Below are 55610 nucleotides of genomic sequence, written 5' to 3' on the forward strand. Positions count from 1 at the left end.
CAAAGACAATTGTATGTGTGTATAAAATCTTTTTTTGTTTTCCTCTTCCTGTTCTCACAGGAGGACTATGGTTCCCAGCCTATCTTGTAATTAGGTTGGAGCCTTATGACTGGGTTCTGCCCAGTGGGAATAAATAAAGCCTAGTCATAGCACATTCATGATTGACTGTTTTCTGTTGCCCTTTTGCATTTGCCCATCACTTGTTTAAGATGGTGGTGTACATGGTGCCAAGTCACTGAGTCACCACTTGGAACACAGCCCCAAAGGGGATCTTCTAAACTGACATCAGACTGGGATGTGGGCAAGAAGTAAACTTCATTAGGTTAAGCCACTGAGATATGATATTTTTTTTACAACAGCTCAGCCTAGACTAACCTGACTCTGTTCCCAGGCATATCCTCACAAGTCCTGGGATTTATTCTACTTGAGCAAACATGGGTTGTATACCCATCCCTGAAACAATTTTTGTGGCCAGGGGAATTCAGTGCATGGGTTGGTCAAGCTTGGGCCACATGCTGTATTCTTGGAGTTGGGCATAAAACCTTGGCAAACAAATGGGTTGATATTGAGATAAGGGTTGACTGGTCAGAAGGAAACCATGGAATTGTTTTAGAAAGAGATGGGGGGAAGGCAGGGTGTGGATGCTGGGATCTAAAAACAACATGTGCTTTCAGGAACAATGAGTAGACTGTTTTAATAAATATTAATGCTAAAAAATAGTTGCAGATAAAACTAAATGGGCTAATTAAATACAATTTTGGAAACTCCAATCTTGTAGTACCAAGCTTAGGCATTGTCTATTATCCTATGCAAACTGGGGAGTCATACATGTTTTTGAGGTGGGCAGTGACATGATGAGAGCTGTTACTTAAGAACAATAATTTAGTAGTGGTATGGAGAATAGTTTTAAATCAAAGAAAAACAAGCTGAGATAATTGTAATAATCCAAGAAAGCATTAAGTGATGGTAGTACTGGTAGTGGAGAGAATAAAAAGGAATTGACTCATTGAGATAATTGAGAAGAGAAGAATTGACAGAACTCATGTCTGATTCAATGTGGGGAGATAAGGAGGAATCAAGGATGATTCAATGGTTTGAAACTTGCACAGATAGAGTATATTTGGGAAGGTGATGAGTTTTGGTGCATTGAGTCTGAGATGTCTGTTAGACATAAATGGAAGTTGGAAATTTTGTAGTTAGAATCCAAGGCATAATCTGGTCTGGGAAAGGAATATTTGGGAGGTGTGATGGTTAAGTTCATGTGTCCGTTTGACTAGGTTATGATGTCCAGTTTGGTAAAGCAAGGCCCAGCCTGATTGTTACTGTGAGTGTGTTTCATAGATTTAAATCAGTTGATTGCATTTATGGCTGATTATATCTACAACCAACAAAGAGATTGCTTTCAGCAATGAAAGAAGTCTCATCAAGCAGTTAAAGGCTTTAAAGGGAGTATTGCTAATATAAGCAGTCAGAAGAGAGAATTTCCATCTCTTCTGCAGCCAGCTAGCTTCTCTTTGGGAATTCGTTGAAATCTTTATCAAGTTCCCAACTTGAGGCCTGTCCTATGGAATTCAGTCATGCCAATACCTATAGTTGTATGAGTTAATTCCTATAATAAAACCCTTACTATGTATCTCCCATTGGTTCTGTTTCTCTGGAGACCTCTGACTAATATCAGGGCATGTACATCAAGATGTTTGTTGATAACATTGCTCAGTAGAGATTATGAAAAGCAGAATTCTGAGAATAACTCCTTGGGCACAACCACCTTTGGGACAGGGTTGAAGTAGGAGAAGTTGAGTGAAGAAGAGAGAACCAGCAGAGGAATAAAAGTACAATAAAGAAACATATAGTCAATGAAGGAGAAAATCCCAAAGTCTCAAAATTGTCAAATCTGCAGAGTGACATCAAGGAAGTTGCTAGTGATCTTAAAGTTTCAGTAGAAAGAAGATGAGGTTTCAGGAGATCCAAATTTTGAGATGTTAATGAGATGATGGAAAAGAAATATTATATTAAAAGTGTGGCATTAAGAGGAAGGAAGGAAATAAAATGATAGCTTCAAGCCATTTCAGAGTCAAACAAAAGTTTCTCTAAGCCTAAAATCAAAAGAGAAGAAGCCAGGGAGGCCAAATTGTTTTTTGCTCTGCTGTTCTTGTTTGTTTGATTGTTGAGACACAGCAGGGATTTGACAAAGGTATCTTATGGCACAGGGGAGTGTTACCAGTATGATTTTGAGCAAGATAGCTGGCCTTTCTTTGCCTCTGATTCCTCACCTAAAACAGGGGTATAAGAATAAACTATCTTTCAGAGGAATGAGATACATTGTTATTATTATCATCATCATCATTATTATTATTAAAAAAACAGATAGCATGGGTGCATTATAGCACTTCAGCCTGTATTAACCACATAGATGGGCAGACATTAGAGCTATTCATTCCAGAAACTCAAGAGTATAGAACACTTTGCCAAACTAGGAAGATAAGGATTATGGTGGATTTGTACTATACTTTTCTAAGATATTATTAGAAAATGGCTCTAAAAGTGAACACAAAAACCCATGAAACCACTATCCTATTATCCCATTGCTTTTCTATTTACTAACCTGGCCAAACTTTTAGGCTCCTCTGAGCATCCATTATGTGTAAGGATAATCTAGTCAGTTGGGAGTTGCCCCCATGCCATTTGAAGTCTGAACCTTCCTCCAGCTTCTTATCTGGAGCCATTTTTCTTTCTGGTACTATTTAGATACAGGCATACTATATAGATTTCAGCACAGAAGGGGAGCATTTAATAAGTCGAAATCAGTCATTATTATCTCCATTGACTGAGGGTCATCTTATAAATGAACAGGACAGATTGACTATCAGATATGTTTGAAGTAAAGATATAAAGTGCAGTATATCAAACTACTGATTTTTCTGAAGACCCAGTCATGCAATGATTCTCTAGGACTCAGAAAAAATTTGTTTTAATGTTATTTGTGTGTGTTTGTGTGTACATGTGTGTGCATGCACACTGCCATACCCAGAATAAAAGAGACGCACAATTCAGAATTCTTAAGAAGTTATTACACCCTTAAGAAGTTATTCTGAGTTACATCTCCAAACATTTTCATGGTTAAATGACTTTTGTGAATGTCCCTGAGCTGTGTGGACGGCCTCTACAATCAATCATAGCCAGTCTTACTGAGTTTTGCAGCAAATAGTAAATGAGAAATTTAAGAAGAGAGAGAAGAATTAAATGCTGGGGACTGAATCATGTCTCCCACCAAAGACATGTTCAAATTCTAACCCCCGGTTCTTTGAGTGTAAACCCATATGTAAATAGGATCTCTGAAGATATTATTAGTTCAGGTGGGAATTATTTGTGAATAGGCTCGTCAAAGATCCTATTCAGGTGGAGTAAAATTGAATCAAGATGGGCCTTAATCCATATGACTGGAGGACTTAAAATGAGAATTCAGAGGCAGTCAGAAGAAAACAGAAATCAGAAGCAGCAAGAAGCTATAAGTCAGTGGAAACCAGAAAAGCAGACACAAGGAGAAAGAGACATTTCCATGTAACCGCAGATTGCCATCCCCGGAGCACTACCAACTCCAGAAGAAAACCTTGACAACATCTTGATTTTGGACTTCTATCCTCTAAACCATGAGACAATAAATTCTTGTTGTTTAAGTCAACACACTGTGTGGTATTTGTTGTAGCAGCTCTGGCAAGCTAAGAAAGAAAGGAGAGAGGGAGAGAGGGTAGGAAAAAGAGAGGGAAGGAGGAAGGGAAAGGGAGAAGGAAGGAAGGAAACCCATTGCCCATCATTACTCTAAGTGAAAGGGAAGACGGGAATAGTAGGTGTAGATGGGAATAGTCTTTCTGGGATTTTCCTGCATATAAACAGTCCCTGGAGCCCAGTGCTAGAAGAGCTCTACAGAAGAAGGCAGAGAAGGTTGTGACATGGCCAGCTTTCCCATTTCTCCTCTAGGGCCCTGTTTTTCTACCCTGAAGTGTGCTGTGATTCAGAGAGAGAAGGTAAAAATAGACAGAGGGAGAAGGCACCACCCTTTTCCCAATGTGACTAGATCACGCAACAGCAAAGTCGGCACTGAGGAGTCCATGAAGCTAAGTCTTGGCCACTCAAGACACCATTGTTCCAGACCTTGGGTCCAGTTTTGGTTCTGTGAATGTTGGGTTTGCCCCAAGGAAGAACTGGAATAGCTGCTGGGCAAACGTCCCGGCTGCCTTTGAAACGCACATTGCAGAGGTATTTGGATTCTGTAACGTACCCTCACACCCTGTGGTTCGCTAGGGCTTCCTCCTTCACTTACTTCTATTGCCCATCTCATTAACCACAACCAATGAGGAAAGCTGTCGTTTTCCCTTTTACTCATCAGAACCCCAAACTGTGGGGTTACGATGGGTTAGCAGCCTTTTTTATTAATAAGCTGGTGGGCACTGTGGCCACAGAGGCAAAATGAATCATGGTTAAAAATATCCATCCCCTCTCCCTAGGTATGATGCCATCATTTAAACCATCTAAAAATAAAAGAAGACCCGATCCAATATTTAAAGCCATCAAGAGAAAAACTTGAGTTTGAAATTTTCCTTAATTATGCCAGGATTGAACAATAAACTTAATAACATAATCTCAGTGCTCTGCTCAGTATATTCTTTGACTTTCTTTTTGTATCAAGAGAAAAATGTCCTTAAACTTTCTCTAATTATGCCAATGTTTAACAATAAAAAAAAGTATAATCTAAGAGTCTAGGATCATAATTCAATACATTTATTGATAAGGTTCTTAAAGATTAAAAGATAGTTACAAGCAGGAAAGAATGTTATTTGAGTAATGTTACTTTCTGCAAATGTATGTAGTTGCTAGTAATGAAGAAGGCTTTTTTTTTTCTTCTGGTCTTGGAGTATCATGGAAGGAGTGGGGTTTTATTTGTTTGTTTAATAGGAATCATCTATTTACCTGTTTGCTAAGTGAATGGAAAGAACAGACATTTCTCCCTCACTTCTGGTATTTCCTTCCCTGTGGAGAGAACTCCACTACCATTGCATTCCTGGCCTCTCTCTGCCTTTTACTCATCTGTCCCAGGAGAAGAAGATGGACTTTGTGGAAGATTGTTGACGAAGACTGTTGCAATAACTCCTCCCTCCATTGCCCCTTTACGATGTGACGGCACTCCTCCCATCAGGGGCTGGAATTTCTTCAGCCCTTTGTTCTGGGCCAGCTTGTGACTTGCTCTGACTAATAGGGTGCACTGGAAGTAATGTGTGGTAGCTTTTGAACTTTGGTCTAGAGTGGTCTTGCAGCTTCTACTCACACCCTCTTGTATGCTGCCGCTAAATGAAGAAGCCCAGACTAGACTTCTTAGGAATGAGAGACCACATGAGAGAAAGTATCAGTCAACAGCCAAAACCAACCAACAGTTCTGCAAGAGAATCCACCTCAGACCATCAGTCCCAGTAGAGTTTGCAGGTGCTGGAACTCCATGTGTCATCTAGCCAAGACTAGCAGAAAGACCTCCCAACTGAGTACAGTGCAAGTTGTTGACCCAAAGTATTATGAACAGATAAAATAGCTGTTGTTTCAAGCCACTAAGTTTTCAGGTTTATTAAATGATAACAGACAATCGCTGCAGACTTTATTAGATTGCGGAGTCTAGAAAGACAAGCTGAGTGTGCAGAGCCCAACCCCTTCCTCCCATCCTTCTTTTAGGAAAATCCATGTTCTTCTTTCCTTCTCCAGACTATAAATCTTACAGGATAGAGATGCACTGAATATATACTTTTCAAAATGCTAAAGGGCCAGGAGTTGAAGTCAATATTTTGGCTGGGTCTTAATCCTACTACTGGAGGCTTTATAAAGAGAAAGCCATGGGGAAGAGCCAGAAATCAGCAAGAATCCAAAAGATAAAGGAGAGGACATTGCCATGTACAGGAAAGCCAAGGAACTTAAGGACTGCCAACTAGCCAGAATGCTACCAACCCCGGGAGGAAGCATGCCTTCTAGCCTCTGAAACCATGAGCCAGTAAGTTCCTATTGTAAGTAAACTCACGTGTGGTATTTGTCAGAGCAGTTGGGAAACTAAGAAAAATTCAAATGACATCTCTAGTTCATATCTCTCTTGGTATTTCTGTCTCTGTTATGCTGATTAGCCCTGATGGTCACCTATGAAATTACATGATCTCCAATCACCCAGGTGTTTGGAATGTGAGGAGGGTTATGGAAGCAGGAGTCTGGCTATTGGGCCTTTTGGAAAAATACCAAAAATATTAGGCCACATGGGATTTTCACCTTAGGTGGTCACTGCAGCTCATGGATCTTTATCCACAAGGGAGTGGTTGTTTTCATACAAAAGAGTGGCTCCTTTTAATATAAGCTACAAGGGTGTCAGCAAAGGGTTGGACCTCAGGCCTCCAAAAAGACATAATATAAAGAATCTCACTGGTTCCACAGATAATGTTGAACTCAATGCCAAGCAGCTTGGAAGTAATTAATGTCTGCTAATGTCTCTGTGTAAAAAATATCTCTTTTAATGTTTTCTTTTGCCATGTCAGTTAAGAAAAAGCTTCAGTTAGGCATTTCAATGTCAAATTGCAACAGTGTAAACCTCAAGGCTCCCACAACCATGCTGAAAGTCCACATCTTTCTGGAATAGTCTTATCCAATCACTCTGAATTACTAGCCAAGAATTCTGGGTCACTCTCCATGGTAAAGAGCTACCTTGCAGATTATCCCAAATACATGCCTAACGGCTTTTACCTGTTCTTTGCTCCAGGATCATCTCTTCAGTGCCAGAATCAATCCCATGCTTATAGTCAATGTTTTCATGGAGATAATTTCTGGACATTTTGAATGTAATGTAGTTAAGCTAATATTATGACTACCTTCAAGAATAACAGCCTAAGCATATTCATTTATTTTTTTTTAAATATTTATTAAGTGCCTTTTGTGTACCAGACACTACTAAAGTATTTTCTTCATGAGGCAGACAGACATTAATTGAATAGTGAATATTTGAAAGTACATGAATAAATGTAAAATTGCCTCTATGATAAGTGTATAAAGTAAAAGCACATGGTACTGTGTGAGCATATACTAAAGGGGTTGGACCTAATACAAAAGGAAAGGGAAGGCAATTGTAATGAATTGGATCATGTCCCCCACAAAGCAAAGGAAATGTGGACACAGGAGTAGAAGACAGAAGGAGACACGTGGCCATGTGACAAAGGTAAAGATTGAGCTATGGGTTGCCAGCAAGCTGCCACCAGAACACTATAGACTTCAGAGAAATCATGATCCTTCTGACACCTTGAGTTTGAACTCTCATCTTCAAAACTGTGAGACAATAAATTCCTGTTGTTTAAGACAACCGTCTGTGGCATTTTTTTATAGCAGCCCTGGAAAACTAAGACAGCTACCATGAGGGAGAGGCAATTGAGCTAAGATCTGAAGGAAGAATAAGAAATAATTATGTAAAGGTGGAAGGAAAAATATTCCAGAGGGAGGGAACATGGGCAGACACCCTGTGGCAGAAAGGCACAGAGATTGCAGCTAATGTGACTGGAGCCACAAAGATATATTTTTGGGTAAATAGTCCATACTGGAGATTTCAAGTAACTCAGATTCTATCTACTACATAACTTGTTTGAAACATGGATCCATCTAATATCTTTTGCAATTTGTTGTTCTCCTCAATCAATGTGATGAGGCAGGTCATAAGGTTTTCTAATCTCAAGCATTTTAATGGGATTGGCACAATAATCTGGGGTCATCAGGTGCCAATGTCTCAAGGCATCAGCATTCTAGGATTTTCATGATCCTATTGCCAAACATATGGAGCAACAGCTTCTAATACTACACAAGTGGTAACTTAAGGACAGAGGCATATTCTTGCAAGAAAAACAGCAATAGAAGTTATGGAAAGCTCTACTTCAAGTTTTCTTGTGTTTAGTATAGTTCTACCAGTAACATTGTTCTTGAGAAATAGGTTGTTGATACCTCAGTGAGACCTGGTATTTTGTGACAAGCCCATCCCTCCAGGGTTAAGATCAAGCAGCAGAGGGAAAAATGGTGGTTCACAACTATTTTAATTTACTAGCTAGGCAATAAAGTCAGTAACAACTAGCCCTCCTAAAAACTGTCTTCCTTATGTTGAGTCCAGTTCCACAGAATCCCTTTTCTGGGGCAGGGGTGGGGATGTGATGAAGTGTTCAATGATATTTGCAATTGAAGGGATAAAAGGACAGAGAAATTAATTGCAAGCCCCAACTCTCTCCCCCCCAAAATTGCTCTGTTTCTGTGATATGTGTATAATGGATTGAAGGTATCTTATTGCATATATGGTGAGGACAAGTAGGGTAGGGAGAAAAGAAGAGGATAAATGTAAGTAGTATTAATGAAATAGCCAGATATACTTATTGGAAGACAGCATTTTCCATTTCTCTTTTTTTTCACTTAGGTGTAAAATGATGGGTTAAAATATTGTAACTCTTTCTAAAGTCTTTCTACTAGTTCATCTTCCATCGATTTCATTAACTTACACTGCTACACCTAAAATCTAAGACACCATGATCTCTATGATGCACTGAAAAATCCCAGGGAGAAAAAAATTCTGAGTGAAAGATATTTTACATCAAAATATCATTCTATTATTAAAGGTAGTATTATCATTTGCAGTAGCATCATCAGTAGTCAGTTATTGATGAGTTTGGGCACAGAGATATTTGGCAAATACCTATATCCTCAAAAAATGTCTGTTTAAGAGTGCCTCTTAAATGTCTTTTTCACAGATCACTTGAGGTCTTAATAAAATTTTACTTTTTCATTAGGATTCATAAACCAATGCCTTTAATATAAATTACTGTGCAAATATGCAGCAGATTTGTTGACTATTGACTGTCTGTTCAAATCCTTGCTGAACTTTTTTTCTCATGCTATGGGGGGAAAGGGAGAGCAGTTCATTCTTCCCAAACATGACTTAGATAAACTGTGATTAACTTATGCTTATCATGGTAACTTTATTTCTCTTTGTGATTGATTTTGGAAAGGGCACATGAGGCAGTTCTGGGCAGTGAAACTGATGGAATTTCTGGGAAAGTTTACCTTGCTGATTAAAAGGGAGACAATATATTTTCTTTTGCTTGACATTGTTAAATTTGAGCAGGATACAAGGAGCAGATGCAGCCATCTTGTGACAATGAGGAATGTTAGCTCAAGAACAAGCCAACACATTAAGGATGACAGGAAGGATGAGAAGAATTTGGCTCCCTGATGATGTTGTTGAAACACCGAATTAACCAATCCTGAAGACACCCTATCTCTGGACTCTTCTATACAAGGGTATTTGTTTTCCTTATTATGTAAACTAGTTGAGCAGGGGTTTATGTTACATGCAACAGCAAATCTACTATGTAAGGCAATGTAAAATGAGTTGGAGGACAAACAGCTTATTTGATTTTAAGGTCAGGTTATTGGATTTTTCTCCTTTTTAAGCTTTCATATGAATTAATGCACTGACTAGATTCAAATGACAGGATGAGATAACATTTATTCCCTATTTTATGCTTCTAATTCTTATACAAATGCTTTGGTCAATCAGTTTTCAGGCCCTGTTCTCAGGCTCTTCCAATGTATTCTATGGGATGTTGATTTCTAGTAGTTGAGATAAAACTAAAAAATAATTAATTTACATCAACATTTCTGCACATTTTGTGAAGTATTCATGAAAATCGTTCCATAGTTCGGCAGAGATTTCTCATGGTCATCTCTACTTCTTCCATAGAAATATAATTTTTAATAGGTACATGGCTGCATGGAACAAAAATACATTTTTAGTCATCTTTTTCATCTAAATGTGAACATGGGACTAAGTTCTAATCAATAGGATGTAAGTAGAAGTCATTTTGCAACTTTGGGGAAGTGTCCTTAAGAGAAAGGGTGTTCTCTTCTTCCCATTTTCTCCTTCCTGTGAAATGAATGTGAAGATAAGGGCTGGAGCTGGAGCAGCTATATGGGTCCATGAGGTGGGCTCAAAACTGGAAGCTTGACTCCATGACACCTTTGAAAGCCAAAGTGGACTATCTACCTCTGAAATTTTACTGCAGAAAGAAACTTTATCTAGTTTAAGTTATTAAGATACTAATATTTTAGTTTTCTGTCACTCCTAGTTGAACCTAATCTTAATATGATGGTTAAATACATTTGAGAAATTCTGTACATCTTATCATCTTAACTCCTGCAGTAGTAAGGGATATTGGCATATAAAGCCTCCAAAAAGACCTGCAACAAAATAATCTTTTAAATTTTGTTTCAGCCTCTGCTGCCCCGTGTTTTCTTTTTTACTGATACTCTTCAAGGAGAGTTGATTTTCATCTTATACCCAAAGGAGGACACTTCTATAAATATGGCAGAACTTCTGTAACGATACGACTTTGACAGCTTTGCTGCCATTTGCATGTTTAAGATCCGCAGCTCTCCGGACTGCATTCTGATGAATATTTAACTCCATTCTTTGTCAGGGTTGTCTTTGTTGGTCACAAGGATACCTAAAGAGATGTCAACCCACCCCAATAAAGGTGGCAGGGTTGCCAGCAAAAGCAGGACTCACACAAGATCTGGTGGAATATTTTACTCAGAGAAGAGCAAGGTCAGCTTCACTAGTGGGCATCAGTTCCCATAGCCAGCAGGTCTCAGTCCTGGGCCAAGGCAGGGAGGTTTTCTATACACATCACCCTCTCCTGTGTTCACGTGATGCCGTAGTGGAGGAAATCTGCTCCCTCACTGCCAGGGACAGATATACCACCTACGTATGAGCTGGATGTTGTAAAACATGCCCACCAGAGGCAGATTGTCTCCAGGAATGTTTACATACGTTTGGGACAATAGGGGGAGGTATGTACTGATAGTCCCCTTATCTACTAGGGGTTGGTGTTTTAGCCTGCCAGGCCAACACACCTAGTCCTGAGCACAGATGTATTTGTGAGTCCCAGGGAAAGAACTGCTTCCTACTACATCCTTCTTCAAATCTACATTATACCACTAGTTCCCTGTGCAAATGGGTATACATCCTTCCATAGCCTGATCAGAGACTCTTGTTTCTTAAGTGATTTTGTGATCTACAGACATTTTAGGGCATGCATTTACTGGATTCTGCCAACACTGATATCAAGAGCTTATGTTGGAATTTAATCATCTATTTTTTATAATATGTATTCATGGTATAGGGTCTGTCCTTGGGTCAAATTTGATTCAGTCAGGAGGAACCTCTGGAGATCTGTATCATGAGTTAAGCTAAAAGTCACTCTTGCAACATATCATCTAAGAGTTATCCAAAATTACAGTGTTGAGACCTAACCTTAGTTCTTCAACAAATGTGACAACAGCCACAACAACAGTGAATTTTATATGGGTAATTTCAATACCTGGTAACTGAGAAGAATGTTTAACACAGTTCCCCAAGCTCATCAATAGCTTATTTATACTGTCATTCATTGACATGCCATTCAACTTGCTACTGTTAATATTCAACTAACATTTATACTCCTAAACAGCCATGTCTCATTTTCTTTCCTGTCCCTTCAGTTACAAACACAGGGCACATGATGGGAATTCATGTTATTGCTAAATGGGATGTAATGGAATCACCTGGATTACCTTAACAAATACAAAAGCAGATCTGCAGGAGGCGGGGCAAGATGGCAGACTGGTGAGCTGTATGTTTTAGTTACTCCTCCAGGAAAGTAGGTAGAAAGCCAGGAACTGCGTGGACTGGACACCACAGAGCAATCTGACTTTGGGCATACTTCATACAACACTCATGAAAACGTGGAACTGCTGAGATCAGCGAAATCTGTAAGTTTTTGCGGCCAGGGGACCCGCGCCCCTCCCTGCCAGGCTCAGTCCCGTGGGAGGAGGGGCTGTCAGCTCCAGGAAGGAGAAGGGAGAAGTGCAGTGGCAGCCCTTATCGGAAACTCATTCTACTGATCCAAAATCCAACCATAGATAGACTGAGACCAGACACCAGAGAATCTGAGAGCAGCCAGCCCAGCAGAGAGGAGACAGGCATAGAAAAAAAACAACACGAAAATCTCCAAAATAAAAGCGGAGGATTTTTGGAGTTCTGGTGAACATAGAAAGGGGAAGGGCCCTGAGGCGCATATGCAAATCCCGAAGAAAAGCTGATCTCTCTGCCCTGTGGACCTTCCCTTAATGGCCCTGGTTGCTTTGTCTCTTAGCATTTCAATAACCCATTAGATCTCTGAGGAGGGCCCGTTTTTTTTTTCTTTTTTTTTTTTTAATCCTTTTTTTCTTTTTCTAAAACAATTACTCTAAGAAGCCAATACAGAAAGCTTCAAAGACTTACTGTTTGGGCAGGTCAAGTCAAGAGCAGAAGTAGGAGAGCTCTGAGACAAAACGCAATAATCCAGTGGCTGAGAAAATTCACTAAACACCACAACTTCCCAAGAAAAGGGGGGTGTCCGCTCACAGCCATCATCCTGGTGGACAGGAAACACTCCTGCCCATCGCCAGCCCCATAGCCCAGAAATGCCCCAGACAACCCAGTGTGACGGAAGTGCTTCAAATAACAGGCACACACCACAAAACTGGGCGTGGACATTAGCCTTCACTGCAACCTCAGCTCATTGTCCCAGAGTTGGGAAGGTAGAGCAGTGTGAATTAACAAAGCCCCATTCAGCCATCATTTCAGCAGACTGGGAGCCTCCCTACACAGCCCAGCAGCCCAGAACTGCCCTGGGGGGACGGCACTCACCTGTGACATAGCACAGTCATCCCTCAACAGAGGACCCGGGGTGCACGGCCTGGAAGAGGGGCCCACTTGCAAGTTTCTGGACCCATACGCCAATACCAAGGACTTGTGGGTCAGTGGCAGAGACAAACTGTGGCAGGACTGAACTGAAGGATTAGACTATTGCAGCAGCTTTAAAACTCTAGGATCACCAGGGAGATTTGATTGTTAGAGCCACCCCCCACTCCCTGACTGCCCAGAAACACGTCCCATATACAGGGCAGGCAACACCAACTACACACGCAAGCTTGGTACACCAATTGGACCCCACAAGACTCACTCCCCCACTCACCAAAAAGGCTAAGCAGGGGAGAACTGGCTTGTGGAGAACAGGTGGCTCGTGGACGCCACCTGCTGGTTAGTTAGAGAAAGTGTACTCCACGAAGCTGTAGATCTGATAAATTAGAGATAAGGACTTCAATTGGTCTACAAATCCTAAAAGAACCCTATCAAGTTCAGCAAATGCCACGAGGCCAAAAACAACAGAAAATTATAAAGCATATGAAAAAAACAGACGATATGGATAACCCAAGCCCAAGCACCCAAATCAAAAGACCAGAAGAGACACAGAACCTAGAGCAGCTACTCAAAGAACTAAAGATGAACAATGAGACCATAGTACGGGAGATAAAGGAAATCAAGAAGACCCTAGAAGAGCATAAAGAAGACATTGCAAGACTAAATAAAAAAATGGATGATCTTATGGAAATTAAAGAAACTGTTGACCAAATTAAAAAGATTCTGGACACTCATAGTACAAGACTAGAGGAAGTTGAACAACGAATCAGTGACCTGGAAGATGACAGAATGGAAAATGAAAGCATAAAAGAAAGAATGGGGAAAAAAATTGAAAAAATCGAAATGGACCTCAGGGATATGATAGATGATATGAAACGTCCAAATATAAGACTCATTGGTGTCCCAGAAGGGGAAGAAAAGGGTAAAGGTCTAGGAAGAGTATTCAAAGAAATTGTTGGGGAAAACTTCCCAAATCTTCTAAACAACATAAATACACAAATCATAAATGCTCAGGGAACTCCAAATAGAATAAATCCAAATAAACCCACTCCGAGACATATACTGATCACACTGTCAAACACAGAAGAGAAGGAGCAAGTTCTCAAAGCAGCAACAGAAAAGCAATTCACCACATACAAAGGAAACAGCATAAGATTAAGTAGTGACTACTCAGCAGCCACCATGGAGGTGAGAAGGCAGTGGCACGATATATTTAAAATTCTGAGTGAGAAAAATTTCCAGCCAAGAATACTTTATCCAGCAAAGCTCTCCTTCAAATTTGAGGGAGAGCTTAAATTTTTCACAGACAAACAAATGCTGAGAGAATTTGCTAACAAGAGACCTGCCCTACTGGAGATACTCAAGGGAGCCCTACAGACAGAGAAACAAAGAAAGGACAGAGAGACTTGGAGAAAGGTTCAGTACTAAAGAGATTCGGTATGGGTACAATAAAGCATATTAATAGACAGAGGGGAAAAATATGACAAACATAAACCAAAGGATAAGATGGCCGATTCAAGAAATGCCTTCACGGTTATAACGTTGAATGTAAATGGATTAAACTCCCCAATTAAAAGATATAGATTCGCAGAATGGATCAAAAAAAATGAACCATCAATATGTTGCATACAAGAGACTCATCTTAGACACAGGGACACAAAGAAACTGAAAGTGAAAGGATGGAAAAAAATATTTCATGCAAGCTACAGCCAAAAGAAAGCAGGTGTAGCAATATTAATCTCAGATAAAATAGACTTCAAATGCAGGGATGTTTTGAGAGACAAAGAAGGCCACTACGTACTAATAAAAGGGGCAATTCAGCAAGAAGAAATAACAATCGTAAATGTCTATGCACCCAACCAAGGTGCCACAAAATACATGAGAGAAACACTGGCAAAACTAAAGGAAGCAATTGATGTTTCCACAATAATTGTGGGAGACTTCAACACATCACTCTCTCCTATAGATAGATCAACCAGGCAGAAGACCAATAAGGAAATTGAAAACCTAAACAATCTGATAAATGAATTAGATTTAACAGACATATACAGGACATTACATCCCAAATCACCAGGATACACATACTTTTCTAGTGCTCATGGAACTTTCTCCAGAATAGATCATATCCTGGGACATAAAACAAGCCTCAATAAATTTAAAAAGATTGAAATTATTCAAAGCACATTCTCTGACCACAATGGAATACAATTAGAAGTCAATAACCATCAGAGACTTAGAAAATTCACAAATACCTGGAGGTTAAACAACACACTCCTAAACAATCAGTGGGTTAAAGAAGAAATAGCAAGAGAAATTGCTAAATATATAGAGACGAATGAAAATGAGAACACAACATACCAAAACCTAAGGGATGCAGCAAAAGCAGTGCTAAGGGGGAAATTTATAGCACTAAACGCATATATTAAAAAGGAAGAAAGAGCCAAAATCAAAGAACTAATGGATCAACTGAAGAAGCTAGAAAATGAACAGCAAACCAATCCTAAACCAAGTACAAGAAAAGAAATAACAAGGATTAAAGCAGGAATAAATGACATAGAGAACAAAAAAACAATAGAGAGGATAAATATCACCAAAAGTTGGTTCTTTGAGAAGATCAACAAGATTGACAAGCCCCTAGCTAGACTGACAAACTCAAAAAGAGAGAAGACCCATATAAACAAAATAATGAATGAAAAAGGTGACATAACTGTAGATCCTGAAGAAATTAAAAAAATTATAAGAGGATACTATGAACAACTGTATGGCAACAAACTGGATAATGTAGAGGAAATGGACAATTTCCTGGAAACATATGAACAACCTAGACTGACCAGAGAAGAAATAGAAGACCTCAACCAACCCATCACAAGCAAAGAGAGCCAATCAGTCATCAAAAAGCTTCCCACAAATAAATGCCCAGGGCCAGATGGCTTCACAGGGGAATTCTACCAAACTTTCCAGAAAGAACTGACACCAATCTTACTCAAACTCTTTCAAAACATTGAAGAAAATGGAACACTACCTAACTCATTTTATGAAGCTAACATCAATCTAATACCAAAACCAGGCAAAGATGTTACAAAAAAGGAAAACTACCGGCCAATCACCCTAATGAATATAGATGCAAAAATCCTCAACAAAATACTTGCAAATCGAATCCAAAGACACATTAAAAAAATCATACACCATGACCAAGTGGGGTTTATTCCAGGCATGCAAGGATGGTTCAACATAAGAAAATCAATCAATGTATTACAACACATTAACAAGTCAAAAGGGAAAAATCAATTGATCATCTCAATAGATGCTGAAAAAGCATTTGACAAAATCCAACATCCCTTTTTGATAAAAACACTTCAAAAGGTAGGAATTGAAGGAAACTTCCTCAACATGATAAAGAGCATATATGAAAAACCCACAGCCAGCACAGTACTCAATGGTAAGAGACTGAAAGCCTTCCCTCTAAGATCAGGAACAAGACAAGGATGCCCGCTGTCACCACTGTTATTCAACATTGTGCTGGAAGTGCTAGCCAGGGCAATCCGGCAAGACAAAGAAATAAAAGGCATCCAAATTGGAAAAGAAGTAAAACTCTCATTGTTTGCAGATGATATGATCTTATATCTAGAAAACCCTGAGAAATCGACGATACAGCTACTAGAGCTAATAAACAAATTTAGCAAAGTTACGGGATACAAGGTTAATACACATAAGTGAGTAATGTTTCTATATGCTAGAAATGAACAAACTGAAGAGACACTCAAGAAAAAGATACCATTTTCAAAAGCAACTAAAAAAATTAAGTACCTAGGAATAAACTTAACCAAAGATGTAAAAGACCTATACAAGAAAACTACATAACTCTACTAAAAGAAATAGAAGGGGACCTTAAAAGATGGAAAAATATTCCATGTTCATGGATAGGAAGACTAAATGTCATTAAGATGTCAATTCTACCCAAACTCATCTACAGATTCAATGCAATCCCAATCAAAATTCCAACAACCTACTTTGCAGACTTGGAAAAGCTAGTTATCAAATTTATTTGGAAAGGGAAGATGCCTCGAATTGCTAAAGACACTCTAAAAAAGAAAAACAAAGTGGGAGGACTTACACTCCCTGACTTTGAAGATTATTATAAAGCCACAGTTGCCAAAACAGCATGGTACTGGCACAAAGATAGACATATAGATCAATGGAATCGAATTGAGAATTCGGAGACAGACCCTCAGATCTATGGCCGACTGATCTTTGATAAGGCCCCCAAAGTCACTGAACTGAGTCATAATGGTCTTTTCAACAAATGGGGCTGGGAGAGTTGGATATCCATATCCAAAAGAATGAAAGAGGACCCCTACCTCACCCCCTACACAAAAATTAAATCAAAATGGACCAAAGATCTCAATATAAAAGAAAGTACCATAAAACTCCTAGAAGATAATGTAGGAAAACATCTTCAAGACCTTGTAATAGGCGGCCACTTCCTAGACTTTACACCCAAAGCACAAGCAACAAAAGAGAAAATAGATAAATGGGAACTCCTCAAGCTTATAAGTTTCTGCACCTCAAAGGAATTTCTCAAAAAGGTAAAGAGGCAGCCAACTCAATGGGAAAAAATTTTTGGAAACCATGTATCTGACAAAAGACTGATATCTTGCATATATAAAGAAATCTTACAACTCAATGACAATAGTACAGTCGGCCAAATTATAAAATGGGCAAAAGATATGAAAAGACAGTTCTCTGAAGAGGAAATACAAATGGCCAAGAAACACATGAAAAAATGTTCAGCTTCACTAGCTATTAGAGAGATGCAAATTAAGACCACAATGAGATACCATCTAACACCGGTTAGAATGGCTGCCATTAAACAAACAGGAAACTACAAATGCTGGAGGGGATGTGGAGAAATTGGAACTCTTATTCACTGTTGGTGGGACTGTATAATGGTTCAGCCACTCTGGAAGTCTGTCTGGCAGTTCCTTAGAAAACTAGATATAGAGTTACCATTCGATCCAGCGATTGCACTTCTCGGTATATACCCGGAAGATCGGAAAGCAGTGACACGAACAGATATCTGCTCGCCAATGTTCACAGCAGCATTATTCACAATTGCCAAAAGATGGAAACAACCCAAATGTCCTTCAACAGATGAGTGGATAAATAAAATGTGGTATATACATACAATGGAATACTATGCGGCAGTAAGAAGGAACGATCTCGTGAAACATATGACAACATGGATGAACCTTGAGGACATAATGCTAAGCGAAATAAGCCAGGCACAAAAAGAGAAATATTATATGCTACCACTAATGTGAACTTTGAAAAATGTAAAACAAATGGCTTATAATGTAGAATGTAGGGGAACTAGCAATAGAGAGCAATTAAGGAAGGGGGAACAATAATCCAAGAAGAACAGATAAGCTATTTAACGTTCTGGGGATGCCCAGGAATGACTATGGTCTGTTAATTTCTGATGGATATAGTAGGAGCAAGTTCACAGAAATGTTGCTATATTAGGTAACTTTCTTGGGGTAAAGTAGGAACATGTTGGAAGTTAAGCAGTTATCTTAGGTTAGTTGTCTTTTTCTTACTCCCTTGTTATGGTCTCTTTGAAATCTTCTTTTATTGTATGTTTGTTTTCTTTTTAACTTTTTTTTCATACAGTTGATTTAAAAAAGAAGGGAAAGTTAAAAAAAAAAAACAAGGAAAAAAAAAGATGTAGTGCCCCCTTGAGGAGCCTGTGGAGAATGCAGGGGTATTCGCCTACCCCACCTCCATGGTTGCTAACATGACCACAGACATAGGGGACTGGTGGTTTGATGGGTTGGGCCCTCTACCACAGGTTTTACCCTTGGGAAGACGGTTGCTGCAAAGGAGAGGCTAGGCCTCCCTATGGTTGTGCCTAAGAGCCTCCTCCCGAATGCCTCTTTGTTGCTCAGATGTGGCCCTGTCTCTCTAGCTAAGCCAACTTGAAAGGTGAAATCACTGCCCTCCCCCCACGTGGGATCAGACACCCAGGGGAGTGAAACTCCCTGGCAACGTGGAATATGACTCCCGGGGAGGAATGTAGACCTGGCATCGTGGGACAGAGAACATCTTCTTGACCAAAAGGGGGATGTGAAAGGAAACGAAATAAGCTTCAGTGGCAGAGAGAATCCAAAAGGAGCCGAGAGGTCACTCTGGTGGGCACTCTTACGCACACTTCAGACAACCCTTCTTAGGTTCTAAAGAATTGGGGTAGCTGGTGGTGGATACCTGAAACTATCAAACTACAACCCAGAACCCATGAATCTCGAAGACAGTTGTATAAAAATGTAGCTTATGAGGGGTGACAAGGGGATTGGGAAAGCCATAAGGACCACACTCCACTTCATCTAGTTTATGGATGGATGAGTAGAAAAATAGGGGAAGGAAACAAACAGAGAAAGGTACCCAGTGTTCTTTTTTACTTCAATTGCTCTTTTTCACTCTAATTATTATTCTTGTTATTCTTGTGTGTGTGCTAATGAAGGTGTCAGGGATTGATTTGGGTGATGAATGTACAACTATGTAATGGTACTGTGAACAATCGAAAGTACGATTTGTTTTGTATGACTGCATGGTATATGAATATATCTCAATAAAATGAATATTAAAAAAAAAAAAAAAAAAAAAAAAAGACCTAATGCTGAGCAAAATAAGCCAGGCACAAAAAGAGAGATATTGTATGTTACCACTAATGTGAATTCTGTGAAAAATGTACAATGTTTTATACTGTAGAATGTAGGGGACCTAGAGATACCAATTAGTGGAGGGGGAATGATAATCTAATAAGAACAGATAAACTATGGAGGGTAATCTCAATGTTATGGGAATGCTCAGGAATGATTATGGTTTGTAAACTTTCTTGGATATAGTAAGATCATGTTGGAAGCAATAGAGTTATTTTAGGTTTTTTTTTTCTCTTATTCCTTTGTTTTCTTAGGGGTTGTTAATTTTCTTGGGGTATGGTAGGAACATGTTGGAAGCAATGTAGTTATTTTAGATTATTTGTTTTTCTTACTCCTCTGTTTGGACATGGTTTATTAATTTTCTTGGGGTATGGTAGGAACATATTGGAAGCAAAGTAGTTATTTTAGGTTATTTGTTTTCCTTAATCCATTGCTTTGTTTGAAATGTTGTGGGGTTTTTTTGGTTGTTGTTTGCCTATTTGTTTTTAATTTTTTGATAAACAAAGTTAAAAAATTGAAAAAAAATCAGTAGAAAAATGGGAGTAAAAACTAAATGACAAATAGGGTGGGATGGGGGGATGGTTTGGGTATTCTCTTTTCACTTTTATTTTTTATTCTTATTCTGATTCTTTCTGATGTAAGGAAAATGTTCAGAAATAGATTGTGGTGATGAACGCATAACTATATGATCATACTGTGAACAGTTGATTGTATACCATGGATGACTGTATGGTTTGTGAATATATTTCAATAAAACTGAATTAAAAAAAATAAATAAATAAATAAATAAATAAATAAATAAATAAATATAAAAAAAAATTCAAAAGGGAAAAATCAAATGATCATCTCAATAGATGCTGAAAAAGCATTTGACAAAATCCAACATCCGTTTTTGATAAAAACACTTCAAAAGGTAGGAATTGAAGGAAACTTCCTCAATATGATAAAGAGCATATATGAAAAACCCAGAGCCAGCATAGTACTCAATGGTGAGACACTGAAAGCCTTCCCTCTAAGATCAGGAACAAGACAAGGATGCCCGCTGTCACCACTGTTATTCAACATTGTGCTGGAAGTGCTAGCCAGGGCAATCTGGCAAGACAAAGAAATAAAAGGCATCCAAATTGGAAAAGAAGAAGTAAAACTGTCATTGTTTGCAGATGATATGATCTTATATCTGGAAAACCCTGAGAAATCGACGATACAGCTACTAGAGCTAATAAATTTAGCAAAGTAGCAGGATACAAGATTAATACACATAAGTCAGTAATGTTTCTATATGCTAGAAATGAACAAACTGAAGAGACACTCAAGAAAAAGATACCATTTTCAATAGCAACTATAAAAATCAAGTACCTAGGAATAAACTTAACCAAAGATGTAAAAGACCTATACAAAGAAAACTACATAAGTCTACTAAAAGAAAGAGAAGGGGACCTTAAAAGATGGAAAAATACTCCATGTTCATGGATAGGAAGGCTAAATATCATTAAGATGTCAATTCTACCCAAACTCATCTACAGATTCAATGCAATCCCAATCAAAATTCCAACAACCTACTTTGCAGACTTGGAAAAGCTAGTTATCAAATTTATTTGGAAAGGGAAGATGCCTTGAATTGCCAAAGACACTCTAAAAAAGAAAAACCAAGTGGGAGGACTTATACTCCCTAACTTTGAAGCTTATTATAAAGCCACAGTTGCCAAAACAGCATGGTACTGGCACAAAGATAGACATACAGATCAATGGAATCGAACTGAGAATTCGGAGATAGACCCCCAGATCTATGGGCGATTGATCTTTGATAAGGCCCCCAAAGTCACTGAACTGGGTCTTTTCAACAAATGGGGTCTTTTCAATAAATGGGGCTGGGAGAGTTGGATATCCATATCCAAAAGAATGAAAGAGGACCCCTACCTCACACCCTACACAAAAATTAACTCAAAATAGACCAAAGATTTCAATATAAAAGAAAGCACCATAAAACTCCTAGAAGATAATGTAGGAAAACATCTTCAAGACCTTGTATTAGGCGGCCACTTCCTAAACTTTACACCCAAAGCACAAGCAACAAAGAAAAAATAGATAAATGGGAACTCCTCAAGCTTAGAAGTTTCTGTACTTCAAAGGAATTTGTCAAAAAGGTAAAGAGGCAGCCAACTCAATGGGAAAAAAATTTTGGAAACCATGTATCTGACAAAAGACTGATATCTTGCATATGTAAAGAAATCCTACAACTCAATGACAATAGTACAGACAGCCCAATTATAAAATGGGCAAAAGATATGAAAAGACAGTTCTCTGAAGAGGAAATACAAATGGCCAAGAAACACATGAAAAAATGTTCACCTTCACTAGCTATTAGAGAGATGCAAATTAAGACCACAATGAGATACCATCTAACACCGGTTAGAATGGCTGCCATTAAACAAACAGGAAACTACAAATGCTGGAGGGGATGTGGAGAAATTGGAACTCTTATTCACTGTTGGTGGGACTGTATAATGGTTCAGCCACTCTGGAAGTCAGTCTGGCAGTTCCTTAGAAAACTAGATATAGAGTTACCATTCGATCCAGCGATTGCACTTCTTGGTATATACCCGGAAGATCGGAAAGCAGTGACACGAACAGATATCTGCACGCCAACGTTCATAGCAGCACTATTCACAATTGCCAAGAGATGGAAACAACCCAAATGTCCTTCAACAGATGAGTGGATAAAGAAAATGTGGTATATATACACACGATGGAATACTACACGGCAGTAAGAAGGAACGATCTCGTGAAACATATGACAACATGGATGAACCTTGAAGACACAATGCTGAGCAAAATAAGCCAGGCACAAAAAGACAAATATTATATGCTACCACTAATGTGAACTTTGAAAAATGTAAAACAAATGGTTTATAATGTAGAATGCTGGGGAACTATCAATAGAGAGCAATTAAGGAAGGGGGAAAAATAATCCAAGAAGAACAGATGAGCTATCGTGGCTAAATTTAACATTCTGGGAATGCCCAGGAATGACTATGGTCTGTTAATTTCTGATGGGTATAGTAGGAACAAGTTCACAGAAATGTTGCTATATTAGGTAACTTTCTTGAGGTAGAGTAGGAACATGTTGGAAGTAAAGTAGTTATCTTAGGTTAGTTGTCTTTTTCTTACTCCCTTGTTATGGTCTCTTTGAAATGTTCTTTTATTGTATATTTTTTTTATTTTTGTATTTTTCATACAGTTGATTTAGAAAAAAAAAAATGTTGAAAGAAAAGTAACTGTCTACCATGTCCCTGCCCATACTCCTAAAATGCTACTCAGCAACACTGAGGCAGAAGCCCTTGCTCGAGTCTGAAGCCACACTACTGAAACTCAAGAAGTGGCCAAGTGGCTTTATCAAAAGAGCAGACACCAAGAGTATCAAACCTTATGCCATTTAGCCCAGCAGTTCCAGCTACCCATCATGCACCAACAACTTACAGACATCACACATGAGTGCCAGTCATGCTCCCTGTGATGAGTACGCTGATTACCCCACCAGATGGGACACACTGACTGATCACACACTCCAGTGACCTACATACTTCCTGAGAAGTGGACTACATACTTCCCGAGAGCGGAAGGGGCAAGGTATGCATTTACTGTGGTAGATATTGCCATGGGACTTCTGTTAGGTTTTCTGGTGGGAAAAGCTAATCAACAAGCAACCATACACTGCCTAGAAAAGGTAAGCAACTTCTATGCAATACCAACACAAATAGAGAGTGATCAGGCAACCCCTTTCACTGGACAAATGAGCCAAGCATGGGCTATGGATCATGATGTGGACATTTCATCTACTCTATAACCCCACAGGCACAGGCCTTACCTAAAGAATGAATGGCCTCTTAAAGGAATGGTTGAAAGATGATAAGAAATCCCTACAACAATTGACTAAAAGGCTATATGAGGCCCTAACCCACCTAAACCCTACACCATAGACTACAACCCCAGCTCCAGTTGAAATACTAATGGCAAGGCCAATGTAAGTGCTAAGAAAACAAATAAAAGGGCCAGCTGCTTTACAGGCTAAAAGGCGGAATAATAATAATTTATTGTTGCCTATGCCTCAGACCATACAAATGGGAGAAAATAAGATCCTTTGGCCTTGGTGGTGGCCTATGCAGCCATACTGGTTAGGAATCTTAAGCTCATGGAGAATAGGAGCCACCCAAAACATTGCAATTACGGCCATAATCTGTGCAAAAATTTTCTGTTAAAATTTTTATTACCAATCCAGGGCCTCCTAGACCCACGGGAACTTTATGTATAACTATATGGACCCTTCTTACGCCTAGACTAGTGATTGATGTCAAAGGGGAGAACTCTCAAGACTTAAAGGGGAAAATATCTGGTATTCAAAACATCCCCACAATGTCCCTCTGCCTGGTACCTTACCATCTACCAGTGGAACTCTTGCATGTATATTATTAGATCAACAGGATTTACCCCTTATTGTTCCCCATAAAAGATTTCTTTTCACCCATAACACTCTAGAAAACATCTTTCTACTGCGGGCTTCAGCAGTAACTCATGCCCACAATCAAACCCAATGTTGGGTTTGCATGGACTTGCCATCTTCAAGTGCTACTGGCCTTCCCTGGCCATAACTCCTGCTAACTGGACTATGTGGAATGCCCTGTTGACATGGCAGAACTTGCCACACCAACAAATCTGGAGTGAGACTTTCTCTTTTAAGACTGAAATCCAATTACCATCTTATAATGACACTCCAGCTTATGTTTGTTTCCCTTGTGAGGGAACAAGTAAATAAGTCCAGGCCTATATTAGGGGATGGCTGTACATGATGGGATAGGATGGCTGACAGTGGAATCAGTAACCTTAGACCATATTTCCCCTGTCTGCATGGAACATCTTGATAGGAACAAAGATATGGGGTGGCTATCCTCAGAAGGATGTAATTTTACCGTTAAACTACAAAATGATAGCCTTTACCAATGATGAAATGCCTCCCAGGGACAAAGAGCATATGTCTCCCCCATGGGGTGGCCATAGACCTGTGGGCAATATGGATGACCCTATTTACCTTACAATTGGACAGGACGCTGTACATGGGGACAGCTGTATGTTCCCACCACATATGACTCTCTACCACACACTCCTAGCAATTGGGAAACAGTTAAATCTAGATATCAAGTGAAGCTTACCTCAGGGTGGTTTTATCCTTTAGCTATTTTTGTCCCAAGGGGAACCACAATGGTCACTGAAAAGAATATAACAGCTTTAGATAATTGTACAGTTCATGTGCTTAATGAATCTAGGTTGGCAATATCATTGTTAAATGATGAGATCACCCAATGGTGATTCCACCCCTGGAGAGTGGTCTTACAAAATAGAATGACTTTAGACATTTTGACTGTGGCACAAGGCGGGACCCCAAGGTCCCTTATAAACATACAATGGATCCACCCCCCCTAAAATCACTGTTTTAAAGTTACTAATACTTACATGTCTTAAAACCATATGGATGCCAAATATACTTAGAAATTTCTTTTCAGAAAAACAAACTCACTATTACATACCATATATACACTGTCAAAGCTATTGTGAGGAGCAAATTAATTCACGACAGCTAGAATCATTCATTCAGCTAGCATACAGTCCTTGAAGACAAGGACTTCTCTTATTTGATTTTGTAACATTAGTCCTTCATTTACTCAGTGCCTAGGCATACAAAGTTAGATGTACAAATGAATTTTAAAAAGCACATGAAAATATATAAATATTATTTCACATTCTAACAAACTTTCCAGTGTATTAACCTTATTTAACATGAAGCAAATGAAACATCCAATAGTAATTTTAATTTAATACCTAAATGCAAAACATACCTCAATTTGCACCTTCAGATGCATCTTGAAGTTTGACAGTAAAGTAAAAAATATGGAAAGAGAAAGCTCAAAAACCTCTGGAACCAATGAGACTCCATTTTTTGAGAGTGCAACACACAGATACTGCTTAATAATATTAATAAATATTTCATCTGTCCCAAAAATGGGTCCTGAATTCTGCAGAATGGATAGAAGTAACTGCAATGAAAGAATCTTGGCTCATAACTCATGGGACTTTGGATCTAGGGGTCCATCTGACAGTGGTTTCATTGACAGTTTACACAATGACCTGAATACTAAAAGGCATCCTTTTGTAAAATGTGGGAAAACTCAGCACCGGGTGAAGAAGGTTCTGAAAAATTTCTGGATTCCTGAGTATCATTGGAAGACACGGACAATCGGTCATCAGCCAAGGATGGTGTATATGCAATAGGAATTGGTGTTCCTGGAACTCCATTTGCTTGAATATTTTCACTGTCACTACTATCCTCTAAAATTCTAATGTTGCCATTTGTACTTGGATTTATAGTAGTCCCTTTTCCCATATCTCCAACAACTATTCACCATTTCTTCTCCAATGCTCTGGACAATGTCTTGTGGCTTTTCCTCACATTCATGGTTTTCTCCATCCTATAATATATCATGTTTTTATGCTTCACCTGCAGTTGCCTGATCAGCTTCAGTCTGTTTATTTCCTTTACTGGAAATATCAGATCCATTTTCAGGCTCTGTGTCATCCTGAAGGCTTCTATCCGCATCATTTGTCTAGGGTTCAAGGTCCCTTCATGTTCTTGGGATATATGGCCAACAGTCTGAGGAGGCAGATGTCTAAGTTGAGGTGATTCAAGCTCATAATAGCTGCAACAGGTGATGATGCTGCCGATGCCTCTCTTTCCATTTGTTTGGCTTCCTGTAATGTTTGGTTTTCCATACGTGCAAAGATAACATCTAGCACCTGAGTAAGAGTAGCTTTGGCTATTGTCTGATTCACGAGATTTTTGCTCTCACAGCTTACAGTAAAGTTCCTTCATGAATTTCTATGTGTTGAGATGTTACTGCAGTAAGCAAAGCCTTTGTTATCTGCAACTGAACTCCATCTGTTTGAAGACCTCGGCAACAGCCACAGATTGTTTCAATAATTCAATCAATTAATTTTTTGCCTGGTGTTGTACTGTCTGGAGCAGTGCCAGTCAAGTGCCCAAAAGCAATAAGTGTCTGTAAACAACTTAGAGATGTACCATGCGGGGACATATGGACTGGCATGCCAACTCAAAGGGTAAGAAGCACTTTCTGCTTCAATAAAATTAGTTTTTGATTTCACTGGTGGAGGGGTGCTTGATCCAACTTTTGCTTCTCCTTGAGGAGAACTGTGTTTTCCAGTTTCTGCTTTTCTTTCCTCTAACGCCACCTCGCAAGCTTTGCGCCGCTGGGAGTGATGCGCCTTCTTCACTCCCTCGTCGGCCCCAAATCTTCTCCAGGGTGTGGAAAGTGTTCTTCTTCCCCCTCATACTCGGACGCAGAGAAGGAAGCTGCGGCTCGTCCCACCCGTGCCTCCCAGCGGCGGGCGCCTGGAGTGTGTGAAGAGAGGCGGGGAAGACAAGAGAAAGGCGAGGGAGTGGCGGCGGGGAGAAGAGGCGTGGAGCGCAGTGGCAGGAGACGCCAAGGGCAGGGGAGCGGGACCAGCCGCGGTGCGCGCCGGGAGCTCGAGGTCCTCGCCGCCCCCTCGAGGTCCTCGCCGCCCCTCAAGGGGCCGCCCCTCGAGAGCCGCGCCCCCAGGGCCTTCGGTTTCCCGGCCTGAGGGTCGCTTCGCGGAGGCCTCCTTCACTCGTCTTTCCGCCCCCCGCAGGGGACCGAGGGCCGAGGTGGCGGGGGCTTGGAGCCTGGCGAGAGCAGAGCTCCCTCGCCTACTGTGGGGTCAGCACCCGCGGCGGCCGCAGACTGGCCTCCATCGCCGCGGACCTGCCCCAGCCGCCATGTTGGGAGGAAACGACGCGTCAGCAGCGCCCCAGATCTTTTTGACTGTAGTTTGTGATAGTGGCGGTGATCGTAGTTGTGTCAGGGTGTCAAAGATCAGTGCTGGAGCTAGTGAAGGCTAGTGTTAGGCGGTGAAGGGGAATAGAAACTGATGTGAAGTGTGAGAAGGTTTTTTCTTTGTTTATTTCATTTCTCCTATATTAGACTCTAAGCTCCAAACTTGAACGCATTAGAGAAGAGGGTCAGAGGCTCTTTAGGTATGTACTTTAACAATTAATAAATGTTTGTTGAGTGAATAATTGAACTACCTCTTACCTTCTCTAAGCATAGAACCCATGTAACCTAAAAAGCTCTCAGCCTGAAGTTTTTTTAATCTACTATATTTGAAGGTGTGAAAGCATGAGTAATCATTATGTGCCACTGATTTTTTTGAAGATAAATTATCTGCTTTGTAGATTTTATCAGGTAAAACCCCACTTAGTTTAGAAATCAGCATCAAAACTTCTTTTTTATGTAAATTTGTTTATTCTCATTTGAATGATCTCATTTTAACTAAAAGATATTCTTGATGGTAAAACATAAAACAATCACATTTCTTTGTTTCAATCTTTCTTTTCTTTTATCCTAGTCATTTCTATAGAAACATAGACTGAAATGACTGGGTAGCGTTATGGAGGATTTCTGGTAATAATACACCTACACAAATGTGCTGCAGGAAGCAAAACGACCATACCTGGTACCGTCAATAACTTGTGACTTGATGAGTCATATAAGAACTTAGGACTACTGCTACTAAATGTTGAAGATTTACATCCCAAATGTGTTTTTCTGTATCAATAACATAACTTGTATATTCAAGAGCAAAGATGTCAAAGGACTAGACATTTATACCTATATAGATAAACACATACACAAAGGTGGTTGCAAGTAGGGTGCAAGAAAGTGGATATGGAGGATGGGGTGGTAAGAGGTTACTAAGTGATTGAACGCCTCCTAAATGAGAGCAATGTCATTCGTTCTTTAATTTTATCATCACAATAACTAAGAGACAAGTACTAGTAAGATCATTTTAGAGATGAAGGAAAGGAGACTCACAAAATTAAATAACATCCTTAAATCATCTAAATAGTTAGCAGCTCAGCCCAGTTGTAAACCAAGTTCTGCCTGAGGCCAAAGCTAATTAGGACACATACTAAGACTGTTGTCCCTGGACTTCAGCTAAGTCCCCAAACTAAAGCCAAAAACTAGGAAGTAGTTTTTAAAATCTCATTTTAAAATCAATGAGGTGCCAGCATCTGTAGGCAGCCACATTTCCCCAGGGCTTAAAGCAACAGAATCGCTCCTACCACTAACCCCACCTCTGCTTCCCCTCCACCAAGAGGACTGAAAAGGGGAAAGAGGTAGCTTTCCCTTCCCCAAAGGTCATAGAAAGGAAAAAAACAAAATAAAACTAAACAAGAGAATTTCTCCTAAAGATTGAGGCGCCTACAAGAAGAGACAACATTTTAATTCCCATACTTGGGATCTCCTTAATCAGTGGGCATGTTCCTTGGCCACCTTGCTACCCAAGTTGGGGCAAAGAGATTTGGAGAGAGAGGATACAGTGAGGACTGTCAGGTGAAGAGGATCCAAGAAATACCCTGCCCTTGATTTGCCACTTTTTGGAATGTTTAAAAAATGGATGCCATGTGTGCCAACTGACCTAAGAGTTTGATGAAAGATGAGAATTGAGGCTACAGTCTTAGGGGATGTCTGCAATATATGTAAGGATGTTTGGGGCAGGAGAATGCCAGCAAAGAGGCATGTGCATAAGGGAGCTGCACCAGAATAAGCCCCCCATGTGCAAGGGATGTTGGAGCTACAACTTCATCCTAGGTAGACGTTGATGAGAACAGAAGTGTGGTCATGGCCAATTAAAAAGAGGTCTACAACTTTCTCCCCACCTGAAATACAACAAAAGGAAGAGCTAGAAGAGGGAGAAGGAGAAGACGGATACACATCCTTTCTCCACCAATCCAAGTCACTGGCACCAAAGGCAGATCTAGCCTGGTGCCAGGCGGCGGGGGGGGGGGGGGGGGGGGGGGGGGGGGTGGACACAACAAACTCTGAGATCAAGTGTGCCAGAATTAGACCATTCTGATAACAAAAATGGGATGAAAATTTGTGAAAACTGGCTAAGATGTTGTTAAGGAAACCAATCCTAGAGGAAAAGGTGGATGGGGGGAGGGGTCTTTTAGTGCAGCTGCCATGTGAGTTTGAGAAAACTTAAACATTTATGTTTATAATCCCAACAAAAGTTGAGCTTAGTCACCAACTGGTTTACAATATTTTTCTTTCCTCTGTATAATCCCGATAAGGATAGTAAGCCAGAGACACTCGTGACCTTATGGCCTTCTTAAGGCTTCCCCTATTTAACTGTGACTCCTCAGTGTGGGTGAGAAGATGCTCCTGTTTCCCATAGTTCCTTCCCTGTGTGTCCTGCCATGTTGGACAGCCACTTCCCTGTTAACCTGACTTGAAAAAGCTCCTGGCAGGTTTTACTCACCACAGCTCTGTGATAGAGAAAGAGGCCCCAGATCCCTCTGCAGGATCAGTGGATCAAACCTTTTAAAATCCTCTCAGACTTAGGGGGAGTCTAGAATCTTCAAAACACAGGTTTAGGCCTTGGACTCACGCAGGGCAACCTGGTTCCCGACTCTGGGACGGATTTAAGCAGTCACCATGTCAAGCAAAAAGGCAAAGACCAAGAGCACCAAGAAGTGCCCTCAGCGTGCAACATCCAACGTGTTTGCCATGTTTGACCAGTCACAGATTCAGCAGTTCAAAGAGGCCTTCAACATGATTGATCAGAACAGAAATGGTTTCATTGACAAGGAAGATTTGCACGATATGCTTGCTTCTCTGGGAAAGAATCCAATGGATGCATACCTTGAGGCCATGATAAATGAGGCTCCAGGGCCCATAAATTTCACCATGTTCCTCGCTATGTTTGGTGGGAAGTTAAATGGCACAGACCCAGAAGATGTCATCCGAAATGCTTTTGCTTGCTTTGATGAAGAAGCCACAGGCACCATCCAGGAGGATTACCTGAGAGAGCTGCTGACAACCACGGGGGATCAGTTTACAGACGAGGAAGTGGACGAGCTGTACAGAGAAGTGCCCATCGACAAAACGGGGAACTTCAACTACGTTGAGTTCACACATATCCTTAAACATGGAGCAAAGGACAAGGATGACTGAAAGAACTTCAGCTACAACCTTCCAATTACTTTGTCTTACTCTATTCTATTTCTAAGACACTTTCCCCCACCTTGATAGAAACTTTTGCCTTTTGCATGCATTAAACTTCACAGCTTTGTCTTTTTTTTTTTTTTTTTTTTTTTTTTTTTGTCTTTTGAGGTATTTATTCCAGACCTTTCTGCCATTTAGCACTTGTATAATCAGACTGGAAATGGGGATGAGGTTGTAAGTTGTGCTGAAAAAGAGATTGCGAATAAAAATCAACAAATGTGAAAGCCCAGGAAAATATATCCATATTTCTGGTTTTGCTGGATTTTTACATTTTTATATAATAAAAATGCTATTTTGGAATAAAAAAAAACACAGATTTAGGCATCGTTCCTCTGCAAGATGTACCACTCAAAATTTCATCTGCTCTTCTTTCCCTGATCCCCAAACTCCACCTACTCATACACACACACACACACACACACACACACACACACACACACACGCACGCATGCATGCATGCACACACACCTGAACCTTCAAGGAGTAGTATCTAATTTAAGTTTATTGGGCCCATGATCATTGTCATAGATTCTCCAATTCTCTGCTCCTCCCTGTGCCCTGTTGTTTGCTATGACCTTGCGATTGTTCCCACTGAAGGAGCAGAATATATCACCTCACCTCTTGACTTTGGGTTCAGTCATATAACTTGTGCTGAGTAATAAACTGAAGCAAAATGACAATGTACCATTATGAACCTCGTTCTTAGGATGCCTTGAATGCTGCCTCTTGCCCTCTTACATGTTGGCCATCACCATGAGAAGACCTTCCCATTACTGCTTACCCCCTCTGCCTGGGCACCTGAATGAACACATGAGAAGACAACCTGAGCCCAAACCTCAGGGAGGTGCCAAGCCCAGTGGGATACATAATTTGAAGTAGTGCTGCCTGGATGAGTCCAGTGAAGATCAGCCAATCCACAGACATGTGAGCCGTATAAACAGCTTTTGTTCAAAACCACTGAATTTTTGTATAGGAATTGTAATGCAATCAAAGCTAATCAGTACAATTGCCTTTCTAGTAGAGTGAATAAATGTGGTAGAATTTAAACCAGAAAAAAACGTTCTCATTTCTAGAATAATTTTGCCTTCTATTGCATTTGCAAGCTTATAAGGTGATTAAATTAATCTTTATTTGCATTATTTGCTAAAATGTATTTATTTCCTGTCATACTCTAAGAAGAAAAATGTGCTACACTCTCATTCTGTATAACTGAGAGAACTCATCCAATAATTGCTGACAAAGCGCATTCCTACACAGATCATCATTTTACTTGGGCTGCATGCTCAATTTATTTGAAAAAGCAGCTGAATCTGCTTGATGTGTTGCAGTCCAAAACTTCATTTTATGAGTCAGTTATTTAGAATGCAGGATTCCTTCCCCCATAGAAACAATATTATAGTGTTCCCCAGTAAACACACAAAAATCTATTTAACACTGTAATATATGGGATGATATCAATAATGCTATGACACACAGGGAGAATGCCTTATCCCCCACTGCTCATGCTTCCTAATAGGAGGACCCTTCCATTCTCTGCTCAGAAAATCTCTCAGTGAGATGACGGGACTTTCTCTTAAACCTCCTCTTCCCCTCTTTTCTTGCTCTACCCCAAGGAAGAGGAGTGGCTACACTGATCAGTTAAAGCCTGCCACTTGATCCTCCTTTCCTGAGTGGGCAGGATCACTGTATTGAAAAGAGGCAACCATCCCCAGTCTCTCAGACCTGTTGTCCTCCTCACTCAACTGATTGGCTTTGTGGACTTGGAGTCTGCAATACAGTCTCTGTGCTCAGTCAAAATCTCTCTCTCTCTCTTTCTCTCTCTCTCTCTCTCTCTCTCTCTCTCTCTCACTCACTCTCCCTCCCTCCCCCCCCCCGCCCCCAAGCCTGCAGTTCCCAAATTTTGTATCTGCAAAGGGATCAGGGAACCCACTTCATAGTATTAGGCTTAAAATGAATTTTCCAGCACAGAGTACTAGAAAACCCTTTCTTTATTCAGAGGGTTTAAAAAAGCTTGTGGGAATTGATGTCAGTGCTCAATTTCTCTCATTTGGCTGGTGATCCTGGACTAGAGATATTAATGGTCAAAATACTAAAAGAGACTAGGGTAACTGGTATCCTAACACCCACACCCCTTCTGTTCATTATTCCTACAGGGAAATACTTCCCGTGTTCCAACCATGAAATCCAGGGGTACATCTTGACTAAGCTTTTTTGATACCTTGTTGGTGAGACCCTTCATTTCACAGACTCATCTTTTGGAAAAACTTCAGAATCTTTCACACAGGAGTAGAGGTCACACTTAATTAGAAGAGGAAAATAAAAGTTGATTTTGGAAAAGTTACCGGAGATGGTAGAAATTACAAATATGCTCCATTTCTTTTAAAATGGCAGGAAAATGCATTATCCTAAAAAAGGTCATGTAACTGTTTCTCCTAGAGTATTATAGCCAGCAAAACATATTATCAATAACCATATATTTTGCCACACAAAATTTAATAAAATTTAACAAACTCTGAGATTTTCCAGACTTCCTTTAATATAGCTGGCTTTCGTAAAATATTGTATTTACAGATCAAATACTTGCTATGGTCATTGTGTACCTCATCCCCAGATAGTAGGTGACTTGAGCCAAGGGCATACAGGCTAAGAATTAACTCTGCGCCTATCTAAAGCACTTTAAATACCACTCTCTCAGGAAGGCCATATTCTCACACATTGTTGAATGGCTCAGGATTAGCACCCAACCAAGCTGGTCAATGGAACTGCCCATCCCTAGCCAGGCAAGCTGAGCAAGTCCTCATTCTTCTGTAAGGTAGAGATGGGAGGCTCTGGTACTCTAACAGCCAACTTCTCCAGAGTAGAAGCAGCTCATCTGCTTTGCTGTCAAGAGAATAAACATTCTGAGAAAAGCAAGGACAAGAGAGGAAAAGAGAAAGTGCACCATGTACTCAAGGGCCACATCTATCCCTGCCCCCTCCCACCCCACAGTTACATGAGTCAATCAATTATCTTTAAAGCAGAAACAAGCACACCTTTCTTTGAATTACAGAAATTGGGCACGTCTAGACCCTGCACACTACAATTGGCCTTTCCATGAGTGCTCCAATCAGAGAACAACCAGTTGTCAGGAGGCTACGAAGGAGGGCGGATCTAAGATTCAGGCCAAAGTTCCCCTGCCATCCCATGGACACCAGCACATACTCTTTAACTCCTCCAAAGCTTTGGAGAAGGTGAGGAGGGCATCCTGGCCCTGGCACCCCCAACTTTCACCTGAAATACATAGAATGCCTCTTTCCTTTATGTCTTAGTCTGCCAGGCTGCTATGATAAAAACCATACAATGAGTTGGCGTAAATAATGGGAATTTATTGATTCACAGTTTTGAGACTAGTAGAAGTTAAAAATCGAGGTGTCAGCAAGGTGATGCTTTCTCCCCAAGGTTTGTAACATTCTGGTGCTAGCTGCTGGTGATCATTGGTGCTCCTTGGTTTGTGTCCCTGCCTTATATCACACGGCAATGTCCTCTCCTTTCTCTTTTGGGTTCCCACTGACTTCTGTCTTCCAGTTATTCCCCTTGGCTTTCTCTTACTGAGATTCTTCTGCATATAAAAGACTCCAGTAATCCGGATTAAGATCCAACCTCATTCAGTTGGGCCATACCTTAATTTAAAATGTCTTCAAGAGATCCTCCCTACAATGGATTCATACCCCAGGAATGTGGGTTAAGATTAATAACTTGTCTAAATTGGGGCATATAATTCAATCCACCACACTTTAGAAAGCCAAACTATTAGTAGCAGTAGTATTTTACTCTTTTATATCTTAGAGAATTTGAAGTGCAGTGTTGTAAATATAAAAAACTCAATAAAAAATTTAGTGTTAAGCTAACCAAGACTTTCTCATTGTTGTTGTTATCAACAATATAAATGAACAATAATAAGGCAAGTAAAAAACTTTGCTCTTTGGAGTGACAAAGATTAAAAAGCATGTTCCCAAGGAAGAGAAACAAAACCAAAAGAACTGGAAATACAAATGATTTGATAAATGTGTGTGTACATGTACTAATAGATATACACTAATCAACAAACATTTCACAGAATTATATCTACACACATAATTCTTTTGTAGGGTTACTTTGAAACACTACTTTCATAGTGTTACTATGAAAGGTGGATGTTCATGTTAACAATTTGATTGGGGATAACTTGGGAAGGAATTTTACCTTACTATATACAGGGATTTTTTGTTTTTGGTCCATGTATGTATGAACTTCCCTCAAGGCTAGTTTCATAATAAATAATGTCAGCATTTGCTCAGAGTTTCTAAAAAATGTTTGTCAATGGTGAGAAATGAAATAAAAGAACTTGGTGACTGAGCTCTAAGAAGCAATAAATAGGAGCCAAGAGCATTGATTAAAGGGATGACTGTGTTGCAATAAAATAAATAAGGGGTTTCAGTCTAGCTGCCTTAATTCTCCATCTCTTTTTGACCCTGATAAAAGAGCTAAAGGATAACATGGATTCTAACAGGTTGCTTAGTGATCACAAAAGAAGGGTCTTAATAATGATCATAATAAAAATAATGTCTCAATTTAATAACTAACTATATAAAATGTCTATTTGCCATATTCTATTTCTTTTCAAAGCTCTAAGCCCATTTTTATATAGGAGAACTCATAGCAGAAATTGAGGCCATGTGGGCCATCAACAACCAACCACCTGATATAGAGAAATATTTAAGATTTCATCAGTTTTCCTTTGAAGGCTGCAACAAACTTAAACCTGAATCTCTTCATAGGTATTATTTATATTGCTTAACAGTGTGGCATAGATACATCTCCTTTCCCTGCTGAAGGGGGGGCAGGCATCATAACAAATTCTTGATTTTCCATTCCAAAGAGAATGATAGGTTATCCAGAAAAGTTTTATTTTACTTTCTAGTATATTTAATAGCTGCATTTGAGTATGAGATAAATGCTGTAAAAAGTCACAGTCTTTGAGATGAAATAATAAACAGCGAAGGCAGGATGAACTGCGAAGCTCTTCAATCTCCCCATGTTGACCCCTGCTCAGGGAAACATTTTTCCCCCATTAATGCAGGGAATCCTCATAGCACTACTTGGACAGATGTTTTGTTTGTTTGTTTGTTTGTTTTATCAGAGAACGTATAAGTTTGAAATTATTTGTAACTAAGTGCACGTTTTAGTTTTAAAATATTTTCCAGTTCCTTTTGGGTAAGAAGCAGCATGTTATAGTGGAAAGAACAAGGAATCGATAGATGACAGATATGGACAGAGGAGAGAGCAAAGGACAGCGAAGGGGAAATGGATTCATTATGACGCATGAATGTAAAATTCCCTAATTAAAAAAAATGCATTAAAAAAAAACAAATACGTAAAGGTATTGTATGGTACTTTTCCATTAATTTCTCAAAGGTCTTGACCTCCTAAAGAAAAATTTCTGACTAAAAGGGGTTTTCCTCACCACTCAGTTCCCTCTTGCAGAGAAACAATTGTCCTACAGAGAAGCAATGATCCTATATTTGGCCCTTCATATAGTTGCCATGGAAATTAGAGCAGCAAACACTCAGCTTTCTGGCTTCACTGTGGGATCCAACATAGAACATGATTGAGCTGTCAGAGAACCTCCCTAGGTAAAATTTTACCTGATAAGTAAGAGTTTCCAGAAGCATAGTGACACATACAGGAAAGAAAATAGATCGCTTCTCACTCTGAAAAATCCCTTTTGATTCATAGATTGTCTGCATGATTGGAACATAAGAAACCATCCCTTTCTCTAATCAGACTCTTCTCAATTCACAAACGAGTACCTCAGAGGGCAAATAAAACTTCCCTGTGTTTGCATGAGAAGGAATCCTATTAACATAAGGAAAATAGGGTTCTTGAGTCCCAAGGTAATAAGAAAACAAAATGCTAAATTGTGGAGAGCGGGTGGCAGAGTGAATGAGAGGGATGGGATCAAACACCATTTAAACTATTTTAAGGACAAATTAAATATTCAACTTGAAAAGAGGAAGTCATTATGAATGTCAAAGAACACTTGTCTTTTCACATCTGGAGTCATCCACTCTAATGGACTTGAAATTTCATATGTATTCTTTGGTACCAGTAAATGGGAACTGGCTTCTCTGGGAAAGAACTCTACCATCAGTTTGAATCCATTGAGTTGAATCAATCCGCGTCATTGAACCTCTAAGAAAACTGGACTGGATTGAGTGAGGTCAATGTTTTTCATATTGGGATTAAAGAAAAGAACAGATCACTCCATCGGGTGCCATAGCTGCAAAAAAAAAGAGAGAGAATTGTCTGGCAGAAGCCAATATTTAGACAGCTGCTTGAAAGGAGACTTGACAGATCTTGGTGGAATAGGAAAGAGAAGTTGCACTTTGAGAAGATTGTACCCTCCATCTCCTGTTTGGGGGTTCTAAGTTCTTCCAGTTAAAAACATCCTATAATCCATGTAATTGCTGGTGAGTGTGTAAATTATTACCACCACTTTAGAGAGCAACTGGCATAGCTAGAAAAGTTGAAGATGCACATTCCATACAACCCAACAATTTTACTTCTAGGCAGCTATCATAGAAAAGTTCTTGCACTTGTGCAAGAAGGCAAATATAAAGATGATCCTATTAGTAAAAATATGGAAAGAACCTAACTTTCTGTAGACAGTTTATTCACATAATGGAATTCTATAGAACAGTTGAAATTAATGAACTATATTAACTTATCAATCTAAACAAATCTCAAAAACATAAAGTCAAGTAAAAAGTCAAACTGTTAAAGGGTATTTATACCTGCTGTGATTTATGTAAAACTTGAAAACACACAAAACAATAGTTTATATTTTTATCACTACATACTTATTTAGTAAAATACAAAAATAGACCTGTGCATAATTTATTCCAATCACACCAACTACCTCTGAGAAGAGAGGAAAAAACAATAGTGAAGGCAACGGGGTGACATTAGCTGTATCTGTAATGTTTTATTTCTTAATAGAAATTAGATTTGTGTCAAATTCAGCAAATTGTTTGCATTTTTTAAATAAATCTGGTGGTAAGTGTGTGGTGCCTATTTCATTATTTTCTTTAGGTTTTATACATTTCATAAAAGATGTTTTTAGCTTTGATTTTCTGGCCATACAATAGTACTCTTTGGACAGGTAAAGTTTTCTTATTCATCTTTTATATATGCTGCTATAGAAGTTTCATATTGGGATTAAAGAAAAGAACAGATCACTCCATGGGGTGCCATAGCTGCAAAAAAAAAAAAAAAAAAAAAAAGGGCACAACCTAGTTAAACAGCAGAGTGAGGATTAGAAATTAGCTGTCTGTGTCTTTCCATTCACACTCCATGCGTCTGTTAATTATGCACTATGGAGACAATGACTCCAACTTTATCATCTATGCCAGAAATGTCCCAAATCATTGGACTGTTCAATTGTGTAAGAGCACATTTGAGCCCATTGGACCTTTCATGTCCCCCAAATCACACTTAACAGATGATGTGCTGCTTACTCTGTTTACTCCCAGGGGTCAGCCCTACTTAGGAGAGAGCAGAATTTTTGTTTTTGAAAAAAAGAACATGAGGAAACAGCCTACTGATACGGAAATTTTCTGAAACGATTGAGAAAGTGGCAGAAGTTTTCAAATGGGGGTTTACTGATTATAATTAATCTTGACTAGAAGATTTTAATTAGGGCATTGTATTCTTTGTGAAATATATTTTAAATACTGCTCAACATAGATTACAGCAGGAAAACTAGTAGTCATTTATACTGAATTTCCAAATCAATTCAAATAATTGAATTTTTGAAAAATGGATGAGGTAAAGATTCCATGATACAATATTGAAACAGTCAGCAGGAAATATTCAGAGATTAAAAATAAGTCTTGTTTCTATGAAACCTAACATATCCAGACAAAAATAAGCATTATTTAGCACATGATGTTTATCATATTTTACACAGTTGGGCAATAGAATTTTGGCTGTGTTAAGTAGCATCAACCCACTTTGGACACCTGAAGGGATTCTTTAACCTACATCTTCATGACAAAAATAAAAAGGACTTGGAGAATAACTGAACTTATTTGAAGAATAGCAACTAGATGCACAACTGATGCATAATTTCATACTACAAATTTATCAAACATATACAGTGGGTTAGGGATAATATTAATCACACACACACGTGCATGCACATACACTAAGGAATTTGTAAAAATGCTTGGCCAGCAGTAAGAAAATAGTCTCTACTCTTGCTCAAATTAAGTTTCTGGGTTTTGTTTTGTCTTTTTCATTATTCAGGTTTTGCTGATTCTCTAATGTGTCCCAAATTATCCTCAACTGCTGCTTCCATGATCAGAGCCCTAATCTCTGTTTGCAAAAAAGTTCAGCCTCCTATTTATCTGATTACTCCCAGTTCATTTTAAGTACTCTTGGTTAGTAGTATTCCTAAAGATGTGCTCTCCTTTCAACATGATTTGCAAAATGTTTGGGTGCTCTGTAGAACACACGAGTGATGGAAGGGAGATTTTAACTCCAGCCCTTTGGACAGAAAGAGTGCCTTTTCGATCGGATTAGCAGTGAGAACATGAAGGCACGGACACTTCTTGCATCCCACCATTAAATGCTCCCTAGGTTGTAAGTGATATCATGGAAAGCTACTAACATTTATAGGTTTTTAATTATTGTTCATATGGTTGGACATTTAATTTATTCATGATAAATTTCCAAGAGAAGTAAAAGATACTTATGAATCTCTAAGAAAAAAAAACAGAAATAATTTAATACAGTGCTTAAATTTTTCATCATTTAAAAATAGAAAGGACCTTATTCTAGAATATAATTAATTTTGACTATGGGTATTTTTTTTGTTTATATATATAGTTACTTCTTTTGTATATGCCAGTTTTTCCCAAACTGTGTTCTATCTAGCTGTGCTCTTAACTCTTTTGCTAAGTGTGGGGATGGGGGCAGGGAGGAGGAGGAGTGTTCCACTGTCAAGCAAGTTGGGGATTTAACTGCCCCCCAGCTTTGGGGTATTGTTTCATAGAATGCTTATGATCACTTCGGCACTGTATTTCTTCACTGTCAGGCAGATTATATAAACTTGGAAAATTTATATTGCAAATTCATTTTTATATTAGCTTCCTAACCTAATTTTTAAATGCAATTGAATTTTTAACTTATTTTTACTTACATTATAAAATTTATGTTCATAAAAACTAAAACCATACATAGGTATGGTGATTAAAAAAACAAATATCTCCTCCAACCTCTCCCTAATCTCATCCTCCTCCCCCAAAGTAACCACTGTCAGCAGTTTGGTGAGTCTCTTTTTCAGTCATTTTTATTTGAAACAATTGAATTCCTACTTTATAGTCAGAGGAAAATGTCAAACATCATGATTGGGTTGGAAGTAGCAAAATCTTTTTTAAAATCCTCAAATAACATTTATTTTCTCTGATATTTCAATGATTACATTTTGTGTCAGATTGGGTTTTAAATGGAACTCTGACATTAACATAATTAATTAGTGAAGAGATGGGTTAAAGAGTAATACAATTTCTCTACTTTTTTTCCCAAAATTGGAAAAGATAAACTACATCTTCAACTTTGGTCTTTCTACATCTTTAAACCCTTCACTAATTTACACCAAACTGTCAAAGTATGTATAAACCAAACCACATCTTCGCTCCCCAAACTGAGACAAGACCTCAACGCCCTCTAGTGGGTGGCCTCCGTGTTCCATCATCTGATTCCAGTTGATAAAGTAAAATGCTACCAGCTCTTAATGAAGTAAACACGGCAATTCATCGTTGGTAGAACTGTACTTTCCTCTTTTATTCATTTAACGAATATTTAAATTTGTATTAAAAAGAAAATAAGTTAAAATGAATACTCACCTAGAAAATGAGGGAAAATAATTTGGCAGGTGGGGATGGTGGTTCATATATAAAATATCAAGTAACAACTTTTATCATTATAGAGAATCAGTCTCTGATCTTCCAAGTAACTGCTTGTCTTGACGTCTACTCTTGGCCACATTATGACTCTCTACTCCTGAATTTACAAAGACTTCAGTCTACACTTTCATTTGAAAAAGTAGGGGGAGCTATTTACTTTTCTATTTGGTTTCACTTCTCTGGATTTATCACTTTCTTTAAGTATTATTTTACTCATTTTTCCAAACAGCAACAAAAATAGCCACTGAATTCACTTTTCTGCTTTTCTCCTCCATTTAAAAGATAACACATGATGTTCCAAGGAATGATGAGAGTTAGCAGAGCATAACGGTTATGAGCACACTGGAGGAGCCAGCAGGCTGGTGTTCAAAGCCCAGAAAAGCCATATTGCCCATGTGATGTTGGGCTAATTACTTAAACCCCCTGTAGCTCAGTTTCCACATCTGTAAAATCAATGGCCATAATAGTATCCAGTAGGCATAGGGCTTAATTAAAAAAAAATCCAGGTGAAAGTGATGAAACAGTACCTAACATAGAGCAAGCACTCAATAAATGTTTTTTTTTATCTTCATTTTATTGAGATATATTCACATACCACGCAGTCATGCAAAACAAATCGCACTTTCGATTGTTCACAGTACCATTACATAGTTGTACATTCATCACTTAAATCAATCCCTGACACCTTCATTAGCACACACACAAAAATAACAAGAATAATAATTAGAGTGAAAAAGAGAAATTGAAGTAAAAAAGAACACTGGGTACCTTTGTCTGTTTGTTTCCTTCCCCTATTTTTCTACTCATCCATCCATAAACTAGACAAAGTGGAGTGTGGTCCTTATGGCTTTCCCAATCCCATTGTCACCCCTCATAAGCTACATTTTTTTTTTTTTTTATTATCATTCCCCCTCCACTAATTGGTATCTCTAGGTCCCCTACATTCTACAGTATAAAACATTGTACATTTTTCACAGAATTCACATTAGTGGTAACATACAATATCTCTCTTTTTGTGCCTGGCTTATTTTGCTCAGCATTATGTCTTTTTTTTTTTTTTTTTTTAATCTTCATTTTATTGAGATATATTCATATACCACGCAGTCATACAAAGCAAATCGTACTTTCGATTGTTCACAGTACCATTACATAGTTGTACATTCATCACCCAAATCAATCCCTGACACCTTCATTAGCACACACACAAGAATAACAAGAATAATAATTAGAGTGAAAAAGAGCAATTGAAGTAAAAAAGAACACTGGGTACCTTTGTCTGTTTGTTTCCTTCCCCTATTTTTCTACTCATCCATCCATAAACTAGACAAAGTGGAGTGTGGTCCTTATGGCTTTCCCAATCCCCTTGTCACCCCTCATAAGCTGCATTTTTATACAACTGTCTTCGAGATTCATGGGTTCTGGGTTGTAGTTTGATAGTTTCAGGTATCCACCACCAGCTACCCCAATTCTTTAGAACCTAAGAAGGGTTGTCTGAAGTGTGCGTAAGAGTGCCCACCAGAGTGACCTCTCGGCTCCTTTTGGAATCTCTCTGCCACTGAAGCTTATTTCATTTCCTTTCACATCCCCCTTCTGGTCAAGAAGATGTTCTCCGTCCCACGATGCCAGGTATACATTCCTCCCCGGGAGTCACACTCCACGCTGCCAGGGAGATTCACTCCGCTGGGTGTCTGATCCCACGTTGGGGGGAGGGCAGTGACCTCACCTTTCAAGCTGGCTTAGCTAGAGAGAGAGGGCCACATCTGAGCAACAAAGAGGCATTCGGGAGGAGGCTCCTAGGCACAATTATAGGGAGGCCTAGCCTCTCCTTTGCAGCAACTGTATTCCCAAGGGTAAAACCTATGGTAGAGGGCTCAACCCATCAAACCACCAGTCCCCTATATCTGTGGTCATGTTAGCAACCATCGAGGTGGGGTAGGCAAATACCCCTGCATTCTCCACAGGCTCCTCAAGGGGGCACTACATCTTTTTTTTTCCTTGTTTTTCTTTTTTTTTTTTTTTTAACTTTCCCTTCTTTTTTAAATCAACTGTGTGAAAAAAAAGTTAAAAAGAAAACAAACATACAATAAAAGAACATTTCAAAGAGACCATAACAAGGGAGTAAGAAAAAGACAACTAACCTAAGATAACTGCTTAACTTCCAACATGTTCCTACTTTACCCCAAGAAAGTTACCTAATATAGCAACATTTCTGTGAACTTGCTCCTACTATATCCATCAGAAATTAACAGACCATAGTCATTCCTGGGCATCCCCAGAACGTTAAATAGCTTATCTGTTCTTCTTGGATTATTGTTCTCCCTTCCTTAATTGCTCTCTATTGCTAGTTCCCCTACATTCTACATTATAAACCATTTGTTTTACATTTTTCAAAGTTCACATTAGTGGTAGCATATAATATTTCTCTTTTTGTGCCTGGCTTATTTCGCTCAGCATTATGTCTTCAAGGTTCATCCATGTTGTCATATGTTTCACGAGATCGTTCCTTCTTACTGCCGTGTAGTATTCCATCGTGTGTATATACCACATTTTATTTATCCACTCATCTGTTGAAGGACATTTGGGTTATTTCCATCTCTTGGCAATTGTGAATAATGCTGCTATGAACATTGGCGTGCAGATATCTGTTCGTGTCACTGCTTTCCGATCTTCCGGGTATATACCGAGAAGTGCAATCACTGGATCGAATGGTAACTCTATATCTAGTTTTCTAAGGAACTGCCAGACTGACTTCCAGAGTGGCTGAACCATTATACAGTCCCACCAACAATGAATAAGAGTTCCAATTTCTCCACATCCCCTCCAGCATTTGTAGTTTCCTGTTTGTTTAATGGCAGCCATTCTAATCGGTGTTAGATGGTATCTCATTGTGGTCTTAATTTGCATCTCTCTAATAGCTAGTGAAGGTGAACATTTTTTCATGTGTTTCTTGGCCATTTGTATTTCCTCTTCAGAGAACTGTCTTTTCATATCTTTTGCCCATTTTATAATTGAGCTGTCTGTACTATTGTCATTGAGTTGTAGGATTTCTTTATATATGCAAGGTATTATCAGTCTTTTGTCAGATACATGGTTTCCAAAAATTTTTTCTCATTGAGTTGGCTGCCTCTTTACCTTTTCGAGAAATTCATTTGAGGTATGGAAACTTCTAAGCTTGAGGAGTTCCCATTTATCTATTTTTTCTTTTGTTGCTTGTGCTTTGGGTGTAAAGTCTAGGAAGTGGCCGCCTAATACAAGGTCTTGAAGATGTCTTCCTACATTATCTTCTAATAAATGTTATTTGATGTTATTACTTCATCAGAGTCCTGTGAAGAAAAATAATATAGCATGCATGATTTGAATCCAACCTCTCCTTTCATAATCAAATGCAAGTATTCATTAGTCAAGCCCTCACCATCCCATATTTAAATGACTGCAATAGCCTCCTAACTGACCTTTCAGCCAGCAGTCTCTTCCAATTCCAGCCCACTATCATCAGTCAGGTTTATTTTCCTAAAAATAATGTTGACATTTCTGGTTCAGGATGTGATGAATTAATCTTCATGGTGAAAAAAAAAATTACAAAAGCTAAAGAAAATATATAAAACAATTGTGTGAAGGAACTGGAGAGCACTCAATTCAGGCAGGATTGGAAAGGCTACAATCTCAAGACAAGAGTAGCACAGGAGGTGAATGCCACACTTACCCTGACAGCGTTTTTCAATTCTCAAAATAGGAAGTGGGGATGGGGGATAGATGTCATGCAGCAAGGCTGCAATCTTAATGGGCTAGGAGAAATAGGCTGGAATTTGGGACTGCCAATGTGTTGTGTCTAGGGCTTGAGAAGCAAAATTCCAGAGAGCAGGGATGCCAAGAAGTGAAATGAAAAACTCATCCAAAAATCCTCCTCAGGTCATTGGCTAACTTATAAACTGCACATGCCCAGGGTGAAACTCAAAGAAACAAAAAAACAAAACAGAACAAAACAAAAAACAACAACAACAACAAAAAAAAAAAAAACCTCTAGCAGAAAATGGCATCTGGGAGAGCTGAGCAAAGAGCTGAGCAAAGGTTTATTTTCAAGCCCAATAGCTCTGCAAACCCTAAGTTTTAGACCAGGCATTGAAACCCAGAAGTATTATGCCCGTGGAGTAAGGGCAAACCTGAAATAGAAAGCCATTTAAAAGTCACTCAAACCATCCCTCAAAAGAATTAAGATTATCCTCCAGTACTTATCTACCTGCTGGAAGAAAACTTAACCTTTGGAGGTAGATAGGAGCATTCCTAGCCTTTATAACTTTTTACCCACAATATCTGGCTAAAAAACAGGACCAAATAACTAAAACCTCAAGTTTAAAAGGACAATAGAAATAAATCTAGAAGTAATTAAGATTGAAATAACCAGACAAGGACTTCAAAGGAAACATAATTTGATGTATTCAATATGACAGAGAAAAATGTGGAGAATTTCAAAACAGATATGGCAGAGCAGAGAACTTCCAATAAGCTAGAAAACACGTCAGTAAACCATATCCAGCTTGAAGAACAGAGAGAAAAGGGGTAGAAAAAACAGAAAAGTGTACAAGAGATAGACATAGGGAAGAGATGATGGTCCAGAAACAACATTTAAAGATACACTGGCTAAAAATTTTCCAGAGTTGGTAAAAGACATCAAACCGCAGAATCAAGAAACTCTATGAATCTCATATATAATCAAAAAATGAAGAAAACCACACCAAGGTATATAGTTAAGCTCCAGTACTATTATATTGTATTTTTTGATATGTAACAACACCTTATACTTTCTACAGGTTCTAAAATGCAAATACATAAGAAGTAATGATAAATCCATAGTTTTGGATATATAATGAATAAAGATATAATTTGTAACAAGTACAACAAAAATCTGGCAAGACAGAGGGTATAAGAAGAGTTTTTGTGTATGCTGCTTATTTTAAGTTATCATTTAAATATGAATATTATAGCTTTAGGATGTTAAATTTAAGCACCATGGTAACCACAAAGAATATGTCTGAAAAATATTTACAGAAGGAAATGAAAAGGGGTTTAAATTGGAACACCACAAAAAATTAAATAAATATGAAAGTAAACATTAACAGAAAAATTGAGGGACAAAAAAGGGACAAAAAGACATACAAAAACCAAATCGCAAAATGGCAGAAGAAAGTTCTGCGTTATCAGAAGTTACTTTGGATGTAAACAGATAAAACTTTCCAGTCAAAAGGCAGAGATCGGCAGAATGGATTAAAAGGAAAAAAAAAAACAGGGATGAACTTACTATATGCCATTTACAAGATACTCATCTTAAATTCAAGGACACAAGTGGGTTGAAAGTGAAAGAAAGGAAAAAATGTATCATGCAAATAGTAAACAAAAGTAAGCTGGGGTAGCAATACTATCAGATAAAATAGACTTTAAGTGAAAAACTGTTACAAGGGACACAGAAAGTCAATCTATGCTGATACAGTAGTCAATTCAACAAGAAGACACAACAATTATAAACATATATGGACCCAACAGCAGAGACCCAAAATATATGAAGCAAATATTGCCAGATTTGAAGGGAGAAATAGTCAGTTCTATACTAATAGTAGGAAACTTCAATACACAATGTTTTGGATGTTATGTGGAAGTTCTTCAACTGATGAGGCACAAACACAGATGGCCAGACCATTGAGAATGCATGAATGGACAGCATTGTTAGATCAAAGATCCCAGAGGAGGCAAAGGGAAAAGGAGGGTGGCAGAGGGGCCCACTGCACTTACCTAACCTAGGCTCCTGAGAGGGTTCATGGGGAGAGGGATAGTGGGGGAGAGAAGCACTTGCAGGCCCCAGGCTCTTGTGATTTTTGTGACTAGTGCAGGGGTGGGAGGGCAGTAGGGCTTTCCCACAGACAATGGTGATTAGAAGTTTCAACCAATATGGTGCAAAAAGCTGAAGTGGCAAGGGCCATTTAGAGAAGCCAAGGGCAGCTTCTTATCATCCAAGCCATGTAGAGGTACAGGCCTTGCTGGTACATTACACAGCGTGAAGGGGCAATGGGCCATTCAGAGAAGAAGCGGCAAGGACTGTTTGCAGAAAAGGCAGCAGGGACCATCTGATGAGCTAAGGGCAGCTCTTGTCATCCAAACCATATGGAGGTGTAGGCCATGCTAGTGCTGGTTATATCCAGTGCAGGACTAACTAGGATGGTCATTCAGAGGGAAACTTACAACTAAGCCAGGCAGGATGATAAGGCATTAAATATAATTTCTTCTTTGCCATTACACATCACTTCCAATCATGGATAGAGCAGCTAGACAGAAGATCAATAAAGAAATTGAGGACTTAAACAATACTATAAACCAACTAGACCTAACCGACATATATAGAACACTTCACCCAACAGCAGCAGGATACATTCTTCTCAAGTGTGCATGGAGCATTCTCCAGGATAGACCATATGTTAGGTCACAAAACAAGTCTCAATAAATTCAAAAATATTGAAATCATACAACATGTCTTTTCTGACCACAAGGGAATGAAGCTAGAAATCAATTACAGAGGGAGAAACAGAAAATTCACAAATACGTGGAAATTAAACAATGCACTCTTAAACAAACTGTGGGTCAAAGAAGAGATCACAAGGGATATTAGGAAATATCTTGAGGAGAATGAAAATGAAAATACAACATGTCAAAACTTATGGGATGCAGCAAGGCACTGCCACATGGGAAATTTATAGCTCTAAACACTGACATTAAAAAATGGAGAAAGATCTCATATCAGATCTCACAAATGGAGGATTTAGAAAAAGAAGAGCAAATTAAACCCAAAACAAACAGAAGGAAGGAAATAACAAAGATCAGAGTGGTGATAAATAAAATAGAGAATAAAAAAACAACAGGGAAACTCAATGAAACTAAAAGTTGGTTCCTTGAAAAGACCAATAAAGTCAACAAATCTTTAGCTAGACTAACAAAAGAGAGAGAGACAGAGACAGAGAGGATGCAAATAATTAAAATCAGAAATGGAAGGGGCAGGGCATTACTACCAATCCCAAGAAATAAAAAGGATTATAAGAGGAGACTATGAACAAATATGGGCCAATAATTTAGAAAACCTGGATAAAATGAACAAATCCCTAGAAACACACAAACTTCCTACACTGACTTAAGAAGACATAGAAGATCTCAACAGACAAATAACCAATAAAGAGTGTGAATTGATAATCAAAAACCTCCCAAAAAAGAAAAGCCCAGATGGGTTCAATGGTGAATTTTATCCAACATTTCAAAAGAACTAACACCTATCCTACTCAAACTCTTCCAAAACATTGAAGAGGATTTCTAACTTATTCCATGAGGCCAATATCCTAATACCAAAGTCAGATAAAGATACCACAAGAAAAGAAAATCAAATATCAATATCCCTTATGAATGTAGATATAAAAATTCTCAACAAAATACTAACAAACCAAATCCAACAGAACATTAAAAGAATTATACATCATGATCAAGTAGTATTTATCCCAGATATGAAAGAATGTTTTAACCTAAGAAACTCGATTAATGTAAATAACACTACATTAACAGAATGAATGGGGGGAGGAAAAACACATGACAATCTCAATTGATATAGAAAAGGCATTTGACAAAACCGAGCACCACTCTTGATGAAAAAACACTTAAACAATTAGGAATAGAAGGGCTTCCTCAACACAATAAAGGGCATGTATGAAAAACCCACCACTAACATCATATTCAATGGTGAAAGACTGAAAGCTTTCTCTCTAGGATCAAGAACAAGATAAGGATGCCCACTGTCACCACAGTTATTCAATATTGTACTGGAAGTTCTAACCAAAGCAATTAGGCAAGAAAAAGAAATAAAAGTCATCCAAATTGAGAAGGAAGAAGTAAAACTTTCCCTATTTGCAGATTATGATCTTATATAGAAAATCTGAAAAATCCAGAGCTAATAAAAGAATTCAGAAAAGTGGTAGTGTTTTAGTTTCCTAGCTGCTAAAACCAATAACATAGAATGAGTTGGTTTAAACAATGGAAATTTATTGGCTCATGGTTTTGAAGGTAGGAGAAGTCCAAAATTGAGGTGTCAGCAAAGCAATGCTTTCTCCCAGAAGATTGTGGCATACTAGAGCTGGCTGCTTAGATTCTTGTCCCTCGGCTTTTCTGTCACATGGCAATGCACATGGCAGCATTTTCTCCTTTCTCTTCCAAGTTCCATTTACTTCCAACTTGTGGCTCCTCCCTATGGCTTCTGTCTGACTTTTACTCTGCTTATAAAAGACTCCAGAATCCGTATTAAAGCCCAACCTGATTCAGTTGGGCCACAATTTAATGAAGTAACTCTTAAAGAGATCTTCTTTACAATGGGTCCACACCCACCAGCATGTGGACCTAGACTAAGAACATGTTCAAACTCAGGTACGTAATTCAGTCCACCATGGGCAGGGACCAAAATCAACATTCAATATCAGTAGTATTTCTATACACTTATAATAAAAAATCTGAAGGGGAAATTGAGAAAAACACTCCATTTACATAGCAATTAAAAGAATCAAATATCTAGTAATAGATTTAACCAAGCATATAAAGGACTTATACATGGAAAACTACAAAACATTCCTAAAAGAAATCAAAGAAGACCTAAACAAATGGAAGAACATTCCATGTTCATGGATAGCAGGACTAAATTTTGTTAAGTTATCAATCCCATCCAAAGCGATTTACAGATTCAACCCAATCCTGCCAAAATTCTAAAAGCCTTCTTTGCAGAAATGGAAAAGTCAGTCATCAAATTTACACAGAAGGGTGTTCTGGTTTGCTAATGCTGCTGGGAGGCAAAACACCAGAAATGGACTGGCTTTTATAAAGGGGGGTTATTTGGTTACACAGTTATAGTCTTACGGCCATAAAGTGTCCAAGGTAATGCATCAACAATCAGGTACCTTCACTGGAGGATGGCCAATGGTGTCCAGAAAACCTCTGTTGGCTGGGAAGGCACATGACTGTCGACTGTTTCAAGTTCTGGTTTCCAAATGGCTTTCTCCCAGGATGTTCCTCTCTAGGCTTCAGCTCCTCAAAAATGTCACTCTTAGTTGCTCCTGGGGCATTTGTCCTCTTTTAGCTTCTCTGGAGCAAGAGTCTGCTTTCAACAGCCATCTTCAAACTGTCTCTCATCTGCAGTTCCTCTCTCAGCTCCTGTGCTTTCTTCAAAGTGTCTCTCTTTGCTGTAGCAAGCTCACTCCTTCTGTCTGAGCTTATATAGTGCACTAGTAAACTAATCAAGGTCCACATTGAATGGGCAGGGTCAAGCCTCCATGGAAATCATCCAATCAGAGTTATCACCCACAGTTGGGTGAGTTACATCTCCATGGAAAGACTCAAAGAATTACAATCTAATCAACACTAATACGTCTGCCCACACAAGATTGCATTAAAGAATATGGCTTTTTCTAGGGGACATAATATACACAAACCAGCACAAAGGGTAAAGGGTCCCAAATAGCCAAAGCCATCTGGAAAATGAAAAACAAAGTTGGAGTACTCACACGTCCCGATTTTAAAATGAATTGCAAAGCTGCAGTAATCAGACAGCATGGTACTGGTATAAGGCAGACATATAGGCCAATGGAACTGAATTCTCACATCTATGGCCAATTTGTTTTGCAAAGGGGGCCAAGTCCACACAATGGGGAATGAATTATCTTCAACAAATGGTGCTGAGAAAACTGGATATCTATATGAGAAAGAATGAAGTTGGACCCCTATCTTAAATCATATACAAAAATTAACTCAAAATGGGCCAAAAACTTAAATACAAGAACAAAAGTATAAAACTCCTGGAAGAAAACATAGAGAAGCATCATCAGAACCTTGTGTTAGGCAATGGTTTCTTAGACTTTATACCAAAAGCACAAGCAACAAAAGAAAAAAAAATAGATAAATGGGACTTCATTAAAATTTAGAACTTTTGTGCATTAAAAGAATTTACCAGAAAAGTAAAAAGACAACCTACAGAATGGGTGAAAATATTTGGGAACCACATATCGTATAAGGGTTTAATATACAGAAAGGATTCCTGCAACTCAACAACAAAAAGACAATCAGCCTAACTTAAAATGGGTAAAAGACTTGAATAGACATTTCTCCAAAGAAGATACACAAATGGACAATGAGACATGAAAAGATGCTCAACATCATTAGCCATCGGGAAATTGCAGATCAAAACCACAGTGAGATACCATCTCACACCCACTTGAATGCCTGCCATTTTAAAACAAAAACAAAAACAGAAAATAACAAGTGTTGGAGATGATGCAGAGAAATAGGAACACTCGTTTGTGGGAATGTAAAATGGTGCAGCCCCTGTGGAAGACAGTTTGGCAATTCCTTGCAAAGTTAAGTATGAAGTCACTGTACCGCTCAGCAATCCCACTTCTAGGTCTATACCCAAAGAATTGAAAACAGACACTCTAACAGCTATTTGCACACTTATATTCATAGCAGCACTTTATTACAATTGCAAAAAGATGGAAGCAACCCATGGCCAATGAATGGATAATCAAAATGTGGTATATACATAAAATGGAATATTCTGTTACATGTGCCAACATGGATGAACATTGAAGACATCATGTTAAGTGAAATAAGCCAGACAAAAGAAAAAATATTGTATGAACTTACTCATATTAAATAATTAGAATAAGCAAATTCATTGAGTCAGAAACTAGAATACAGTTTGCCAGGAGCCTGGGTGAATGTAGGGAATGAGAAGTTAATGCTTAATTGGTACAGAGTTTGTTTTGGTGGTGGAAAAGTTTTAGAATTGGATGTTTGTGATGGTATAAGAACACTACAAATGTAATTAACACCTGTGAATTATATATTTGAATGGGGTAAATGGGAAATTTTAGGTCGTATATATAGTCATAGAATAAAAACTCTATAATAAACATAGGACTATACAACACAGTCCACCCTAATGTAAACTATGGAGTATAGTTAATAATATAATTATAATAACTTTGTTTCTTCAATTGTGACAAAGATGTAATGCTAATACAAAGTGTTAATAATAGAAAAAACTACATGGAAGGGGGTTGGCATATGGGAATTGTTATTTTCTGCATGAGTTTTCTTGAATCTTACAACTTCTCTAATGATTTTTTTTTTAATTAAAAGGTGATGCAGCTCAGACTTTGAAGACAGCTCTAGTCATAAAAGCTGGAGACGTTGAGGATTATCAGGTCTTGAAGAGATATACTTACATTCCAGATAGGTAGGGCAGGAAGTCTGCATCCTTTTCATTCAGCCTCTATGGAGCAAAGTTTTTCTTGCACATTTCAGAGGCTGCTTATTCCCAGGCCCGATTGTGATCCTTCCAACAGAGAACTGAAAGTGGATATCGTGTCTGCCTTTTTGATGTGTATTGCTGGGGAAGCCACAGATACATGCTCAGTAGCCATCTCCCATCCCTCAGCTACCCCCCACCCCACCCCAGCTCCACACACACACCTTCTCTATAGTGTACAGATGTTTCATTCTGTTTCCATTCTGTAGTGCCAGGGAGATGTTAGATCTAACAAAAAGGCCCTGCTATACCTTAAACCACAGCATACCTTAAGCCCAGAAACCAGGAAAAGCAACCCCAGATGCTTATCAGGGCAGGAACTCTCAGTGGCAGGGCTCCCTCTCCATGGGGTTATATAAATACTGAACACTCGAACAACACAGGATCTCTCCTCTCTGATGCAGGGTGGAGCTGCCATCCATTGATCCTGACCCAGCAGCTCTCCTCCTGGGGAGATTGATTACGATGGGATCTCTTCCCTTGCTCTTTATGCTGTGTAAGTAATAAAGTAGTCTTTGCCGAAAGTTTCTGTGGTGCCTGAGCCTGTGTTTCTATGACATACCATAAAGCAACTCACTCCACATGTATGTTATCAGTCTTGCTTTTGTAGTTGCCAAAGTTCTAGCAGCATTAACCCTGAGCACATCCAACTTCTGGTGCTATCTGAAGTCTAACAAATAGTAAATTTCACTGCTAACACCAGCAAGCAAAACATCAATTAAAATGCCAGGACACCTATACCTACCAATGGTCCAGGGGAAGGGTTTGATTAGGTGGCGGTTCAGGGTTGCAGGAACTGCAAAATGGGATTTATAAAGAATGCTCTTAGGATTACCCTTGTTTGTGGGCTCCTCATGATATCCAAGCTACAGAGACCAGGTACAGAACTCCCTGAGTTTCAGATGAGTGGCTGAAAAATAGTAGTCAGGAAAAATAGCCCCAAAAGGACATCTAGGAAACCTTGTATATAGCTAATAAATGGTATTTCTGTTAAGCTATCCCTTTATGTGATAAATCTAATTAATCTTTTTATTTTGTATCTGATAGTTGGAATTGTTACTTGGTCACTTATATATGTAGCAAGGGGAGAAGTCTACACAAATTTTAAGATAGGGAATCTTATCTATTGCTGCATAACTAATTATTCAATACTCACAAGCTTAAAATAACAATGTTTATTATCTCAGTTTCTGTAGGCCAGAAATCCAGGCGTGGCTTAGCTGGGTCTTCTGCTTCAGAGTTTCTCAGGTGTCAGCTGTGGCTGCAGTGCATCTCAAGGGTCATCCGGGGAAAGATTCATTTCCAGGCTTATTCACATGGATGTTGGCAAGATTTGTTTCCTCATGGACTATTGGACTGAGAGCCTCAGATCCTCGTTGGCTGTTAAGGGAAGACTGCCCTCAGTTCCTTGTCAAGTTGGCCTCTCCACAGGGCAGTTCAAGTGCCTTTAGAAGGCACTTCCTTCATCAGAGCCAGCAAGCAAAAGGGCAAGAGAGAGAGAGAGAGTGCTAGCAAGATGGAAGTCACAGTATTTAAAATCTAATCTCAAAAGAGACAGCCCATCACTTTTGTCATTCATTAGTACCAAGTCACAAGGTCTAGTCCATACTCAAGGGGATTATACAAAGACATGGATACCAGAAAGCTGGAATCATTGAAAGCTATTTCAGAATCTGCCCACCAGGGACAAATCCTTTGGTTCAGCTCTTTTTTACCAGCCAGTTTATAGGGACAGTAAGATCCACATCTAATTCATCAACGCATCCTTAATATCACCTGGTACATCGTAGACAACCCAAAACCTTTTATAGTAAGTGATTGGAATTATTTTCCTTTCAGTGCACAAAAAGTGAGCATTATTCTAATTCAACCCCCTATATGGCAGCGTCTTAAGTTGTCCACACATTGTTGGATTTGATCTTGCTCTGGGGTGGGGGTGGGGGGGATGTGGAGAATCAAATAAGTTTTAATCTGTTCTGGAATAAAAACAAGTGAATTCTGAGACCTTTGTCTAACATGTCAGATCTTTATCTGCCATGTAAGATAAAGTCTCAGTATCTTATCTGTCTTTATCTATTTCTGTGAAACAATAAAATAGTTCTCATTTTCTAATTTTTCTTTTATTTACAATATTTATAAAACTTTACTTTGGAAAGAGAAACATTTTAAGAAGTAAGCACCCTAACAAATTTCACCTTATCCACCATAAAAGAGTTACTTTGTGCTGGTGCAGTCACCAAGGCCTGAATATGTTCAAGAATAGGTCAAGAATTCTGGTCTGGGCCTGGATTTTCCTGTTCTAGTGGTATTCCCAGGGCCTTCTTAGGATTTGAGGCACTGTAGTCCAGTAGAGGAGAGCTTATCAGTCAAACGTAGAGCAAACTGAAACATATCTAAGACTCATCAAAAATTCTCCCTTACTCTAGCCCAAGATTAAATACAAATCATCTCCACTTAAAAGTGGAAAATTCAGTGGCATGAATAAGAATCCCTTTTTCTTACCCTCAGAATTAGACTACAGTCTGGCAAGAGTAATATGGTCATTATGAGAATAAACAAATGCCATTAAAAAAAGGGAGTATTGCTGTTTTATTGTTACATGTTCTGAACATCCAAAAAAATCATCTCTTGAAGTAAAATAGAAAAATAGGCAAAGGACATAACTAGACAATACATAGAAAGGGAAAAAGAAATATATTCTAAACATATGAAAAGATACTCAATGCCTCTCAGAAATGAACATTTAAAAATACAACAAGATATGACTTACAACTTGTTACATTTATAGAAATCAAAAAGTTTGATAATACTTTAGCAAAGAATGGACATTTTCATATTGGTGGGAATGCAATTTGACAAAAATCTTTTTAGAAGGTACTATCAAAATTTAAAATGTTTGAATAAAACGCACATAGCCTTTGATCCACTTCACTTATAAAAATTATCTTCACACATGTATACAGAGACATATATATATATAAGGATATTAACTTAAGCAAATGATTGGAAACAAACTAAACTCTTACCAATAGAGGACTGTCAAATAAAATATATGCAATGGAATATTATATAGCCATTAGAATGTGACATTTTATTCATATTGTTATGGAACTATCTCTAATACATATTAAGTGCAAAAATGAATATACACATACAATGTGTGTAGTATGCTATCAGGTGTGTAAAAAATACATTCTATATATGTGTGTATATGCATATACATCCTCTCCAAGGATTCTTAAGAAACTGGTAAAACTATCTGTGGGGAGAACTGGGGCTTGAATTGGAAGGAGACTTTTATTTGGAACTTTTTCAACTTGTTCACATGTATTTTTAAGTGTATTACCCACTTAAAAATATATTTTAACAATTTCAAGGCTCAAATTTTCACATATGAAGCATATTTGGTAGTTACATTTTCCTTTGGTCTTGAGGAAAATGTTACACAATTCAGAATTAAAGACACTGTGAAAACATAAGAATGTTTATAAGCACATGCCATTCTAGCCTCAATCAAATAAAGAAAACTTCTCTTGCTTTGACAAAGGAGAG

General features: G+C 38.7%; 1 protein-coding gene across 2 annotated transcripts; it reads left to right on the forward strand.

Moving 5' to 3' along the window:
• The first annotated feature begins 30123 nt into the window (after nucleotides 1-30123).
• Nucleotides 30124-30647, forward strand: LOC119528804 (myosin regulatory light chain 12B-like). Of its 2 annotated transcripts, XM_037829056.1 has the most exons (2): nucleotides 30124-30341; nucleotides 30486-30647. In XM_037829056.1, exons 1-2 carry the CDS (start codon nucleotides 30129-30131, stop codon nucleotides 30645-30647), a joined length of 375 nt encoding a protein of 124 aa, XP_037684984.1. In that variant the 5' UTR covers nucleotides 30124-30128. The 2 variants fall into 2 exon arrangements, with proteins under 2 accessions (XP_037684984.1, XP_037684983.1); XM_037829055.1 differs by having other exon boundaries at nucleotides 30124-30647.
• Nucleotides 30648-55610: the final 24963 nt, after the last annotated feature.

Source organism: Choloepus didactylus, chromosome 3, assembly GCF_015220235.1.
Source record: "Choloepus didactylus isolate mChoDid1 chromosome 3, mChoDid1.pri, whole genome shotgun sequence".
Taxonomy (NCBI): Eukaryota; Metazoa; Chordata; class Mammalia; order Pilosa; family Megalonychidae; genus Choloepus; species Choloepus didactylus.

Coding starts and splice junctions, on each gene's coding strand:
- LOC119528804 (XM_037829055.1), top strand. CDS start 30,129: ATGTCAAGCAAAAAGGCAAAGACCAAGAGCACCAAGAAGTGCCCTCAG.